General features: G+C 42.9%; 1 protein-coding gene and 1 long non-coding RNA gene across 3 annotated transcripts; both read left to right on the top strand.

Annotated features, from left to right (window-relative positions):
* The first annotated feature begins 35,913 nt into the window (after positions 1–35,913).
* On the top strand, positions 35,914–61,402 carry SMIM22 (small integral membrane protein 22). 2 transcript variants are annotated; one of them, XM_030212131.1, is made up of 5 exons: positions 35,925–35,971; positions 38,409–38,416; positions 40,153–40,317; positions 57,708–57,796; positions 60,783–61,402. In XM_030212131.1, exons 3-5 carry the CDS (start codon positions 40,185–40,187, stop codon positions 60,831–60,833), a joined length of 273 nt encoding a protein of 90 aa, XP_030067991.1. In that variant the 5' UTR covers positions 35,925–35,971; positions 38,409–38,416; positions 40,153–40,184; the 3' UTR covers positions 60,834–61,402. The 2 variants fall into 2 exon arrangements, with proteins under 2 accessions (XP_030067990.1, XP_030067991.1); XM_030212130.1 differs by lacking the exon at positions 38,409–38,416 and having other exon boundaries at positions 35,914–35,972.
* A 2,556-nt stretch (positions 61,403–63,958) lies between these two features.
* Positions 63,959–64,524, top strand: LOC115476022. The gene is made up of 2 exons (XR_003943129.1): positions 63,959–64,026; positions 64,202–64,524. It is a non-coding gene; the product is annotated as an uncharacterized LOC115476022 (long non-coding RNA).
* The last annotated feature ends 7,565 nt before the right edge of the window (positions 64,525–72,089 follow it).

Here is a 72,089-nt window from a genome sequence, read left to right as displayed (position 1 = left end):
TGCCTTATTAGTTCTGGCAAATCGCCCAGTATGGATGCCGTTCTTGCATTCCATCTGTAGTAAGAAAGAACGTATTACATCTGTTTACTGTCAGTGTGGATTAAATGATCCATCCTGTGTCATTTATCAGATTAGCTTGTTCTGTCTTCTATCTGGATACTGTTTTTGCTCCTCATTATTTCTGGCTCTTAACTGACCACTAATTAAAACTGCTAGCAACAGCAAGTCTTTTGTATGATGCAAAGTTGGCTTGGACTGGAACATCTTGAGGTCTGGCATCAAAGTTTCTCACTCATTTCCCATTTCTAAGCTTAATTGCATCTCTGCCTTGCAACCCCATCTCTGTTTCTGACTCAGTCTCTTTATCCTTCACCATTCATCACTCTTTGAGTATCTTTGGTAGAGACAATGTCACTTGTTTTAATGTGTCATCTCAAGAAAGATTCTTCATACTCTCTAATAATGAGACGTTCTGAAGCTTATCTTGAATTAACATGTGCTGATCTTGATTTGTACTGTAATGCATACATTAGGATGCATTGCTTTGCTGTCTCCATGAAACCTTTTAATGAGGTGTTTCTTCTTAAAAGTTTTTATATGAGAAAAAAATAAATATTACGAATGTAACCCCCTCTCCACCCTTGAATAAGAAAAAAATGCAGATCATGGAGCTGTGGAATCATAATGTATCCAGGATTCTTTAAGTGGGAGACAGGGCTTTTCAGAGAGGCCTGGGCAAGTGCAAATTAGGAGTCCTGGAATTCATAGATAGAGATAGATAATCAGTGGTGTCTCTAGACCAGGGCTTTTTTTTGAGGGGGTACTGAGTACCGGCACCTTTTCCATTTTCTGCTAAAATTGACCCATGGTCCCCAAGTTTTAATGAAAGAGCTCAGGCTCTACACAACAATTCTGCTTTGTCATAGATTCTGTGACTGGTTGCAGGGAGCCTGACTATTGTCGAGACTTACAAGGCCGGCCTGCAAGACTTCAGCAGAAGTCTCGCGAGGCTGCCTTTGGAAGTTTCAGTGGCCATTTTTAAAGAGTGATCCAGCAGCGGGGGAGAGTCAGCGCCGGCAGCGGGCAGGCAAGATTGCCTGCCCCAAAGAATTCGCTGGATGAGGTGAGGGACCGGATCTGGAGGGAGGAGAGCCAGTTCGCACTCAGGAACAACCAGCTCGCAAGTCAGTACAAAATTTAACAACTGGCTCTTGCGAGCCGGTGCGAGCCGGCTCCAGCACACCACTGGATGGGTCCCTCAGTGATCACCCACCCCTGAAGGCTGGCCTGGCATTTGCTAGAAAAAACGCACTGCTCTAGATAGAAATATGTGGGGTGGCAACAGGGGAGCAAGCTAGGTATGTGGGGAGAGGAGGGCAAGTCAAAGCGACATTTCCACATATAACCCCTTTCCCCCCTCCACTTTTAAATTAGCAAACTTCTATACATAAAAGAAACCCTCCCTCCTCCAGCCTGTTTAAACTACTCAGTAAAACCATAATTATAATTGATAGCATCATTCAACAAATTCTATGTGTGCGTGAAGTCTGGATTCTCTACCAGATTGGTCAGAATCTTAATATAAATCTAAAAGAAAAGTCCATAAGCCAATATTAAGGACTTGGGAAAATCCACTGCTTATTTCTAGGATACAAAAAGCAAATGAAAAATGGCTCAGCTTTGTCTGTATATATTTGTAAAAATACACAACTCGAACCAGACAAAACAAATTTACTGCAACAAAGATATGTTGACTAATGAAGGTGTCTCAAATCGTCACAAAAGCCTGTTTATGCCAACTTACTTTTCGGCTCACAAGCCTGTGAAAGTTTGTAATCATAGACCACCTCCAGCCAACCAGTAGTGCCCAATGTCCATCTTCTATACAGGCCTAAGTATCAAAGTGTCTATCTTTTAATTCATTAAAAACATTGGTACTCAGGCACAAAAATCAATAAGTGCACTACTGTTCAAAAATTAAACACTATTGCAATAAATTGACGAATAATGCAAAAAATTAACTTAGCTTGATAGCTCTGAGCAATGTAAGCCGTCTTCTTGGGCTGGAGCTTATCATATTTCAAGGGTTCAATATATCAACGTACTGACCACTCCGGTATCGCTACAGCGATACCGGAGTGGTCAGTACGTTGATATATTGAACCCTTGAAATATGATAAGCTCCAGCCCAAGAAGACGGCTTACATTGCTCAGAGCTATCAAGCTAAGTTAATTTTTTGCATTATTCATCAATTTATTGCAATAGTGTTTAATTTTTGAACAGTAGTGCACTTATTGATTTTTGTGCCTGAGTACCAATGTTTTTAATGAATTAAAAGATAGACACTTTGTAGGCCTGTATAGAAGATGGACATTGGGCACTACTGGTTGGCTGGAGGTGGTCTATGATTACAAACTTTCACAGGCTTGTGAGCCGAAAAGTAAGTTGGCATAAACAGGCTTTTGTGACGATATGAGACACCTTCATTAGTCAACATATCTTTGTTGCAGTAAATTTGTTTTGTCTGGTTCGAGTTGTGTATTTCTAGGATAAGCAGCATAAAATCTGTTTTACTGTTTTTGTATCTTGCCAGGTACTTGTGACCTGGATTGGCCACTGTTGGTAACAGGATACTGGGCTTGATGGATCTTTGGTGTGTCCCAGTATGGCAACGCTTATGTTCTTATGAATCCTGAGAGGTGCAAAATGGGTAAACGTGAATACATTTTTTTTACTCTTTCAAAAGTACAAAGAGTAGGGGCTTAACTGGGCAGGAACATCTCCTGCCTACTGCCTGGATAAGTTCTTTTCAATACTGGGTCCTCAGTGGATACCCGAGGCAGTGGGAGATCTCAGGAAATGGCAGTGAAGAGAGGTGGGAGTTGAATGCTGGTCTTTGTGGCTCCCAGTCCATTGCTTTAATCCACTAGACCCCCTCCTCTGTTGGCCATCCTGCTCAGACATGGCTATTCACCCAGGCATTAAGCTGATATAGAAGGCCGGTATTTAGTATTGAGCAGTAAAATTAGCGAGATATCTTTATCCAGGTCACTTTACTCAGACACTCAGAGGCACTTGTGTAGATTTAAGCGTCACTGAATATATCTATTTAACTTTAGGCTAGCCCTGAGCTTCAGTCAGAAGTGTCTCGTTAGCCATGCTCCTGGAACTCCTTATTCAATGCTTTCTGTTAAATGGATACATTTTCTCCGACTAGTGAGTTGGCTGTACGGAATTTATTTGGTTTGTTTGGGTAACTGCTAAAGTGACCTGGACAGATCTTTTGAATATCATACCCTGAGTTTTAGGGGTCCTTTTAATAAGGTGCGCTGAAAAATGGCCTGTGGTAGTGTAGGCGCGGGTTTTGGGCACGCACAGATCCATTTTTCAGCACACCTGTAAAAAAAAGGCCTTTTTAAAATTTTTGCCAAAAATGGATGTGCAGCAAAATTGGCACGCATCCATTTTGGGTCTGAGACCTTATCGCCAGCCATTGACTTAGCGGTAAGGTATCACGCGTTAATCGGCTGTAATGACCTACGCACATCAAATGTCAATTCTATACGTGCCGGCAAATAAAAAGTATTTTTCAGACGTGTATAGCGGACGTGCACCAAAAATGAAATTACCGCAAGAGCCACGCGGTAGCTGGGTGGTAACTCCAAATTGGCGCACGTAAGCACCTACTCAGCTTAGTAAAAGGGCCTCTTAATTTTCAGTTAAGATGGTTTTTAATATGGCTATGGATAGGATGAGAGTGGTTGAGTCAGTATTGATGCGGTGAGAGGATGGTTTTGTGAGGTACTCATGATATCAGATGCTTCCAACTGCTTGATTAGGAAGTTTAATAAAAGATAAGGAGGTGTGGTCTGGGAACTGGCTATTTAGTTTACTGTTTTATATATTTCTGCACTGAACATCAGTTTTATTGCTATTATTTGATTTGCTACTGTACATTGTATTAATTTGAATTCAGTGCTTTTGGATGACTGCTGTGCTTCCAGCATCATGTGGCAATGAGGAATTAAACAAGAATAAGCAATCTGCGGATATAAATAGCTGTTATATCTGTGTCCATGATATTTGGTACAGTCCATTTTCTCATTTGTTTTATTATTCATACATATACTGTACATCACTGAATGGATATATCTAGGTTTAAAAGGGACAAAGGAAATAATATCCTGAGCACTGCAAGCTCCCAAGTAGTCTATAAGTTTCTCAGTGGGTGAATTATTGAGTGTCACTGACTGCATGATTGATGATTTTAAAAAGAGCTTTCCACCTATAAAGCATGATTCAGATGTGGCAAATGGCTGTTATGAAAGTGCAAAATCTTTAAAAGAGGTAGTCATGTTAGTCTGGTGTAACAAAATTAACAGAGAAAGGCGGCAGCCTATAAATTAAGCAATCTATTGAGGCATGAGCTTTTGAGAACCCAAATCCATGACCTCAGTGAAGTTCAGAATACGGGTACATTTTAGGAATGGTGAGGGTGAGGGATAGACAGATTAAGTACTGGAAAATACAAGACAGACTGTGGAAATGGAGAGATAATGGTTGCATAGTTCAGTTAATTGACAGCTGCAGAGGGTGAGAGAGAGCAAAGATAGGATGATCTCAGAATAGCTAATTCCATACACACCTATAGGAATAGATTCAGTAAATGGCACTCAATGCTATTCTATCACGGGCACTCAAAGAGGAGCGCCCATGATAGAACAGCATTGATTGCCAATTTTGGCACCCAAATTTGAGTACCAGGACTTTTGCCTGCTGAAACTAGGTGTAATTCCCAGTGCCCAATTTGGGTGTACATCCACAGTGTTCTATAACACTGCTTGCAGATTTAGGAATGCCCCTGACCCACCTGTGAAGAAAGAGTGTGTTTTAAGCCTGTACAGTGCTGCGTAACCCTAGTAGCGCTCTAGAAATGTTAAGTAGTAGTAGTAGTAAAATGTATTTGATATTTTCCTGTATTAATTATGTCCTGAAGTGTATTTCTCCTATTTGCTCAGCAGGTGGTATTTCTTTGCTGTAAAGTTGTTACAGAGAAATGAATGTTCTTTTTTTTAGTTTTAGCACACAAACAGAAAGCAAGAAGCAGTATATTTTTAAATTTTTCTTGTTCTGGGCTCCGATTGTCCCAGGTGCTCATTTTCATTTGGAGAATACTGGCTTTTGCTCCAGTCATAGCCAGGAAGAAGAGAGAGGCATGTCTTGTTGCTAAGGCCCTGTAAACAGTTACATTTGATAACTTGTGATCAGCTATATGTCCTGATCTTCTCAGGTACTTTTTAGAAAGTAAACAAATGTTAAGTTAGTGTTATAATTGATCCATATTTCAGTTACCTGTTATTGTTTGCTGATTACAATTTTTATGTTACACTGTTTAATTTTTAAGACAATAAACAATTTATTGCTTCTTTATTTGGACTGATAAAAGAAACCTTGTGGTTTGTATGTTGGGTTTGAGTTCTTTCGAGGAACTGTGGGACCACTGGGAGTGTAACCTGGAAATCACTGGGGATAATTTGAGAGTGGGAGACTCACCCAGAGGCAGTTATGAACCAGTTGGTGGGAGGAGGGTGCTAGTGTAGAATAGAAGTGGCAGGTGCAGGCGGACCTGAGCTATGCTGGGGATAAACCCTCTAAGTGGCCGTGGGGTAACCCCAGGCGTGTGGCTAGGCATTTCATGACACCACCCATACACATTCTGTAACCACGCCCCCTTTTGGGTTGTACTATGGGATTTGGGTGCACATTGTTATAGAATAGTGTATAGCAAGATGCACGTGCTAATTCAAATTGGTGCCAATTAACACTGAATTATTGGCACATTAGTCAATTGAGTTGGGTGCACCTCTTGGACTGGCACCCAAATATCAGCACCCAATTAGTGGGTCATGAATCTATGGTCTCTATTCAGGCTTAGGTGATGGTGTCACAGGTATACACACATACAAGTACAATGCTAACAAGTGCATGTGTACTTTTATGTCCAGAGTCACTAACAGATCAGGGGTTAAGGATCCCACTAATGCAGTAGTTCTCAAACCTGGTCCTGGATACACCCCAGTCAGTCAGGTTTTTGGAATATCCACAATGAATATTTATGACAGAGATTTGCATGCATTGCCTCCACTGCATGCAATCACTCTCATCAATATTCATTGTGGATACCCCGAAAAACTGACTGGCTGGAACCACTGCCCTAATAAATATGTATGACAAAGATTTCCAAACAAAGGAGTAGTGTGCATGCAAATCTATCTCATACATATTTATTAGGGGGATCCTGTTGGCAGCCTTATTACACTTCTGCTCTGCCTGCCTTTACAATTCATCACCATTCTACAGGAAGGATTTAGGTTTGCCTTTGCTTTGCTTGTACCTTTTTATCATTTTGTAGTGCTCTTAGCTCTGTCTTGCCAGTGAAGCTACTACTACTACTTAACATTTCTAGAGCACTACTAGGGTTACGCAGCGCTGTCAAAGACATGTAGTAATAGCAGTTAGTGTATCTGGGTTTTAAAAAGGTTTGGACAAATTCCTGGAGGAAAAATCCATAATCAGCTGCTAATATAGAGATGGGGATTAGTAGCCTGGAATCTTGCTACTATTTGAGATTCTGCTGAAAAAAAATGTGACCTGGACTAGCCAGTGTTGGAAGCAGGATACTGGACTAGATGGACCATTGATCTGACCCAGTATAGCAATTCTTATGTTCTCAGTGAAGCTGTCAGGGCAGGATTATAAGGACAGATGTGATTTCCAAGGGATAGAATCTTTTGAAGTGTCATTTGTTTAAGAATGCAGTGAGTCTTGGATTGGTCTACCAGCTGAACGCCAGGCACATTTAGCAGAGGTCAGGCATATTTTAAAAGAAAATTAAACCGCAGGTTATGCATCTGACAGTGAGCAATATTGCTGGGAGAACCAGGCTGGTTAGAGCTGTAGATTCTCTGTAAGCTTTACCATGGTCATTTTCTCCTCTTGATGCTCCAGAAAGGAGTGTAACTACTGTAAAATATGAAGGCCACACAGAGACGACAGTTCGGCTGGAGGTGGTTTGCTTTGCTTGTTTCATAATAAGCTATGTGTGTGTTCTTCAGACTGGTGATCAGCGCAGCTCAGATCTCAGTCCATTTAGAGCAGTTACATTGGTGAGATTAAAGAACAAAATGGATAATGTGCTGTTTGTACAATTAGGCATTGCAAAGACAGTGCTGCTTTGTGTTCCAGCACAGTGAAGAAAGTCCCTTTCCTGCTGATAAAATGAGGAAGGTGCTTAGAAAAATACTACTCTTTTTCTCCCCAAGGCAGATGCTCTAATCTTTACATACCTTTGGAGATGATATTATTATTCTCCGAAATGCCTTTCTGCTGAAAGCAGAGAATCAGCAATTCAATTACCTAGCAATGACTCTTCACGCCTTCAAAAATAAGCCAGTTCCCAAACTCATTTTACCCTCTGGCTATGAATCCTGCATCTATAACCGGTATTTACAGCACATGCATTGTCAAGAGGGAAGCTGAGAGGGATCTGAAACTTTCCTTTCAGATGTAGAGAGGTGTGGTAGCCGTGTTAGTCCACTTTTAGAGGTAATCAATAGAAATCAAACAATTTATTTTTGTTACATTTGTACCCCGCGCTTTCCCACTCATGGTAGGCTCAATGCGGCTTACATGGGGCAATGGAGGGTTAAGTGACTTGCCCAGAGTCACAAGGAGCTGCCTGTGATAAAACATGGAAAAGAAAATAAGATGATACCTTTTTTATTGGACATAACTTAATACATTTCCTGATTAGCTTTCGAAGGTTGCCTTTCTTCGTCAGATCGGAAATAAGCAAATGTGGAAGATGACAAAATATATAAGTGAAACATCCAAGCATTTCATTGATAGTCTAACAGGATGGGTGTGGGTAGGTGAGGGAAGAGGGCAATAAACAGAGAAATACAACTTTATGGTTTATAATGGGCTAGGTTGTTTCTTTCTCTATAATATCAGCAAAATTCGCCCTTTCCTTTCTGAGCACACTACCAGAACCCTCATCCACGCTCTTATCACCTCTCGCTTAGATTATTGCAACTTGCTTCTCACTTAGCTATCTCTCTCCTCTTCAATCTGTTCAAAATTCTGCTGCACGACTAATATTCCACCAGGGTCGTTATGCTCATATTAGCCCTCTCCTCAAGTCACTTCACTGGCTTCCTATCCGTTTCCGCATACAGTTCAAACTCCTCTTATTGACCTATAAGTGCATTCACTCTGCAGCTCCTCAGTACCGCTCCACTCTCATCTCTCCCTACATTCCTCCCCGGGAACTCCGTTCACTGGGTAAATCTCTCTTATCTGCACCCTTCTCCTCCACCGCTAACTCCAGCCTCCGTTCCTTTTATCCTGCTGCACCATATGCCTGGAATAGACTTCCTGAGCCAGAACGTCAAGCTCCATCTCTGGCCATCTTCAAATCTAAGCTAAAAGCCCACCTTTTTGATGCTGCTTTTAACTCCAAACCCTTATTCATTTGTTCAGAACTCTTATTTTATCACCCTCACTTTAATATTCCCTTATCTCTTGTTTGTCCTGTTTGTCTGTCCTAATTAGATTGTAAGCTCTGTCGAGCAGGGACTGTCTCTTCATGTTCAAGTGTACAGTGCTGCGTACGTCTAGTAGCGCTATAGAAATGATAAGTAGTAGTAGTAAGTAGTAGTGATAAAAATATCATCAATATGACATTTTGAATAAACACTTATGCAGTTAGCCCTAGTAAATTTTCAAAGAGGCTAATTTATGAGCATAAATCCTTTAAATATTGAGCCATTTAAAAAAAAATAAAAACATGTATATTTTATAAAGGTCTACTGTGAAAAAAACAACTGTAAAGGAAAAATAAAAATCACAATGGAAAAACTCCTTTACTAAAATAAAGGGAAATTAGAATGCAGAGATGTTAAATACACCTCAATTAACTGAAACTAAAAAGATACAACCTTATATTTCAGTCATCAGTCCCATGTGCTGTATTTTAAAGTGCGCAAGTCCTTCAGTGTACAATGACCATAACATGAAAATTCTGCAAATATATAAATTATCATAGTCTACATATATGTGAAACAACTGAACTGGTCTGCAAATTGAAATCAAAGTACAGCATAATACATACAAGTGTTTATACAAAAGTGACTTAAGTGAATATCTTAATGGTGTATCATATCCTCCACACTTCATTACGTACTGTGCCTGACTTGGGGCTCCTTTTACAAAGCTGTGGTAACAGGAGCCCTGCAGTAGGGTCAGCATATGGATTTGTTATGCACACTGGGTAAAGGCTTTTAAAAAAAAAAAGAAAGAAAGAAAGTGGTTGTGCGGTAAATGAACCACTTGCCGTGTGGCCATTTCCCGTGGGATGCCCTTACCACCACCCAGTTAGGAGGTGGTAGGGGCTCCCACGCTAGCCCGGCGGTAACTGGGTAGCGCACAGGGTTGCCCAATTAGCACCAGAGTAGTGCCAAAATGACATGCGGCAAAGCCGTGGTATGGGGTACCACTGCTTTGTAAAAGGGGCCCTTGGCCCCAAGAGTTGTAGGCCCTGTTTCAGGGGCATGGTACTGTAAATCTCTTTAAGCTAAAATCAATTCATTACAATTCATTATAAACAAATGCTGGGCAACAAAGCATTTGGGTATCTTTAAGACTGCAATATTGCGACCTGATACCAGTATCCTCAACAGTAAGGGCCAGATTCAGAAAATGGCACCTGAAAAAAAAAAATCAGCATTCAGCATTATTCTATAAAGGTTGCTCTGGGCTGAGTGCCCTTTATAGAATAGTGTGTAGTACCAATTCCCATATCCAAATTTGGGTGCCAGGAGTTATGCCTGTTGAAACCAGGTGCAGTTCCTGTCACCCAATTTGAGCATTAATCTCCATATTCTATAACACTGTGGGCAAATTTCTGGAATGCCCCGATCCACCGATACCCCTCCCATGGCCACATCTCATTTTGTGTTGTGTGCTATGAGATTTGAGCGCCCAGTGTTATAGAATAGCATGCAGACAGATGCATATGCAAATCGAAATTGGTGCCAATTTTATTTTATTTATTTATTTATTGGGATTTATTTACCGCCTTTTTGAAGGAATTCACTCAAGGCGGTGTACAGCAAGAATAAGTCAAACATAAGCAACAGACAATTACAGCAGTAAAAATATTCAAAACAACAATAAAAGTATGGGATAGCATGCTACATTACAATGTCAACACATTACACAATAAAACATTTTAATAGACAGCATAGGGTATGAGCAAAGATGGAACATAGATAGATAACAAGCAAAAAAAGCAACACTGGGCCTTCAAGACTAGGACAACAGGAGTACTTTGACATGTGACCCGACACGGGCCGTGTTTCGGCTTCAAATGATGCCTGCCTCAGGGGTCTAATAACATAACATATAAAGACATATATAAATAAAAATCAGTTGTTCAAACAATTAAGTAAGCAACAATTATAATCATATTAATAATTTAAGACTACAACTGTAAATTAAAAAAATAATAATAATAAAACATAAAATACTATGAAAGTATAGTATCACTAAGAGATACCTAAAATAATCATAAACATTTATGTTTGAGAAAATGTACATAAATGTATATAGATAGATAAGACAGAGCAATAGGAGTAAGAAAATAAGGAGTCTTTGTACTAAGATGCGCTGAAAAATGGCTTGTGGTAGTGTAAGCATGGGTTTTGTGGCGTGCCGATCCATTTTTCAGCATACCCATAAAAAAGGCCTTTTTAAAATTTTTGCCAAAAATGGACGTGCGGCAAAATCAAAATTGCCGCGTGTCCATTTTGGGGCTGCGACCTTACCACCAGCATTGACCAAGCGGTAAAGTCTCACGCGGTAACCGGGCAGTAATGATCCACGTGCGTCAAATGCTGCTTGGCGCACATCCTGTATGCGCATCCAAAAATAAAAATTATTTTTCGGCCACGCTTTCCGCAAGAGCCATGCGGTAGCCAGGCGGTAACTCCATTGGGCATGCATAGACGCTTACACGGCTTAGTAAAAGGGCCCCTAAAAGGACTAGTTAAAGATAGTTGCAAATGAGGTTAGAAAGGTGCTTGAACATTATCTTGGCTAGGGTAGGAGTGGATAAACATGTCCTGCTATAATATGTGCAGCCGGTGTCATTTACTTCTTCAGTTAATGCTAGTACCCAATTATTGTCATTAGTTGACTAATTAAGTTGTGTGCACATCTCAGGATTGCACCCAAACGTTTGTGTGCAAATTTGGGTGACCTTTATAGAATCCGGGGGTAAATGTAGGGATGATCTTAGGCTTCTAGCTGGGTCATAGAGCTGCAACAATGATCCATTAAAGGACTGAAAAAACAGATAATCCTTAATTGTATATGTAACTCAACTGGAAACCAATGAGAGGTCACTGTGATAAGTTTTTGAAGTTTGACAAACATATTAGTCATGTTGTAAGATCATATTTTCAGTTACGAATGATTCATCAGCTAAAACATTTTTTTGAATAAGTCAAATTTGATCAAATAGTTCATATATTTGTAACACGCAGACTTGACTATTTTGACTGTAAGACCAGTTTTAAAAAGACTTTATCTAGTCCGAAATACAGCAACATGCTTGGTAGCTAATGGAATAATATCAGATCATATTACTCCAGTTTTGAAAGATTTGCATTGGCTGCCTGTTTCAGCAGGATTTCATTCAAATTGTTGTCTAGTTTTTAGGGTCTTTTGTATGAGTGAACCAAATTATCTTTCTGACAAGTTGATTAAACAAGAACATCAACATTTTTTGTGTTCTTCTCACCACTGTTTTTTTTTTTCTGCTCCCATCTTTAGTATCAGTGAGATTAATGTCTACAAGAAACAGATCCTTTTGTTAAGCGGAATAATCTTGATGGAATATTTGCCTGCTACTGTCAGCGAGTTAACTAGCTATTTTGGCTTCCACAAGGTTTTGAAAACTTGTGCTTTTGAAAATATTTTTAGTGATTTATAGGTTGTTTTAAATTTCTTGTTTATATTTAAAGTTTATGGCTTGATTGTTTCATGCAATTGAATTGATATGTTTTGTATATATTATGTTATAGTATACTTTTTGTATGCTATTTTCATTTTTTCACTGTAAACCACTTTAAAACTTAAGTGGTATATCAAATCAATATCATTATGTTATCTACCAACCAATACAGCAAAATCCTTTCTAAAATTCAGTCTCCCTTACTCATAAATCCTCTGCATTCGTATCTAAAAGTCAGGCAGTCAGAATAATCCTGTATAAAGAGCCAGGACTTCAATAATTTGTGGAACTGAGGGACCCTTTTACTAAGCCGTGTAAGCGATTATGCATGCCCAATGTGCGCCAAAATGGAGTTACTGTCCAGCTACTATGTGGCTCTTTTGGTAATTTTGGCACGCATCCGATACACGCTTCCGAAATATAATTTTTCGGATGCATGTATAGGATGCACGCCAAGTAGCACTTGACACATGCAGGTCATTACCGTCAGGTTACCGCATGAGTTTTTACCGCTAGGTCAATGACTGGTGGTAAGGTCCAAGGCCCAAAATGGACACACGGCAATTTTGATTTTGCCACACGTCCATTTTCAGCAAAAATTTTAAAAAAGGCACCTACACTACCACAAGCCATTTTTCAGCGCACCTTAGTAAAAGGACCCCTGAGTCTCCAGTACGGAATTCCACTATGCAGGACTTATATAGCCTTAGGACTAGATTCTATATATGGTGCCTAAAAATTGGCGCCCCCAAAAAACATGCTTAGCACTGATCTATAAATCTCACTTAAAGTTAGGTGCGGTTTATAGAATATGCAGAGCATCTGTTCCTGTGACTAAATTTAGTCATGGCTATTTACACCAACTAAAACCTGGTGTAAAAACACACAACTAATTTAGGCACAGATCAGGCATATTCTATAACACTACGCATAAATTTTAAGAACACCCACAACTATGCCCCTGCCATGGCCATGCCCCCTTTTGAGATCCACATGGTCTGATTTACGCACATCACTTTATAGAATATGCTTAGCAAGCTAAGAGTGTAAATCCTAAGTAGTGCCAATTAGTACCGATAATTGCTTGTTAACATCCAATTATTGGCACTGATTAGCTTGTTACCCAATTAAGTTCCACGCACAAATTGGCTATACGTGCTGATTTGCGTGCAGAACTTTAGTCGCCGTTTATAGAATCTGGGACTTAATGTCTCCCTTTAAGGCAGTCCATTTACCCCTTCACAAATATTTTCTCTACACCTTGTCTTCCATAATTTGAAAATCAATCATTCATTCAGAATTATATCGAAGGTATTGGAGAAAAAATGAATCATATTTCTTTGTTCTATTAACTTTCCTGCTAACCTTCTTAGCTAAAGATTTTTTTTAACTACATATATAATCAAATTTCTTTTTCCCCTTCTCCATTTTCACTCCCACCTCCCTCCAGCATTACTTGTATATGATGAGGCTTATGACCATGAGGATTAAATGCGTCTCTTGCTTTAACTCTGCTGTTCTATCTAACCAGATAATTATAGTATCATAATTTGCAAAAATATTTAAAAATAAATAAATAGTCACTGATAATTGTTATTAATTTTATTCATTATGAAATGGCTAATTTTATTCTTGCTAAATCTGTTTAGAAAATCTACAATAAACTCAAACCACTTGTACTCAACGGTAGAGTCTCATTCCCCTCTTTTTTTCCCTTAAATTGTAAGTGCTAATAAAAAAAGAAGAAAAAGACAATAGATGCATCTGTAATGAACATTTCTCTAGCTCTATTCTTTCCTGTGTGACCAGAAAGTTTTTGTGAAGTAGGTTAGGGTCATATGCGTCTCCGAAGCCTTTACTTGAGTAACACTATCTAGGTTATAATGGGAGTGTTCTAGGTATGGCAAAACTCTAGAACTTTTTGAAACATATCTAATTGTGCTCAGTGCACAATTTAAAATGTTTCAGATTCTAATGATGCATAATCTATATTAACTTTAAGAAACAAGAGGATTAATAAAGAAAAGAAGAAAAACAAACACAATAATAACAAAAATCCATAAAAGTCTGTAAATAAAGATGTCAAAACACTAACCATCAAGGAATCCAAAGGTATACAAATGTAGAGCACTCAAAAATCATAAATAGGGAGTCAAAGCAGGTAACAAAGATCTAGAAGTGAATCCAACCTGGAATACCTTATCACTCAAGAACTGAGTGAATTGGTCAGGTGAAAAAAAAAAGACATTTTTATATTTAGCTAAATATTTACATGGAAACTTCATGAAGAATAAAGCTCCACATTGGAGAACTCAGTTGCATCAGCAAAAATTGTTTCACTTACTCTGGATAGCCTCAGAAACATTGGCAATACCATAACCTTCATTTCCAAAAACTCTTCTCAATATCTTCAGATTTTTAGCATTCAGTCTCTATCTGGGTCCAGAGCAAGAGACACAACAAGCATGAAGGAATTGAAAGTTTATCATCAGATATTTCCAGTAAAGTGGTCAAATCTAATCTGTCCTCAGGTATAGGAGAAAGTCTGCTTTACAGTTCAGCAGTCTTATTTTTTCCTGTAGTGGGAAAGATCATAAATGCTAGAGATCAGAAACATAGAGTGGGTATTTTAGGCTCTGTTTAAACAGTTCTAAAGCAGAAATGGATGTGCAGGCACCATTTTAGATGTCATGGATGTGGGAATATAGATGTTTTGGTGAAATGTGCTGTGACATTTTAGAATGCTAGGGCTGTACATGTAAGCATATAGTAAAATTGATGTATATCCACCCCCCACTCAGACCTTTACAAAGCGTGAAAAACATATCTACTATAATAAAACTCACCCTCAACGTTCTGAAGACAACGTTCTGAAGTCACTCAGTCACTCCCTGAAGGGTTCATGGATTCATGGTGGTGAAGCCACAACACTGACCATGTCTCTCTGCCCCGCCCTCGCATGACGGACCAATCAGAAAAAAACACCCTCAACATTCTGAAACACAAAGGATCACCGTTCCCAGGCAACACTAGGCAACGTAAGACGGATCAATCAGAGGAAACTACGTGACAATAAGGGAGGAGCATTCCCCAGCAGAATGGCTCATTATCTGTGCAGCACGGAGAGCACAGAACCACCGCTGGAACGAGAGAATATTTCTGCTGTGGGTATGTGCAAAAATAGACCGGGGGGGGGGGGGGGGGGGAATTTTTTAATGCCTAATGCCAATACTGAAGAGTGCCAGAGGGCCCATAGCAAAGACTATATTTGGGATCGCTTGACATGGAGTCAGAGGAGCCGGAAAACAACGTGCCCGTCACCATCTGGGACGTGGGCGAACAGGACAAGCTGCGGCCCAGCTGGAAGGATTACCCGCGACCCAGCCAGCAGCAAACAGCGACCAAAGAAGGGGGAGCGTGTTTCCCTACTCCTTCCCTGCCTAGGAATCGCTGGAGACTGGCTGCCAAATTAACGAAACAACCGCACACCGACGCACCACCTCCATCATTCAAAAGGCATCCACTCTTTCTTCAACAGAAATGCAAACTAATAATACAAAACAAAGAATACCCGTTTTCTCACGCAGCTACAGGTAACTCCCCACCCCTTCCCCTTTTGCCAAAGCGAGTGCCCAACCATCCCCAGCCTCAGGAAAACCGTCTCCCACCTCGGGGATTCCCCGAGCACCCGGAAAAAGACGGCACAGCTTCCCGCAGCGCATGTTCCAGCATTCCCCTGCAGCCAGCCTGAAATGGACCGAACATATCGGATCACCACCCGATGGCCCAAGACCGTGCTCCTCTCCCTTCCGCCAACTTAAAACAACCATCCCCGTCCTCAGGCAAGCCGTCTCCCACCTCCAGGATGCCCAGAACCCCAGCCCAATGGAAAAAGACGGCGCTGCTTCCCACAGCACATTTCTCTTCCAGTGTTCCCCTACAGCAGCCCTGAAACAGCCAAAAAATACCGACAGACCAAGAACGTGCTTCTCTACCTTCCGCCCATCTAAAAAAACACTGCTGCCTCAGCACAACACACAAAAAAAACCGGAAAAAACAATCCACCACTCAGCAAAGGCTGACCCCCCTACAACCACATTTACATTTCACCAACAGAAAGACCCCCTCCACAAACCTCCTTGACAGACAAAACCACACACACACAATAAAACAGACACACCCCTCAAAGCCACACACCAATCCATCCCACTTTGCCAGCATAGCACAGCACATCCCCCAACCCCCCAAGCAAAAAAACAAAACAAAAAAAAAAGACACACATCAACAACCTGCACACACACAATAACTCTGTGACACATACACACACACACACACAAAAAAAAACCACATGCTAGCGCCCATTTCATTGGTTTCGGAAACGGGCCTTTTTTACTAGTAGGAGATAAATGCTGATCTCACAATTGCCACCATGGTAAATGTGGAAATCCAGAATGGTCTAAAAGGATGCCTATGATGCAGAAACTGTGAAAACATGTGCATGCACTCAGTGGCGTAGCCAAGGGTGGGCCTGGGTGGGCCCACGCCTACCCACTTTGGGCTCAGGCCCACCCAATAGCAGCACACCTATGATGTGGCTGGCAGGGATCCCCAAGCCCCACCAGCTGAAAACTCCCAACAACTGTCCCTCCTGCACATAGGAGCCACCTTTTCAAAATTATTGGGGGTGCTAAGCCCAATGGAAATGACCCCTCCCTGGACACACACAAGGAATTTTCTCAATATTGGGGGTGCTCAAGCACCCACAGCACCCACAGAGTTGGCTCCAATGCTCCTGCATACCTTGTAAATAACATATTTGCCTACAGCGAGCAGCGACTGATACATACTGCTCACACCGGCCCCCCCAGCCTTGCCTCTGATGTATTCCCGCCTATGCAGAAACAGGAAGATGCATCAGAGAGAAGGCTGTGGGGTCATCATGAGCAGTGTGTATTAGTTGCTGCTCGCTGCCAGTGAAAATCTACTACTTAAAAGGTATGTGTGGGGAGATGGGATGTTTGAGAGACCATATAGCATGCAGGTGAGAGAGGAGAGACCAAATCCCTTGTGGGACAAGGCAGAGTTCTTCTGCCCACCCATTTTGGACCCAGGCCCGCCCAAAATTCCTGCATGCACTGTCCCTACATATGTAGTAATTAGTGTTTGTGAGGTCCCCTCACTGTGAAGCTGCCCATCTTGATCCTGCATGGAAAAATGTCTTTCAGGTTTCTGCCAGCGGCACTAACATGTAGTGCTATATGTATAGTGGCACTAGATGTGCAGTAGTATCCTCTAGCTGGCACTAGACATGCAGTGCTATACATATAGAACAATCCATACAGGCTCCAGCTGCACATGTGCCTGTGGACAACCTCATATAATCAGTCCCATTTTAGAAAAGAGATAATGAGATGGCCAGATCCCATGTATCAGTAATACTTTAGAACAAAATCTGCTGGCATAGAGTCTGTTCTACAATAAAGAGAAATGGACATTTATGTGCCAAGTGCAAGCAGTGTAAACATCCACTTTAGAAAAATAAAAGTATAGAGTATCAAGCCAGCATTTTATGCCAGCACATAACCAACTATTTTTGTGATCTCAAAAACTTAAGTATTTATTACTCTGACACTGTCATAATGACTAGTTTTTCTTTCCAGTTTAGATTGAGGAGGGGTAGGAGAGACCTCCCTAATCTCTTCAGCAGAGTACTGCTCAATAATACCTATTTATGAATTTAAAATTTGATAGCAGATATAATTTCTCACATTGATTTTATTTTTTAAAAATACAGACAGGTAGATCCTTCTAAAATGGTATGACAAAGTGATTATATTAACACCAGAAAAGCATTACTACTAAACAGAAAACTATCTGTGAGAACATAGTTTGGATATAGTCCATACTACCTTAGTTAGGGTGACCACCTAGGACCCTGCTTGGGTTGGTAGTAATCCATTAGAGAAGACTATGTGGGAGGAGACAGGGTAGAACTAACCAATACCAGAGATGGAGTGGGGATTATTTTCAGGAGAACTGAAAAACAAAGGATAAACAAGGGTAACTGCACTGTACATCAATTAGCATATTAATTTGGCTAAGCAGAGGGCCTGGGAGTTTGGAGAATTTCACCCTGAGTTAGGAGGAGATTCACAAAGAGGACCTTCTTATAGCTAAGTGAGTGAGTTTTTTTTTTTTTTTAATGAATAGTAATGGGGTTTGATATACTGTCTTTATTTTCATTATCATCAAAGTAGTTTGCATATTGTATATGATAATAGAGAGGTTAAAGTTTCCTGGATTCACAATGAGCTGCAATAAGAATTAAACCTAGTTCAACCTAGATTATACTTCCTGTTACATGCATTTAAAGGACAGTAAAGTTTGGTTCAGACAGCAAAACAGTGTGTGGCGTGAATTCTGGAGTAAAAGTCTGGTGCATTCACTGCAGCCTCCTCAGATAAATCTGGGTCCCGCCCCTAGTCCCAAAACAACAAATTTGATGTGTGCCCCTTCCACCAAGTTTCCCAGGCTTACACCAGTCTGCTGCTTGGGTGTGCAGAAAAGAGGGTTACCTGGGCATATCCTGGCTTTTTAAAATGGGGACTTAGATATTTATACAAGATAAACATCTCAAACATAAATTGAAATTGTAAAATGAGGGCCTTTATCTTTCAAAAATGATAAAACATAAATAATGTCACCTTGCTAAATTTTCTAGGCTCTCCATCTTATTCTAATTGAAAAGATTATCCTTAACATTCTTATTCATACATTTATCTATGGTTTAAAGCATGCAATTGTCACAGAAGATTTTTTTATTCATGTTCACATAATTAGGCCTACATGCATTTATTTGGTTCATTTGCAGTATGGTATGTTTTTTCATAGTTGGTTTGTTTATTTGTTATTGATGTTTTTATTTCAATTTGCTTTTAAATGATTGTTTATGCCCCTGACGAAGGCACAAGTCAAATCGTGGCCATGTCGGGCTAATTTGAATAAAAATGACTTTCCACCATACTGGGCTGGACTGTGTGTTTTATCCAACTTTTTTCATACTTCTTTACCTTTACGAAGGGGCCCTTTTATTAAGCTGTGGTATAAAGGTCCCTGCACTAGTGGCGGGGGCTGTTGTACACTGAAGCCCTTTTTACTGCAGCGGGTAAAAAGGCAGAAATAAAAGAAACGGCCAGGCGGTAAGATTTCACTTACCGCATGGCCATGCTGGGGGGGGAGCACTTACTGCCACCCATTGAGGTGGTGGTAAGGGCAGCCCACACTAACCCAGCGATAACCGGGTGGCGCACAGCGCTGCCCAATTACCACTGGATTAGCGCCTGCAGAAATATTTTTCAAATACTTCTGCTAGCACCAGAAGTGCTGCATGCTGGGTGTGGAACTACCGTCGGTGCCCACATTGGGCAAGCAGTAACTCCAGATTGGCACGCAGTAAGCCCACGGTGGGCTTACTGCCGCTTAGTAAAAGGGCCCCTAAATGTTCCAGGCTCTCCATCTTGGATAATTCTTTGATCCCTCAAAGTATTCTCTGACAATTCAACATGTTTGCACAAATCTTGCACTCGATTCTGCTGCTCCTTCAGTGAAACCGCCAAGATTAAGATTTTCCCAGTAATTTCCAAAGTCTGAGCACTAAAAACCTAGTCCAGTCCTTAACTGTTTCCCAGATAGATTCTAGGATAAATGTGGAAGGTCTTTCCAGAAACTACTCTTCTCAAAATCCCACAGCTTGATCAAAAACATTTATAATTATCAAGTGTTTCACAGAATAACTTAACATTCAATTCTGCTGAGCTTCCAGATACTTTCAGGTTTTCTCCGGTATCCCTGCTACCCTCATATGCTGAAGCTTCTATCAACAGAAACAGAACCCATGATAATTTCCCTACTAGTGATGCTCTAATGATGCCATCTCTCTGTGCTGGGACAGACACAGGACAAGCTGTAAAATCTCCCACCAGGTCCACCAAAGATTCTTTAAGAGTTTTAAAAATGTTTGGCCAAGTTCCTGGAGGAAAGGTCCATTGTCTATTGAGATGGACATGGGGAATGCCTGCTGAGAAGATATTTAGTCAAGCTCAGAAGACTTTACAGAGCAGTGGTGCTCATACCAATCATCAGGCTCCCACAGCACAAGATATATTTGCATATACTGGAGATATATCTTATCATTATCCATAAAGCGTATCCTGAAAACCTGACTGGCTAGGAAGCCACAAGAACTGGTTTGAACACTAGTGTTGCAGTGGTTCTTAACCTGGCCCTCAAGTACCCCTTGACAAATTTGCATACCTCCATTTCATGCAGATCTATTTCATGCATACTCATTGTGGATATCCTGAAAATCAGACTGGCTAATTTTTATTTATTGGGATTTATTAACTGCCTGGCAAATAAACGTTTGGATGCTTACTATCCGTGCTTTACCTTGGCTATTTGGTACAGTCCCACTTCCACCTTTGCTTTGATTCTTAAAAGATTTTTTTTTTTAAATCAGAGAGTAGAGCTAAATGTTCAATTTTAGATTCCTTAAATAGTGGAATGCCCCAGAGGTCTGTACTAGAACCAGTGCCTTTTTACAAATTTATAAATGATATATAAAAGGAAACAAGTGAGGTCTATAAAATAATGAGTGGAGTTGAACGGGTAGACATGACGTGTCTGTTTACGCTTTCCAAAAATACTAGGACTAGGGGACATGCGACAAAGCTACAAAGTAGTAAATGTAAAACGAATCGGAGAAAGTTTTTCTTCACTCAACATGTAATTAAATTCTGGAATTCGTTGCCAGAGAATGTGGTAAAGGCGGTTAGCTTAGCAGAGTTTAAAAAAAGGTTTGGTCAGCTTCCTAAAGGAAAAGTCCATAGATCATTATTAAATTCAGACTTGGGGAAAATCCACTATTTCTGGGATAAGCAGTATAAAATGTTTTGTACTTTTTGGGGATCTTGCCAGGAATTTGTGACCTGGATTGGCCACTGTTGGAAACAGGATGCTGGGCTTGATGGACCTTTGGTCTGTCCCAGTATGGCAATACTTATGTACTTATGTAGTTGATTACATTTCCTGATGACACAATATTGTTCAAAGTTGTTAGATCACAAATGGATTATAAGGAATTGCAGGAGGACCTTATGAGACTGAGAGACTATAGGCCTCATTTTCAAAAGAGAAGGACATCCATCTTTAGACATAAATCGGAAGATGGACGTCCAAATCGATATAATCGAAACCCAATTTAGGACGTCTCCAACTGCACTCCGTCGCAAGGATGGCCAAAGTTCAAGGGGGCATCTCGGAGGCGTAGCGAGGCGGATCTTGGCCGTGCCTAACACTTGGACGTCCTTGACCCATAATCGAAAAAAACAAGGACGTCCCTGACGAAGTTGGATGTTCTCACCCGGACCTGTTTTTCTTACGACTAAGGCACAAAAAGATACCCGAAATTACCAGATGACCACAGGAGAGAATCGGGGATGACCTCCCGTTACTCCCCCAGTGGTCACTAACCCTCTCCCACCCTCAAAAAAATATCTTTCAAAATATGTCATGCCAGCCTGTATGCCAGCCTCAGATGTCATACTCAGGTCCATGACAGCGCATGTAGGTCCCTGGAGCAGTTTTAGTGAGTAATGCAGTGCACTTCAGAGAGGCGGACCCAGGCCCATACCCCCCCTACCTGTTACATTTGTGGAGGGAACAGCGAGCTCTCCAAAACCCACCACATCCATATATAGGTGCCCCATAAGGGCTATAGTAGTGGTGTACAGTTGTGGGTATTGTGTTTTGTGGGGGCTTGGGGGGCTCAGCACACAAGGTAAGTGAGCTATGTTCCTCGGAACAATTTGTGAAGTCCACTGCAGTGCCCCCTAGGGTGCCCGGTTGCTATCCTGGCATGTCAGGGGGACCAGTGCACTAGAAATGCTGGCTCCTCCCATGACCAAATGGCATGCATTTGGCCGTTTTTGACATGAACGTCTTTGGTTTTGAAAATTGCCGAAAGTCAGAAACGTCCATGTCTAGGGACGACCAAATCTAGGGAAGTCCAAATTTAAGGATAGACATCTTCATTAATTGATTTGATTTGCTTACTTTATTTATTTTTTGTCTTTTAGATTGTAAGCTCTTTGAGCAGGGACTGTCTTTCTTCTATGTTTGTGCAGCGCTGCATATGCCTTGTAGCGCTATAGAAATGCTAAATAGTAGTAGTAGTAGTAGTAGTTCATTATGAATACATCACCACCCACAAAAAGGATCCTTTGGTCATTTGGCTCATGTCTTTTTAGTAGTTAAAGGTACCATAGGTATTTTCCTGTCCCCCAGAGGGTTTACAATATAAGGGCCAAGTTTACTAAGGCATGTTAGCGTTTTTAACGCGCCTACAATTAGCGCACACACTATCCATGTAGATGTCTATAGGGATATTGTAGGCGCATACACGGTTAACACACATTAAAGATGCTAATGTGCCTATAACGCTGCTTAGTAAATAGAGCCCTAAGTCAGGAGTCCTCAAATACTGTCCTTGAGGTCCACAAACCTGTGTGAGAAGAGTTAAATTTCACTGTGTTCATCGTGAAGCCACAAGCAAATGCAACAACTCCAAGACAGTGTTGGAGCAGATTTCTTGGAACCTTAATAGGAGTTTTGGTACAAATAAAATCCCTTTACATTTTTGTTTTTCTTAAGCTAAAATATCATTTAAAAAAATTCCTTTCAGCAGTCGGCAAAAAGTGGAAATGATTATTAAATATGTTTATCACGTTGCATCAACAAAACTATAGGCTGTCTGCAGCAGACTTTATAAATACATCTCTAGCAGTGTAGGAAAGATTAAAATATTTTGCAGGTGTGTTTTCCACTTCTTTTGCCTTTCCATTCAGTCTTACAAGGTGCTTCTATGGATCTAAAGTTAGAGAAGTCAGTATCCTCCAGGCATGGTTCAGAACCTCAGAAGGGGGTATGTGGGATATGTAATGTCAGTGAGGTGCAAGGAGCCCAGTTTCTGGGGGGAGCTTTAAGTCTGATCATGGTCTTTTTATTACTCCTACAAACACCAGCGTGCCCTGACCCTCAAGTTCAAAAAGCAGAAAATGGGTCATTTGGGCAGTTTTGCCTTCAGCTTGAACTAATAAAATCCAAGAGACCCCCTGTCATTTTTTAGCCATCTCAATCAAAACAGCCTCCACCAAATTACAGTGTCATAAGCCTTCTTTCACAAGAGTCTATTCCCCCCTCCCATTTTACAACCCCCTCTCCCCATTTGTCTAGTCATTGCAGTGAAAGCCTTTTGGACAGAACCCGGTTTGTCAGTGCCCAGAAAATATGTTTCAGTCACTGTTGAGTGTTGGCAGAGATTCCTTTCTCACTCAGAGCTGTGAACGCCCTAAAACAGGAGCGGATACCTAGCCCACAAACTAATCCCAGAACATGCCAGTTGAACTACCAGACTGACCCATTCTCTTCATTTTTCCTCATTTTGTGGAATGCAAGCCAACCATTGCAACTTGAAATACTGAAAACCAAACTGACTTTTTTCCTTTAACTAGGTTTGCAACTGCTGCATGATAATCAACCATCTATTAGGTAGAGAGCTCCGAATGAATTCATTCCTGTGTGAGACAAGCGAGCTTCAAACACCAAGGCCTGAAAGGTAGCAATATGTTGGATGAAGATGAAAAGGGAAGCAGCCTCCTCCATCTGTAAGTTTTTGTAATGGGCCACCAATGGCAGTAGCAACAAAATGGATCAGGAGGCAAATCAGAAGTTTTGGAGTACATTCAAAACCTCTCTAATGAATACCGCCCTCAGAAAGCAGCCATCTGACTGCCACTGGAGGAAAGAACAGGTTCAGCATGCAGCAGACCATACAGTGGAGAACAGCAGCCCAACCTTTACCATTTTCAAAATCTCCTTCAGTAACAGGTATAGCCCGGTGTTTAGAGAGCATCGGGGAAGCCCGGTTCAAATCCCGCTGTTGCTTCTTGTGATCTTGGGCAAGTCACTTAATTCTCGATTGCCTCAGGTAGAAATGTAGGAACCCTTTTACTAAACTGCTAGTAAATGGGTTTAGCACATCCACACACAGGTCTTTCCTGTGCACTAAGCCCATTTCTAGCATGGCTGTAAAATAGCCTTTTTCTATTTGTTTCATTTCTAGCCATGCACTAATGCTACCGTTAGTGCATGCCATTAAAAAAAAAAAAATAATGTAGAAGCCCTGCCTTAAGTCCACATTAACCAGTTAGCACATGCTAATGTCAGCATGCTAGCTGGTTAATGCTTCCACACTCACTCTCCACCCCTGACACGCCTCCTCCCCCACAAAATGTTTAAAATAATTACCACATGTTTAGCACGTGCAGGTGGCAAAACTAAACACAGAATGCTTTAGCGTAATCCATGTTAGACCATTTTTGCTGGATTAGGCATGCGTTTACACCAAAGTAGCTTCTTAAAAGGGCCCCTTGGGAGCCCTCCAGGCACAGGGAAATATCAGTGTACCTGAATGTAATTCACCTTGAGCCAAATTCAAGTAAATAAATAAAAATTCCTGCCATGCTTATTTCAAGGCCTCAGCCAATTCTGAATGCTGTAACATGGAAAGTTTAACTCTCTAGTCCAATTCATTCCAAGATATTTAGCTCTGCAGCTAAAATATATACCATAATGAGCCATCATAAATGACCTAACATCAAAATTCTACCAAAACCAGATAAAACCGAACTCTCTACTCCTGACCACTTCAATCAATTTTCACCAACGAACTTTAACACATCACCTCCTTTCTCTCATCCCTGAAATGAACTGTCTATCTAACTTACATTAAAGATCATAAATGTTGTAGTAAATATAAAGTAACACTATTATATATTTCTCATTCCAGAATGGCGATCGCCATTACGGCATAATGTAAGCCACATTGAGCCTGCAAATAGGTAGGAAAATGTGGGATACAAATGCAACAAATAAATAAATAAATAAAATTACTCTCCAAGAACCCCAGGACCATATAGAGTATGGATCTATAAATAAAAAAAACATTACCACAAAATGACTCTTTATATTAAGACCTGTTGCCATCACTCGGTGTTGCACTGCCTTGGGGTCTCTCCCTTTATAGCTGCCAAATCACCCTTGTCTTTAATGTAAGAAAGTAAACTATAGTAATTACATCTGATCTTTGTCAAAAGAATGTTGTTCTCGCTCTCGTTTCTGCTCTATGGATTTTGATAACTTTCCCCCTGTCATCCTTTTTAACAGTGATTTCAAACTATCATCTCTGTTCCCCTAGCTCTAGAGTGAAATGAGGTTGAATTGATTTCTGTTCAGACTCCAGCACACTCTTTTTTTTTAATGTTTGTAGCGGAGACGTACATATTGCGATTTATGAAAATGGTGCCATAAAATTACACTGTTGTGACATAATTCCCCAGATTCTATGAAGGTCACCCAGACTTGGTCGCAGATCTCAGATCCGCATGCAAACTAATTTGTTAACAAGCCGTTAACAATTATTGATGTTAATGGGCACTAATTAGGATTTGCATGACTATCTGTCTGCACAATATTCTATAGCACTGCACATCTAAAATTGTGTTGTGTGCAATGCAAAAGGGGGTGTGGCATGGGTGAGTCAGGGGCGTTCTCAAAATTTAGGCACAGTGGAAGAGAAGGAGTTGAAACTATTGGCTGAAACTAAGGCCTGGCTAGAGGCAAGTGGAGCTTTACCGAGTGAGAGAGATGATTGTTCATAGCTGATTAATAGCCGATTTATAGTGGATCTTCATGAAAGGAGTTTTTGAAGAAGTAGGCCTTTTAGATGTTTGCAAAATATCAGGTAATTGTTCAAGCTCCTTGGTGCTTTAGGGAGGGCATTCCAGCTCTTAGTGCATAGGTAGGTGAAGCCCTTTGAGTAAACTGTCTAGTATTGTAGACCCTGGCATTTGGGGAAATGGATTGTGAGGTAGTTACGTGCTTCGGTATGTATGTTGCGTCATGATAGGTTTATTAGGTTCAATATGTATTCTGGGGCAAGACTGAAAACGATGGTGCTGGCCCACACAATCTGCTCTCTGCGTGCCTGCTCATGCCCACCCAGGCCCAGCCATTCTGTTGTTTGCTTGCCAGCTGGTCCACCGAGGCCTGCTTAATCTGTCACCTGTGTGTCTGCAGGTCCCCTCAGGCCCATCCAATCTGCTGTCTGCGTGCCTGCTTGCTCAGGTGCCGACTGTGTGCCTGTTGGCCCACCCAATCTATTGTCTGCCAAGCTGTCAAAAAACAGTGTTTGTTTCAGCTCACAAGGCAAGAGTGTAACTGATCTGTTTTCTGTCTCATAGTGTTAGTTGAACAATGACATGGCAATAGTTCAGCTCAGCAAAAAAAAAAAAAAAGGAATCAGAAGAGGAGCTCAACCAACAGCAGCAGCAATTTGCCACCAATGCCAGCACTCCACTCAGGCTCTTTCTGGCTGATCTGTGTGGCCTTTCTTCTGCCAGATGATTCCACCCTTCTGATGCAACTTCCTGTTTTTGGCGGGTGGGATCCAGCAAAGGAAAAGCCCCGTGGGTTGGCCAGAGATTGCCTGAGTGGAGTGCTGCCAGTGCCGGAGATCTAAGGCAGGTTGGGAGGGTGGGCTCACAGGGAATGATTGATGATTGGACCAAGGGGCAGAGCAGAGGAAACAATGCTGGATTCCGGGAAGTGGAGGGAGTAACACGTATTATGTCCTCTTGCAGTTACCATTATCTATTCAAATTAAATAAGTACTTGTATATAATATGTAAACTGCTTTGACTAACCATAGAAAGGCGGTATATCAAGTCCCATCCTCATTTCCCCTTTCCCATTAATATAGTTATTAATTTCTTAACCGCTTAGTTAATTACTAGGAAAAAGTATTTAACTATAGTAACACATTACCTGTAACGTGATGCCGCACCACACTGGATACCACCCTCCAGTGGAGTATCAAGGGTGGGGAGGTGGGCGCAGTCCACCCTGGGTACAAGCAGTAAGAGGGTGCATTGAGCAGTCACGGAGCCACGGAAAAGGAAGTTGATGTCAGAGGGGGCAGGGGACCAGCAGAGCCAACAGCTGCATGCCTGCAGATTGCAGCTCCATGACTGCTCAATGCACCCCATTACTGCTTGGAGGAAGGAGGGAGGTGACACACCTGGAGGAGAGGGTGTTCCACCCTGGGTGGTAACCAAGCTAGGTACGCCACTATCGCCATGTACAGAGAACAGAGACGGAGATACTCGGCTCTCTATCCTATGATGATACTTCTCAGCCTCTCTTTCTCTCTTCCTTCCAAAGAACAAAGGGATCCTTGAGGGATTTAAAAACAAAAATGCTGAAGATTTTTGTGATAGCTAAATGATTATGGATGGTAAAATTAGAATAATGCAGTCTCATTTAAATATGAACGAAAATTATTTTTATGTGCCTCTCTTAGCCTGAAGTCCTGGCAGATGCCCCCATTGTCCTGCAGTGAAAGGCCAGTGCAGTATACATAACACGAAAAGAAAGTAAAGCATGGTACAAGGCGCCATCTGCTGGAAGGTGAACTGCAAACTGCCAAAAGTCTGAAAACTCAATTGTTAGAAACAGGAATTCTCATATACAGTAGGGTCGACATGACCACACTAATGAGAGGCCCGACCTCCAAGGGGAGCCCAGTGCCGGCAAGAGAAAAGCCGTTTTTTTTTCAGGCTTCAGGTGGTAGGCACAGGCAGAAGGCTGGATTGGTCTCCTGCTCCTCAGTACCGGCTTATCATATTATCGCTTTAATTTTGCTCTGCCGGCCACGGGGCTTTCTTCCTGCCCCCTCCTGCCTCCTGTGTGAAGTGATTCCTGTCTCCACCTAGGAAAAGAAGGACCCATAGACGTCAGTGGCGTAGTTAGGTGGGGCCATGGGGGGCCTGGGCCTCTGCATTTGCTCTGGGTCCCTGATTGGCTGGCGGGGGTCCCCAACACCCGCCAGCTGAAGACTTCCTTCAGTGTTGGTCTGCGGCGGCACTGCCTGCACAGCTCTCTCTTCCCCTCACGTCGGGCACGCTCCTTTTAGTGAAATCAAGCATGCTCAGTTTCACTAAAAGGAGCGCGCCAGATGTGAGGGGAAGAGAGAGCAGGGCAGGCAATGCAGCAGCGCCGGAGACCAGCGCTGGATGAAGTCTTCAGCTGGTGGGGGTTATGCCAGCCAAGGTATTTGCAGCGGTGGTGCTTCAGCTGGTGGAGGTTGGGTGGCTTGCTGTTACACCTGATGCACCCCCCTGTCACGTTTCTTGGGAATATAACCCTGGTTTTTTAGCTTTCACAAATATGCAAATTAGATACATCAGATGCAAATCCACTTTATTAGCACCCTGCTCCAGTCTTGTGGGGAACAACTTCTTTCCAGCAACATTCAACTTGTTTCTTCTCCACTGAGCCCACTTATTTGGGAGATCTGGGTCTCAGTTTAAAACAGCCTCCTCCCCTGGACAGGGCTTTCATAATTCACTTTAACTTTACAGTCCCATCCTCCACCCCATGGCTGTTAGTCAACTTCAATTAATACTTAGTTCCATTACTACCACAGCCATAGATTTAGTTTACACATGCATATTTTCAGCTCTCATTACAAATAGACTTTCTCATTTGTTTAAACATTTCTGTAACTTTCTACATAAAATGTCCCCAAAATTGAATGGGAGAATGCTCCAGGTAACTACCTTCTGGTTTTTAGAGGGATCCTTTTCTCTCAGCTTCCAGGCGCTCTCTGGCTTCTTGCGTTCCAGGTCCCCCATCTCCTCCCTTTTCTCTTTTTGGAGGGTGCTCTTTATAGGATGGCTAATAATCCTCCCCACCTCTTTAGGCCCCTCCCCCTGGTTCCAGAAAGGTCCAGGACCAGAACTCTCTCCACCTTTCCATTATGAGAGTGCCCCCTGGTGGCCTCTTCAGGAAAGGGCAGGTCCTATACCATGAGCACCCCCTAGCTGTCCCTTCAGGTCATTCCACTAGTGTACCCCTTTTGACTCCCTCTAGTGACCAGATCAGGGCATTTTCCAGTATTTTCCCTAGGACAGCGCCCTCTGGCAGCCTCCTCAGGGTAGGGCAGCCCTGTGTTTATCACAGTGTGTATCCCGATGTTTTTTAAAGTATGTGTAAGCACAACTCTGTCCCTGCTCCACCTAAACTACACTCCTGGAAAAATCCTTTAGCTGGGGGATAATGAGAATTATATTTATGGCGAGGAGATGGTGTAGGTAGGGCTGGACTAACATGATAGCAGGCCCTAGGCAGCTTCTGTGCATTAAATTGTGAATTCACGTTGTGCAATGCCAAGGGCCCAGTACTATGTCAGGCTGTTAGAGGCACCATGGTATGAAACCACAAATTATGTGCACAACCTGTCCTGCACAAGACAACCACACTGGATGCTGGTATCAGGAGTGAGGGAAATCAAGTGCCACCACTACCTTGCTCATCCTCACACTTGTGGAGGCATATTTCAAAGCACTTAGACTTGAAAAGTTCCACAAGTTACCAGTGGCAATCCTAAGTTGGCTGCCACCCGGGGCGGATCACCGCTGCGCACCCCCCCCCCCCCCCAGGTGCAGTGGCGTCCATCCCCCCAGGGTGCAGTGTGACACGCCCCCGGTGCAATGACATCCCCCTCTACGGCGCATCAAGCCCCCCAGGCACAATTACACCCTCCTCCCCGGCGCATCAAGCCCCCCCCCCCCGAGTGCATTCTTGGCTGCTGGAGGGTACAGAGAGCAGCCATGCGCCTGTCGGCTCCACTGGCTCTCTGCTCCCTCTGCCCCGGAACAGGAAGTAACCTGTTCTGGGGCAGAGGGAGCAGGGAACCAGCGGAGCTGACAGGCGCACAGCTGCTCTCTGCACCCACCAGCAGCGTGAACCCGGGGCGGACCGCCCCCACCGCCCCGCCCTTCCTACGCCGCTGCAGGTTACCATGAAACTTTGTAAGTCTAAGGGGTCCTTTTACTAAAGTGCACTAATGTAGGCACGTGTTTTGGATTTGTGTAGATCCATTTTTCAACGCGTCTGTGAAAAAGGCCTTTTTTTGTTTGTTTTTTGCCTGAAAATGGACGTACGGCAAAATGAAAATTGGTGCTCAATTCATTTTGGGCCTGAGACCTTACCGCCACCCATTCACTTAGCGGTAAGGTCTCACGCGTTAGCTGGGCAGTAATCGTCAGCGTGTGTACAATGTCAATTACTGCCAGGTTAGCGCCGTGCCCCAGAAAATAAAATATATTTTCCAGCGCAAATTGTGGACGTGCAAAAAAAATGAAATTACTATCCTGGCGGTAGTTCCGAAATGGCGCGTGTTGGGCACACATAGGCGCCTGTGCGGCTTAGTAAAAGGGCCCCTAAGAGCTTTGAAAATGAGCCCCATAGACTTATGTTAATCACCAGGGTGTGCCTGACTTGCACAACTACTCACTTGAATTTGGTTGGTAGCATTCGTTTTTAGGAAATAACAGTGAAATTGGACCAAATTAAGGCATCTTGCATAGGCCCCTGTAAACCTTTAGGGCACCAGGCACATGCCTATTTTGCCAATACCTTAATCTGGCCCTTGACACGGATCTAAATGAAAAATATACTGCAATTTTCGACTTCTGAATTCTGGGTGAGCAACAAACCTGAAAGGAGTAGGAGATCCAACCCGGCATCAGCCTCCCCCCCCCCCCCCCCCCCCCCCCACTTCATCTCCTAAACTGACGCGTTAAAGGCTACAACTTGTCCATCTCCAAAAATGAAGTAAATTATTTTGAACCAAATAACTCTTTTATTAGAATGGATTCACAGAGTGCTTTGAATTGATCTTTGATACATAAAGCTTGGAATAACGACGTACCACTTGCTATTGCTAGCTCATTGAGAATTTATCGACCTACTCACTCCACGTGTTCTGCAGAGAAATTGCTACTTGATATCCCTTCCTTCCATCACATTAGGCTAAATGAGCATCGCTGCTCCATATTTTATGTAGAAGGGGCTGTACTACGGAATGCATTGCCTGCTGATATTCACAAAATTCACAACAGTGGCACGATTTAGAAAACAACTAAAGGCACATTTCTTTGTCCAAGCCTTTGCTTCTGGTTGAGTCATTGTTGAAGTTTTTACGCTGCTGCTTAATTTTTGCTGTTTTGTATTTTGTGTATAGAATTGATGTTTGTTATTTTTAAGTACTTTTATTATGTGTGTTTTGTTGTAACCCACCTAGAATGGTAGGATTTAAATAACTAAATAAATGATTATGCAGTAACTTTCCACACAGCCATCCAAAATTGTTCTGCTCAGGGTGGTACCAAGGGCTACGTTAGCAGTCCAGCCACACAGGGCGCAAGGAAGATGAGGGTGCAAAACTTGCTCCTCATTCACTGTCTCCCCTATGGTGGCTGTAGTACAGTGGGTAGGGTGGGTTGCGCAGGGTGTGATTCCAGCTTGGGATGCTCCTGGTAAAAGTACCAGAGTAGGGGAGGGACAGGGTTAGGGACATCATGATCATTTTGCATTATTATTATTAGGATTATTAGGATTTATTTACCGCCTTTTTGAAGGAATTCACTCAAGGTGGTGTACAGTAAGAATAGGTCAAAGATAAGCAATAGGCAATTACAGCAGTAAAAATATTCAAATAACAATACAAAGTATGGCATGGTATACTACTTACAATATCAACACGTAATAGAACATTTAATTGATAGTGAAGGGTAAAGCAAAAATGTAACATATAGTTAGGTAAGACAGTAGGAAGAGTTAGAAAGTAAGGTGACTGATTTAAAGAAAGTTGCACGTGAGGACAGAGAGATGGTTAAATATTATCTCAACTAGGGTAGGAGTGGATAAACATGTCCTGCTGCAGTATGTGCAGCCCGAGTCAATCCTCGTGTGTGTGAGTGAGACTAACAAGTTAGTTACTTCTTCCATTAAAGGCCTGGTTGAAGAGCCAAGCTTTCACCTGCTTCCTGAAGTAGAGATAGTCTTGTGTTAAGCGGAGCCTTTCAGGTACTGCATTCCAGAGTGTGGGGGCTACTCTGGAGAAGGCTCGCTTGCGGGTATCCCATTGTGTAATGTCTTTTGGAGAGGGTGTGGTTAGTAAAAGTCCTTGTGTGTGTGTATGTATATATATATATATATATATATATACATACACACTTTACAATATATAAACCAAGAATGAGAGACCATGCCATCCTAGAGAGCAGACGTGTTGCTCAGAGCTCTCCATTTCCTATTTTGAAATGCCTATGAGACTGAAGAAAATTGCCCCCATAAGCTCTGGGGTGGCAACTAGTACCCTTGTACTCACCCAATACAAAATTACTGAGTTTGCTGGGCATTCGACAGCTACTGGGGCAAGCCCGCTTGGATTGCCGTAGGGCAGGGCTCAGCCTTCCTCATCCTTGGGCAGTAGCAATTTGCTCACCCCCGAAGAGACAGTGCCGCCATCCAAACCGGCACTGCAGCATGCAGAAAGCCTTGAAGATGCTGGTCTTCCATCTGACAGGAGCTATACTGGGGTTTCCCAGGAGAGAATCACCAGAGGTTATGGCGTCTGAATTGCAGAATGCAAGTCTGCTGGGACCAGTAGGTGAGAATGGCAGCAATGGAACCATCATTTGATAAGGTCAAACGGAGATCCTGGATCTCTCTGAGTCGCAGGAGCTGCCTGAGGTGCCCTGGATTTGAAAGGATAAGACCTGCATCTTTACTTTAGAGGAGATTTGGAAAGCGATAGTGTTCCTTGGTCAGACAATAACAGCACAGAGTTCAGCCCAAGTGGGGAAAATACATACCATGGAGCAAAAAGTTGTGATAATGGAACATTAAGTGGAGGTTTTTGAGTTTCAAGTGAATGTGTTGAAACATTTAGTGGAAAAGCAAACTACTTTTGTTTAACAAGTAGATTCAGCAGCTTCTATTTTGATTAAAGAACAGTCAAGTTTGGAACTTAAATGTGAAAATTTGGAGAACCAAGTACACAGGAGGAATCTTTGATTAATACATTTTCCCAGGATACCAGGAGTTTCTGCTCAGGAAATGTTTAAAAAAATATTTGCTGAAGATACTTTGCATTCCTAAAAAGCAGGGCTTTTTTGAGGGGTTACTTGGGGGTACTGAGTACCGGCACCTTTTCCACTGTTTGTTAAACTTGACCCATGGTTCTCGTATTTTAATGAAAGAGCTCAGATTCTACATACAAATTCTGCCTTGTCATAAATTCTATGACTGGTTGCAGGGGTCCTGGCTATTGTGGGGTGAGTCCCTCAATGATCACTCCACCCCTGAAGGGTGGCATGGCATTTGAGTACGGGCACCTTTTTTGCTACACAAAATGCACTGCTAAAAAGTCATTACCTCCTGCCTCTAGGGTATTCTATCTTCCTCTATATAAGCAGTAGAAAGAGAGATGGATCATTTGTCACCTATTTCAGAAGATAGTTTGAATTTAACTGCTTTCCTTGAATCATCTAAAGAGGAACTTGGAATTCCAGTCACGCTGATTGCAACTATGGCTTTGGATTATGACAGAGACTGGCTTCTGAGGCTTTATTTCCGACACAGAGACACTGCGTTTTGTACTTTGAAAGTTCTTATGTTTCCCGATGTGGCCAAAATTACTCAGAGACCTTGCAAACAATTCCTACTTTTGAGTCCTAGAGTATTCCCCTGGGGCTCTTTTTCTTTTGAAGTTTCCTTGCAAGTGTATGGTTAAATATAAGAATGAGAATTATATTTTTTGATCCTTCACAACCATTGATGTTTCTCAGTAACATAACAGTGGATCAAGGTCAAGCATTGGCAGCTCCTGCTTCTTTTGAGGGTCAGGGAGAATAGTTCTGAACCTCTTTCTCTAATTGATTAGGTTACCTGCACTTTAGGATATTATTTCCTTATTAAGCTAAATGCTAATTTCTACTGTATGGTTTGATCTCCCGCCTCTCTCCAATAATTGTGGACTTTTGGAATGGTATATTAATTGATTTCCTGGTATTTAATGTGAGAATTATATATTATTTTCTGTAAATGCTGCTCCATTTCTATTTCAAGAATGTTTTCTTGATATATATATTTTGTAAACTTAATAAAACTTACAGGGAAAAAAATCCCAAGAATGAACCTTGTACAGAAAATCTGATTCAAAAGAAATTAAAGAAAGTAAAACATACAATACAAATATAAAAATAGGAAAATTCAGCTCAAGTCCACAATAACAGGAGATCCAATATGGAGGCACAATACAAGATAAAATAAAAATGAGTTAAAAGGCAGGATCTGCATGTTCATCACAACAGCAAAGCCATAATCATGCAATCGGGTTCTACTAACAAACCCCTCTTCGTGGACCAACACTGGGATTTTCTTGGATGCCAACCCCCCCCCCCCCCCCAAAAACAGTCAAATGTGCTGGATCACCCAAAATATACGTATTAGAGTGATGGGATTATGCATTTAAAGGGAGATTTCAAGAAAAAAAAAAAAGAGGTCCCGAATTGCAACACTATAGGTCAAAGCAACAAAAATTGCCTCCTCCTTTTCTGAGTTTCTCAATAAAAATCTGGAAAGGCCCTTAATTTGGCACCCATAAAATTCTTCTCCTTCCTGTTAAAATAATTTTTCAATATCCACTATTTATTTTACATACCAAAAAAAGTCACCACCAAAGTTGCACCAGATGATATTTCAGTATAACAGCTGCCACCAGTAAGTTCCAAATAATCTACTGTGAAATCTAATCTTCCCACATTTTGTTGGCTGTTTGCAGAAGGAAGGTAATAATAAGCCATAATGACAAACGGTATAGTTCCAGCACCAAGCTTCAACATTTCTAGACAATATCTTTGGAACGTTTCTTCCGGTGAAATATTCAGAAACTTCATTAATCATCATCGTTGTTTATCAAATCTCAAGAAAGAGTACAAGATTAATTAAGCACAAAGCTGAAGGGCGGTCTAGGCTTCCTAATGCTCTTGTGTCCAAATTGGAATATCCTGCAGTAGCAGTATCACGAGTCTATATAAACCCCAAAAGAGAGAGAGAGAGGGCTCACAATAGAAATTATTGCAATTGATGTTTTAATAAGGTGATATTACAAATGTTTGCGCTAAGGAGTTGTGAATTTTTTAACCAAGATATTAAAACGCTCCAACATCAATCGATACACAACTGAGCACTCATCCATTGGCCCCTGAAGAAGGCTGCTATAGCCAAAACACGGCCATGTTGGGTCCAAATAAAATTTTAATTGGAGCATCTTATCCTGGTGTGGTGACTGATCACTTGAAATTGGTTCCTTTCCACCCTTTTGCTGCTGTGCCACCGACACAAAGATAAACATATCCCTATGAGGGTGTGGCCCTGCACTAGACACGTATGAAGTTCAGCTCTCTTACTTTACTGGCTGTCTCCCTCTTGGCTCTAGACACAGATTTATGCAGACCGAGGAGGAACTACTAGAATAGAAAAGGTAGGCATGTTTAGCAGACCAGCTGCCTTTGACCTTCTTCCATGTGCACACTAGCACAGGAGCCGACTCTGTGGGTGCTGCGGGTGCTTGAGCACCCCCAATATTGAGAAAATTCCTTGTATGTGTCCAAGGAAGGGTTATTTCCACAGGGCTTAGCACCCCCAATAATTTTGTAAAGTTGGCTCCTATGCAGGATATTCAGTCTCTAGGTTTCTCTGTTTGTTGTGTTGGGAAAGTGAAAGTTGAGATTGGAAATTACCTTTCCGAGGCTGCTCCACCCACTGCACCTGCTGCTGGTCCGGGGGAGGGACCTAAAGGCTGAACCTCCAGCAAATACAGAAAGCGAATCTACATGATCTGACCAGGAAGCTGGAGAGAATCAGGTAAGGCAGAGGGCCGGGGGCTCCTATTAAAGCAGAGCCTGGCTTTTATGTAATATTTGGTCTGCTTGGGTTCTGGTGGTAATACGTGGTACCAAAGGACCTTTCCCATACTGAAAAAGGGTCCCGAGTTTCTTACTTCCTGGTTATAACCCCCCTCTCTAGGCAAATCACTTCCTTCTTAACTCCTCTGATGTTCCCTCATCCTATCCCCCATATACAAAAAGTGACTCTTTTGATTTAAAAAAAAAAAAAAAAAACCCCGTTGCAGTTTCAGGTCTCCCTTAAGCAATAGGGGATCTCTCTATTTTGGGACAGAGGTGATAGAACTTTGTGGTTTTAGAGGCGCTTCAGGTTTTCATGATACATGAGCCCAATTGTTTTCGGCACCTCTTTAGAAACAAATATTGTTTCGCCTCCCCTGGACAGTGGTAAGTAAGGCAGAGCGATGTACTAATGGAAAAGAAGGAAATATCCTGGGGGGGGGGGGGGTTCTATGTGCAAAGTATAAACAAGTTCTGGGGAGAAGTAAACTGAAGTTCCAAGAGAGTACGTGTAAATAAGGCAGAACGAGAAAGAGTTAAATATTGAAGCAACCGGCTTTTGTGTAACCTCCGAGTACAAGGAAGACTTTGCTCTCTCCTTCGCAACAGTCACCGACCTGGCACAAAATAGTGCCATGTTGGACCACTCGAATGCACAAAAATAAAGGTTAGCAACAAACTGAAGAACTTACGAAACATTGCATCATTCCCCCATCTCCAATTCTTTGCATGCATACGCCAGGCGCACCTCTAAACCAAAGCTCCTGCCTAACCTTCCTGTACTCGGGACGGTCATACCGCGATGACCCTGATGGTAACAGCGGATGCTTAGTTAGATTCTCCCGTCTCTGGTTAAAAGTTAGCTTGGATAAGCAGTAAAAGTGGCCAAAGGTTTTGCTTCCCCCAGAGACCTGCAGCTACACACAAACATCGTTTGACTTCCTGGTAATTGTGCAGAAGCCCAACCTTGTTTATTGCTTAAACGTCATATTCTGGAGGAAGCAGGATGAAAAGAAAGACCTATTCAGGTACTAAACAGACAGGCTTTATGCTTGACCTGTGCTGAGTGCCAGATTCAACTCTGGCCACCTAGACTAGAAGGACCCTGCAGTATCTGTTTACATGTACTATATGCCTATGTGCTAAGCTTTGAAGTCATGGATCTGCTCTGCTCTTTGTCTGGTGCTGAATGTTCAGGATGGATGGGAAGCTTCACAATGTGAACCATGCACGTTTGACCTGATTCTTTTAAGGGGGGAGGGTGAGGATGGCAGTTCTCTCCTGCTCGTTCCGTCTTCCAGTTCAATTGCAACCAGGGCTGGGATCTGTGCCCACACTACTTGTAATTCTATAAAGCTCTGTTCTCTCTTCCCTACATTGAAATCTGTTTAGCTTTTTTTTGTAAGAGAGCTGTTTCATTCTCTTTACCATTTTGGTTGCCCCATGGATGTAGTTTGACTATTAAATTTGAGCACCAGTGGTAGTACTGCAAGTCACTTTTTCTATCACTTTTTAATTTCCAGTGGAGTCTGGAAATCCAGATATACTGTACCTAGTGGCTCAGTCTTGCTCACATGCATGAGGGCTGGCTCAAGGAATTATGGTGCCCTAAGCCAACTTGCTTCAGCCTCTCCCCCTCCCCATTGCTTCCAACGTTGGTGCCCCCCCCCCTGTGGGTCCAGCATTTCTCCCTCACTTGCTTGGTCCAGCATCTCTTCCTAACTCTCTGGTCCAGTCTCTCTCTCCCTCCCTCCCTCCCTCCATCTTCCACCACAGTCCTGTACACTTTACCTTGGTTGCCAGCAGCAGCAGAATGAACAGCAGGCAGCTTTTTGGCCTATCCAGGCTGCATCTTCCGTCTGCTGCGTCCCACCCACAGGAAATCGCATTAGAAAAGGTGGGACGCAGCAGAGGGAAAATGCAGGGGTGGGCTGAAAGGCACCTTCTGTTCATGTTGCTGCTGCTGTCAGCATCAGCAACCAAGTTAAGTGCACTCAGTGGAAAAAGGAGGGAGAGAAGGCTTTAGACCAGGTGACATCAGGGGCTGGATTGTGGCATCCTTTATCACCCAGTGCCCTGAGCCAGTGCCTCACCTGGTCCAATGGTTAAGCCGGCCCTCACATGCATAAATGTTAATATTTTGCTGGATCCAGGTGAGATGTACTTATATAATAGTATAAATGTGATGCTGTGGTTGGAGCATAGATCTAAGAAGCTGCAAGTCACTTAACCCTCCATTGACCCAGGTACAAATAACATAGTAGATGACGACAGAGAAAGACATGTACGGTCCATCCAGTCTGCCCAACAAGATAAACTCATATGTGCTACTTTATGTGTATACCTGACTTTGATTTGTATCTGCCATTTTCAGGGCACAGACTGTAGAAGTCTGCCCAGCACTAGCCCCGCCTCCCAACCACTAGCCCCGCCTCCCACCACCGGCACTGCCACCCAATCTCGGCTAAGCTTCTGAGGATCCATTCCTTCTGAACAGGATTCCTTTATGTTTATCCCACGCATTTTTTTGTATTCCGTTACCGTTTTCATCTCCACCACCTCCCGCGGGAGGGCATTCCAAGTATCCACCAGTATCTCCATGAAAAAATACTTCCTGACATTTTTCTTGAGTCTGCCCCCCCCCTTCAATCTCATTTCATGTCCTCTAGTTCTACCACCTTCCCATCTACGGAAAAGGTTCATTTGCGGATTAATACCAATAAGTATCTGTATACAATATACTGCCTTTCTGTGGTTACAATCAAATCCCATCACCTTTCTATTTCCCTGGAGAGATCACAGTTCCCTTCCTCTCTCCACTGTCTGATCTTGAGCAAGACATCTGACCTTCTCTACTCAGATTTAGGGTCAGATCCACAAACCTGCATGATACTGTTATTTAATGCAGTCCCCATTAATGTCAGCGAGGCCTTTTAGTAATAATGCAGATTAAAGTGCAATAACAGGCATTTCTGCTTTTAATGCAGGCTAGTAAATCTAGCCCTTAGATTACTAGGAAAAGTGTGAAGTCAGATAAAGCTGGAGTTGAGTTACATATGGAAATTTTAAATACCCAAATTTGACAAATCTCAACTGGGCAGACTAGATGTGCTAATTTGATTTTTATCTGCCATCATTTATCATGTCACACATTATCTTGTATAGCACTGTGTACATTGTTGGCCCTTGTGTAAATAAATGCCATTAATCATTATTAAAGCAAGATTTTCATGTGGTTGGAAGATCTCAGTGTGACAGTGCTCATGCTTGACTTTCACATGAGCAAATGCTGTAAGATAACTCTCACTCACTGAGCCATTCCTGTTAAGGATGTTGTTTCCTGTTGTCTAAGGGGATTTTCATTTTATTTGTTTGCATTTGGTTATTTTATCAATTTCTACTAATAAAGTGCACTCTTTGGAAATAGTTTATGCTACGTGTAAAGAAGGCTCACTATTTTCCCGAGTTTGCACATGCACAATGGTTCACACGTTGCTAGTTCCACTCTCAGGAAATACTGTGTACTGTTTTTGAAACAGTGCTATTTCCACATAGTACGCACTATTATCAGCAAATGATAAACCACAAAATGTAAGCTTTTCTGCTCATTTTCATTTGGTAACAACCAGGGGCGTAGCTAGGTGGGGCCACTGGGGCATGGTCCCCCACAGATTTAGCCCTGGCTCCCTCTACTTTCGACCCCCCCTCCCGCCACCGACCCTCCCCGCCGCCTGGTACCATTGTTGGTGGGGGTCCCCAACCCCCGCCAGCCGAAGTCTTCTTCAGCACCGGTCTCCGGCACCTTCGCTGATCTGTTTCTGTGAGTCCTGATTCCTGACGTCCTGGCAGAGGAGGGTTGGTGGTGGTGGGGGGTTAGGGGGGGTCGGCAGTGGCAGGGGGGGTTAAAAGTGGTGGGGGGTCGGCGGAGGCGGGGTAAACTGTGCCCCACCCCCACCTCAGGCTCTGGACCCCCCCTCCTGCTGAGGTCTGGCTACGCCCCTGGTAGCAACATGATATAGGTTACATCGTTGCAAATAACAGCCCATCCCTAATTATCTCTCTCTTAATTATCGGTTTGCTGCATTTAATGACTGCATCTTCTCTCTCTCTCTCTCTCTCTCTCTCTCTCTCTCTCTCAGAGCTGTGAGAAGTCTCTCCAAGGACAGCCAGCATGTCTCAAACTGGCAATCTGGGGGCAGATATTGAGTCCCAGATAAATGATGCCTTGAGCCGTCTGGCAAGCAAACAGATGTTCCAGTCCGACTGGGATATTGCCGCCTTTGTCATATTCTTTACTTTTATAGGTAAGAGGGGGTGAGCCATTCAGCACACACCAGTGGATGAAGAGAGACCACAGCATGACAAGACAAGGAAAGGGAAAGGGAATGGGATTTGTTATGCTTTTCTGTGGTTATACTCAAAGTGGTTTACATATTATATACTGGTGCTTATTTTCTACCTGGGAAGTGTAGCCAGGTTGTGACACCAAGGTGAACAGAGAGTGGACTGCGTAGGTGTGTGCACGAGCAACATAGACGTGACAGACTGCTGAAAAATAGACGCTGTTGGAAGTCCATTTGGGGGAGTGGTCGCTTCCCTGGTGCCCCCACCTAGCTACACCTCTGATTAAGTGACTTGTCCAGATTCACAAGGAGCTACAGTGGGAATCAAACCCGGTTCCCCTGACCCTCAGCATGCTGCACTAACCTTTAGGCTGCCAGCCCACTTCTAAAAGGAGTGATAAAGGAAGGAAAGATTTTTTTTTTTTTTTTAGATCCAAAGAAAAGGGCAAAACCAGTCTGTTGAAAGGAAGGAGCAGTATGACCTGTGGAGTCGCAGGTTTTAACTGTTTTGAGGTTGAGAACCCCAATATGACTTCTGGGGAAAAGGCAGTCCCTCTCAGAACTTCCAGTGCCCCACAGCATAAATAAACATGTTTTTTTCTCCTTTTTTTTTTCCATTCCATTTCTCCTCCTTTGTCTAGCTTTTTATCTCCTTTTCTACCTTTTAACTATGTTTTGTCTCCCCATTTCATTTACTACTACTACTTATCATTTCTATAGCACTACCAGACGTATGCAGTGCTGTACACTTGAACATGAAGAGACAGTCCCTGCTTCACAGAGCTTACAATCTAATTGGGACAGACAAACAGGACAAATAAGGGATAAGGGAAATGTTTAAGGTGGGAATGATAAAACAGACATGGGTACTGAACAAGTGAATAGGGGTTAGGAGTTAAAAGCAGCCTCAAAAAGGTGGGCTTTTAGCCTTGATTTGAAGATGGCCAGAGATGGAGCTTGATGTACTGGCTCAGGAAGTCTATTCCAGGCATATGGTGCAGCAAGATGAAAGGAATGGAGTCTGGAGTTGGCAGTAGAGGAGAAGAGTACAGATAAGAGGGATTTACCCAATGAACAGAGTTCCTCACACAGCTGTTCCCGTTCCTCACGCCGCAGCTGATCTAGCCGCTGTTGCTCTAGCATGTAGATCCGCCGGATCTCAGCTGGAGTGGCATCTGGCCCTGCCAACTCACAAACCATTGTCCACAAGGAGTCTGATCTCCCCTCAGAAGAAATCTGCACACACCAGTCCTGCGTCTCCACCTCGCTGAGGCCATCTGGTTGCTCTTGTGTTAGGACAGGCATCTCCAGTGTCTGCTGGCCACTGCCAGTTGCCATCAGAATGCTGCTAATCTCCTAACGCTACCAAAAAAAAAACCTTAACAGGAAAAGGACCCTGTTACTGCTGCACTTGTTCACCGTGCTCTGTGTCTGGAGGTTACAGAGTAAAAAAAGACTCTGAACCACTCAGTGGATGGTGACCCTCATGCCACACACTGAGCCTGACAATCCCACCACTGCCACAAAAAAAGGACAAGGTCTGTCACGAAACGCCTAGCCACCCGCCTGGGATTACCCCGTGGTCACTTAGAGGATCTATCCCCAGCATAACTCAGGTCAGCCTGCACCTGCTGCTTGTGCTCTGCACTACCACACTCCTCCCACCGACTGGGTCACAACCGCGTCTGGGCTTGTCTATCACTCTCAAATTATCCCCAGTGATTTCTAGGTTACTGGGGCCACACTCCCAGTGGGCCCAAAGTTCCCAGAAACCACTCACAGACCCAACACACAAACCACCAGGATTCTTTATCAGTACAGACAGAGAGGCAATAAACTAAATGTTGTTTATTGTCTTTTAAAAATTAAACAGTGGAACATAATAGCACAATTAGCAAACAATAACAAGTAACTGAAATATGGATCAATTATAACACGAAGTAAACATTTACATACTTCCTAGAAAGTATCTGGGGAGATCAGGACATATAATTCACCAAGCCTCAGCAAAGGGATCAGTCTCTCTTTTCTTCCGGTCTAAGACTGAAGCAACAGCCAATACTGCTGGGTAATTTTTCAAACTCCAGACCAACCAGAGCCCAGTCAACAAGTTTTAAAAGTTTACTGCTGCTTGCTGCCTGCTTGTAAAGAAAAAGAACATTCAGTTCCCTATAACAGTTTTACAGCAAAGAAACACCACCTGCTGGCCAAATAGGAGAAATACACCTCAGGCCATAATTAAAACAGGAAGATATCTGATACATTTTACAGGCTTAAAACACATTGTTTCTTCACACTGATCATCTTATTCTGACCCAGCCCAGCCTTGAAAGAATATCAGCTTCTGGCTGTCTTAAGCCCCATCTCACTGTGCTCAGATATTAGGACTATAAAGCACAGCAGGTAGTTGGTTGCAGATTTTAAAAACTCAGCAGAAGTGGCTCAGGTATCCACAAATATAATTTCTCTAGTGAGTTTCCATTTTTGTACAGCGCCATATGCAGGACACCGGACCCAAAATCATTTAAACAAAGTGACATCTGCTGCTTCAGTATGAAGTGTTACATGAATGGAAAGTGAAGGAGACTGGATATTATGCAAAGTCAGTTTGTACAGATGAATTTTGATTTACTGTAATTACTTCTTAAGGAAGATCAGCAAAGAAGGGACCTTTTGGAGGGAAGGGGATGGGGGAATAAGGAGGAAACCTGTAAGGATGGTGCCAAGAAAGAGGGTCCCATGAGATACTGGGCTTCTTGTATAATTGTACCTAAAACTTGTTTTACTGGTGTAGAGAAAGTGTGTTTCGCTGAAAGGAAATCATAAGATGTGGGTGAGATTTTCTGTATTGACTCTGTTCTGGGAGGGGAGCACGGCACTTGCGTAAGATTCATCTGCTCCATTGTCCTACTGGAAAAATCTCTTATAAAGAGGCTCCAAGCACATTGTGTACCTGCATTTGGTGCTGCAGGAGCAGAATTGACCCGTCTCTACGGCAGTGCAGCTTGCATGCTCTTTAATAAGAGCTCCGGGGGTAATATGCGTGAGCCAATCCTCAGACACGAGAGACTGCTTCATTTCCTCTGCTTCGTGTTTCAAGTCAAAAGATCAATAATTAAATGAAGTTCCAATTGATCACTGCAGTCTAGTCAAAGTAAAATCTCCGTGTGGTTCGTGAATAAATGAAACTTGCCCTTTTCCTTCTAAAGTGAGGCTTTTGTTACTTGCCGTGCTTTTGAATTCCCAGACAGACTGCAGCAGAATAACATTGGGAGCCATGTCGGAAAGTTTTGTAAATATGCAGACCATCTGTGTGCCACTGCAAACCATTCTGAGCAGGGAGTGTCTAGGCCGGGTTCATTCCTCACATGCCCATGTGCACAAGATCTTTACCCACTTCCCCTCCACTAGTAGGCTGGAGAGAGGAGGGAACTCGCCAGTGAGATGTCAAATTGTTGGGCCTCCCCAAACCTACTGTGGGTTCACATTTAATATTATCATCAATGTATTTATCTTACCTAACCGACTCACTTTTAACCCATTGGTGTCCTTTGTGGTGCAAGCATCTCTGGGACATCTCCCACACCTATTAAGTGCAGCGGGCTTCGATCCTGGTGAACTGGGTTCAATTCCCACTGCAGCTCCTTGTGACTCTGGACAAGACATTTAACCCTCCAGTGCCCCAAGTACAAAATAAGTACCTGCATATAATGTGTAAACCGCTTTGATTGTAACCACAGAAAGACGGTATATCAAGTCCCATCCCTTTTCCCTTTCCCTAATAGGATTTCTGGTCTGGAAGGAGCTCCATTTGCGATGACTGTGCTGAAAAGGCATCAGGTCATATTGAAACATGCCCCCTCCCCCCCCACCAAATCCCACTGTAACTGCATGACAGTCAATATATAACGAACATTGAAACAGAGCACATATCCTAGTCTTCCACTCATGTCGGTGAAATGAGCAAAGCATGATTCAGTACAGGCATGTGCCTAATCAGATAAAACAAAGCTATGCATCAAAGAGGCATCAACCCACAACTGAAGCCCACTGCACTAAGGGATCCTTTTACTAAGCTGTGAGAAAAAATGACCTTGATGCACCCTTACATGGGTTTCTCCCATGCACTAAGGCCTTTTTGTATTTATGGCCATGCGCTAATGTTGCTATTACCATATGGCCATTAAAATATTTTACTGCATAATTACTTAACCGCCACCCAGCTTGTAGGTGGTAAGGGCTCATGCAGTATTCCGACGCTAACTTAGTAGCATAGGAATGCCCACTGTCTGCCCCTGACACGCTCCCTCCCAAAAAATTAAAAATGTTTTTTAGTGCATGGTTAGTATGTGCTAATCTGGCAGCTACCACATCATGCCTGAGCACGTCCTGTGGTAGGCCATTTTAAGCTGTGTTAGCGCCTAACAACTTAGTAAAATGGGCCCCTAAGATTCTTATGCTCAGGACCGCCTTTCCAGAGTTTAAAAAGGGGTTAGACGGTTTCCTAAAGGACAAGTCCATAAACCACTACTAAATGGACTTGGGAAAAATCCACAATTCCAGGAATAACATGTATAGAATGTTTGTACGTTTGGGAAGCTTGCCAGATGCCCTTGGCCTGGATTGGCTGCTGTCGTGGACAGGATGCTGGGCTCGATGGACCCTTGGTCTTTTCCCAGCGTGGCTTTACTTATGTACTTTCTAGATTCCCATGTAAAGCGGCAGCCTGTCCTCCTCTGTTGGAGCTGAGAGCATAGGAGCTGGTTCTGTGGGTGCTTGAGCACCCCCAATATTGAGAAAATTTCATGTATGTGTCCAGGGAGGGGTTATTTCCATTGGGCTTAGCACCCCCCAATAATTTTGAAAAGTTGGCTTCTATGGCTGAGAGCAGCTCATCTCATGCAAATGATGGGGCTGAACATCACCGGGGGTTACATATGTGCTGTGCCACTGTGGCACATGCTCTCGCTGGAAGGAAATAGTTGAAGCAAAACCCCTGAGAGCTAATAAATATCACCATGCAATTGCCTTTTCATATTGTGAGAGCCTATGATAATTTGAGATCTGTGGGCCTGTTTATTAAAAAGCTTTTCCCACAAGCATACAATGGAACAAAAACTTTTATTAAATTATGGCTTTCATTTTCTTCTTTACTGGCTGTTTTTTCTACTTTGTTTATGCGAATTAATTAGTTTCTGGCAGTTTGCATCTGCAGCAATAATAAAACTAAACAGTCCCAATTTGATATGCTAATTCAATGTAATAATCGAGAATAAAATGCAGGGGATCATGTGATGAGCGCATGGAGAGCAGATGCCTGTGGAGCTAACTCCCCAAAAAAACCTTCAATAAAGAACTGTAAGAACCTTCCACAAAGGTATAAGGCACTGGAGACAATGTTGGACTGCCCCAAGCCACAGAACGGATGGGCAGAAGAGGCAAGTGGCAATAAAACAAACGAAATGGCTGGAAAGTTACAGTACAGCACCAAGGAGAAGAAAAGGTATGCAGAGGACAAGATGGTGGATGAGGCAAATGTGCCGATCTTTACGCTTCAAGAAGAGGCTACATACTAGAGAATGACATGGAGGACGGGGACCAGCATTATCCAAGGGGACATAGCCCACAGGGACGGGGTGCGGACAGAGCCTGAGGGGACGGGGCGGGGATGGGGATTTCCCATGGGGATGGGGCGGGGATGGGGACAAACTTTGTCCCCATGTCATTTTCTACTTTGAAGCCTGTTAATGAACTGGACTGCTATTTATGTTTGAGCGATGCAGTTGACAATATTTTGATTTTTTGGGGAAAAACAAGCAAACATGCTGGCCACAACTAGCAAAATTTGCATGGGGGATCCTGTACATCCTGCTACCAGCACATCTTCTAAGAAGACATGTGTTTACCTACATCTTCTATTGCAGGATGGACTGTGGAAGACAGGAGAGCTAGACTGAATCCTGAGATTGCTGATGACTTAATCATCCACAGTTTAAAAAATCAAAACGGTGCTACATAGGGCATATTTCTCCCCTCTAGGGCATACAGAACAGGTTGTTTTTTGTACCCCTGGACATTTTTTTTTTTATATTCAATCATTTTTATTGACATAAAAAGAAAACAAAGTAATCCACATCAACAGGTAAGTAGCAGATTGGACAATTACATAATTACTTCACTGTTATTCTATCACCAAACATCATCATCAATTTTTAGTTTTCTCCCTTCCCTCCCTTGAGATTCCAGCCGATGCCGAAGGCACAATCCCGATCGGGGAATCCCCAGGGGACTTGACTCTGATGTCCCCCCAGGACCCCCCAGAACGGTACATCCGCATCAACTCAATCCCACCCTCCCCTCCCTGAAACTCAGTAAGTATCCTGGGAAAGAATGTCCGGAGCTCCATGAGCCAGTCAAATGTTCAAGAGGGTACTTTTAGCTGATGGGGGCATAGAGTCCAAAAACGGGCCCCATCTCGAGCAGAATTTATCCAACTCCGTCGCATTTCCATCTTTTATCATCATTCTCTCTGAACGCAGTAGTTGCACCATCCGCATTCGCCAAGACTGGAGTGAGGGGCCTCTTGAAGATAACCAGTCCACTAGAATAGTCTTTTTTGCAATCAGTATGGCTCGCTGAACAAATAGAGTGAGCCCTCTCGGCCGGGGAACCTGTAAACAAGGCTTCCCGAATAACAACATCGGAGAGCGTGACCATCTAGTTCTCCACAAAGAAGAAACCCGACTTAGTAAGGTTATCCAAAAATTTTTCACTGCTGGGCAAGTCCAATACATATGCCCTAAAGTCGCGCCAACAAAATGACACTTGGGGCATGCTCCATCAGGGGAAATCCCCACATGAAACGCCTGCCTAGGCGGCATGTGCATCCGGAACACAAAGCGGTATTGTAATTCCCAGTAGTCTGCTGAAGGCGACCCTCTGTTAAGGGCCAACACATGTTCTTTAAGTAATTCAGCTGAGATGACTGCCTCCAAGTCTCTGCTCCAAGCCTCCGCATATTGAGTAAAATCGGGCTCTGCAGCTGTGTCTTTGATATGTCGGAGGTGAAACCTCAATGGAACCCTCTGCTGTGCTCCCAACGAAAATGCCATTGGTAATTCCTCCTGTACGTCCTCCGCCAAGGCCTCCCAAGACAAGCTCCTCATGTAGTGACGCAACTGCCAATAATGGAAATAGTCTTTAGGGCGGAGAAGGCCACGATCTTGCAGCTTCTGAAATGATTGCAGCTTTCCTTCTCGCGTTAGGATCTGGAAGATATAGACCACACCTTGCGTCTTCCATTGTTCAAAAATTTTATATATCAAACCAGGTTGAAACTCAGGGTTCCCGCAGATTGGAAGCAATGGAGTAACTCTTGAGGAAAATTGATGTAGTCTGCAAATCCAGCTCCATGCTCTGCGTGCCTGCGGCAGTATATTTGAGATATGTAGTAGTGGAGAGGCCCCTCCACTCCCATGCAGGCAACTACTGAAGTTTGTGGGTGCAAACAGCCGTAGTTCCATTGTGGTGGCTGAGAAATCCGCAGAGTTACGGAACCAGTCTGTAACATGTCTCATTGCACAAGCAATCCCCAAGTGTCTCACACTCTGCAAGCCCATTCCACCATATTCCTTCGGGACATACATACTTTCCAGTGGGAATCTCGATTTTTTCCCCCTCCACAAAAATTTCCTCAACATTCCATTCACTCGTTTCTCATCCCTATTAGTGAGGTGTAGGGGCAAAGTTTGAAACATATATGACCAGCAGGGAATAATCATCATGTTGTACAATGCTATACGCCCTGACAGAGAAATAGGAAGGCCCCGCCACTGCTCAAGTTTTCTTGCTGTGTCTTTCATTAATTTTTGGATATTTATCTCATACAAATCACTTAATGTGTTAGGGATTAAGACACCCAAATATTTCATCTCTGTCTTTGCTCTCTGTAGAGAGAAATCGTCTAGGCCGGGGCCATCCAGTCGCACAGGTAACCTCATTATGCGTGATTTTTCCCGGTTGATTTTAAACCCTGACAGTATACTGAACCCTTCTATCTCCTCGAGCAGCGCTGGTAATGCCACCCTCGGGGATTCTGATATTATCAATAGATCATCCGCGAAGGCTAACACTTTTACTTTCTCTCCACCAACCACCACCCCTGGTACCTCCTCTCCCTGTTGTATAGTTTTAATCAGGGGTTCAATAGATAGCACAAAGAGAAGCGGAGAGAGGGGGCATCCCTGCCTAGTCCCCCTCGCAATAGAAAATTGTTGTGTTCTAGACCCATTCACCAACACTGCCGCTCGAGGATTGGAGTATAGTGACTGGATGGCCCCATAAAACCAACCCCTCACACCTACGTGCCTCAACACCGTAAACATATAGTCCCATCCCACTTTATCAAAGGCTTTTTCAGCGTCCAGGCTAACCAGCATCGCCTCACCGCCTGAACGCTGAATCTGGGCCTGAGCCAACAGTAGCCGTCTCACATTGATTCCTGAATGCCTATTACGAATAAAACCTACTTGTTCCTGACCATAAGACTAGGTAAACATGCCTGCAATCTATTTGCTAATAGTTTAGCTAAGATTTTTGTGTCGACATTAATTAAAGAAATGGGCCTAAAAGAACCAGCCTGATTCTCTGGTTTTCCTGGTTTCAATAGCAAGGTTATCAATGCTTCATTTGCATAGGCCGGGAACTGCCCCTGAGCCACTACCTCCTCAAAATATGAGTGCATGGGGCCTACTATGTGTGGGCCTAGGATTTTGTAGAATTCACTCGAGAAGCCATCCGGGCCTGGAGCTGAATTCACAGGGAGAGACTTAATTATATCTTGCAGTTCCTTTCCTGTGATAGGCCTATTCAGGCCCTCCACCACTTCTGCTTTCAATGTCGTCATTCTAGCCCTTCTCAAATATTCTGTCACCAACTCCAATGATGGCGGGGACATATTTTTATATTGGTCACTATAGAATTGTTGGAATACCTTTTTTACTCCTTCCCTCCCATTCTGAATATTCCCAAATTTATCTTTCACAGCCACTATCGCTCTAGGCCCACCCCAGGCTTTAACTACTCTTGCTAACATGGCACCTGATTTATTCCCATATCTCTGGAAACGGAATTTCCCAACCGTCAGGGCTCTCAACGCTCTCTCATGTAATAATGAATTTAAAGTTACTTGAGTTACTCTCATCTGCTCCTTGTTATAACTCGATGGAACCGCCACAAATCGCCGTCTGGCTTTCCCCAGTCTGCGTTCTAGATGTATAATTGCCCCATTAATTTTCTTTTCCCGCTTTGCAGTAAACGCAATCACCGCCCCCCTCAGGACCGCCTTCGCTGCTTGCCAGAACAATTGGGGATTATCCCTATGTTCTTTATTAAATTGTGAATATTCCTCCCAACTCTTCTGCAGATATAGTTTAAATTTTTGGTCTGTTGCTAAATACGAAGGAAATCTCCACCTTCTTCCCCCATCCCCCAGGTCCTTATCCTCTAGATCTAGCCATACCAAGGAATGATCCGAAATCTCCTCCGGACCTATCTCTACCTTTATCACAGAGGGGAACACCCTGCGGTCCACCAACATGTAATCCAGACGTGAGAGAGTCCCATGAGCCCTCGACAGGTGAGTATACTCTCGCACCTCTGGATGTAATGTGCACCAAGAATCTACCACTCCAAGCGACTGAATAAACTGTGACAATGCCCTCACCTCTGGACCTCCTTTGATCGCCCTCCTAGGAGATGAGCAGTCTAAACCAGGGTCAGCCACTAAATTGAAATCACCCATCACTAGCAGTGGCAGAGACCCATGTGGGAGGCACAGCTGAACAAGGTGATCATAAAAAGATCTATCATACAGATTTGGGCCATATAGCGCCATTACTAAGTACTCCACATGCTGTAACCAAAGACGCACTATCACGTATCTCCCCCCTGGGTCGCTGCTCACCAAATGAGTTCTTGCCACTACCCCCTTTCGGATTAAGATTGCAACCCCTCCTTTCCTTCCCTCGGCCGCTGCTCCGTGTACCTCACCCACCCAGGTTCTCTTCAGCTTTTGCAATTCCTCTTGAGATAGTCTCGTCTCCTGAATACAAGCCACATCTGCATGATGCCTCTTTAAGGCCTGTAGAATCTTTGCCCTCTTAATTGGGGAAGTGATGCCCCCTACATTCCATGTTATAAATCTAGTTCGAGCACCCCCTTTTCCAGTGTAAAGTTATTCCTAGTGTTATCAAACAGCTTTGATAAATTGGGAGACTCCAGTGCCCAGCTCCACCCGAGCCTCCCCGTTTTAACCCCAAATATCTCTGGAACTTTCCCCGTACATCCAATCCCCTTCTTTCTTTAATTCCCTTTCCCCCCTTCTCCTCCCCCCTCCCTCCTCCCAAACTTCCCCCCCTACCCTTTATTCCTCCCCCCTTTATCGTCTTTGACCTCTCCCTTCGCAACTTCTACTAGGAGAGCTCCGGTCAACCAATGGTGGGGGGCCCCCCTCCCCCATCCCCTTCCTCTTTACAATCTTTCAGCCTAGCTGAGACAAAGTTATATTAGTATATTTCAAATCAACATATCTGCAAACATACAGATCCATATTAACTCCATAACATTTAACCATATTATAACTTTATGCAAGGTTTGCTCTCACTGCATTACCGCTACAGCGGGCCTGCACCTTAATACCAGCTTAACCTGCCACTGCTCATGCATGCCCCTTTCAGCCATCTTGGCTCGGGGAGGATATGGAGTTGTCCGGCAGGAGAGATTGAGCCTCTTCTGGAGAGTGATACATCTTCCAGCCCCCCTGTTCCAATACTTTAAGTTGGGCTGGGTACAATAGCATGAATCTTTGGTTTTTCGTTGCTAAGTGGCGGCACAGAGGTCCAAATGCTTTCCTGCGCTCCTGAAGGGCGGCTGAATAATCCTGAAAGATTTTTACTGCTGATCCGTCAAATGTAAGGGAGTCCCATTTGGATCTAGCGCCTCTCAAAATTTCTTCTTTGTGTAAAAAATTATGGACTTTTATGATGACTACCCTCGGTCTGTTTCCCCCTTCGATTCTCCTGCCCAGACGGTGTGCTCTCTCTAAACACAGAGGCCCACTGCTGTCCAATAGGGCAAACTCAGATTTTAGCCAACTCTCCAATTGTATGGGTAATGCTCGGTCTGATATCGATTCAGGGATTCCAATTAGGCGCAGATTAGATCTGCGAGATCTATTTTCTAAGTCATCTAAATGTTTTGCCTGGGCTCGCAGCAGGTTTTGTAAATCTTGCAACTGCGTTCCTCTGTCCGTGCTTAAGTCCTCCAGCTCTGACACCCGTAGTTCTAGTTCCCCAGTCCTCCTCGTTGTGTCCCCCAAAAGCGATTCTACTCCCGCTATTTGGTCGGATAACTTTGCTAGTTCCGGCTTCATAGCCTCTCTCACCGCTTCCGTGATCTGTTGAAGTTGTAGCGGGTGAAATTGTGGAGGCTGCTCCGGGGTCTGGCTAGGCGCCATCTTGGATTCTTCTATCCCTCGATGTTTCTCAGCTGTTTTTTTCGCCGATTTCGCCGCTGTAGCCCTCGTTTCTTTTGTTACAAAGATATCCATGTATGTGCGCTGGTTAAGCTTAAATTTTTTGCAGTTATCGTTCGGTTTTTTCTTCGATTTTCAGGGAATGTAGGAGGGGGAGCCCCGGAGAGAAGACAAGTGCGACTTCCTCTCTCTCAGTCCATCACGTGACCCCCACCCCTGGACATTTTAACAGGGTGGATTAGGATTCCTTGGGGTAGTAGAAGTCAGCTATTGTTGGGGTTGGAAGGGTAGAGGTTGGTGGGGGGGGGGGGGGGGGTTGTTATAGTTACTCGTTATTGTTTTCTATTTGTGACTTATAAACAACAGTTGCACAGCATATTGTTCTGTTTTATACTTTAATAAAATGATTTAAATATAAAATCATAAGTGTTGGAGGCTTCTGATTTCTTTTCATTGGATTAATTTTAACACATTTTTGACTAACTGTTAGAGACCAAAACCTCCTTTCTCAGGTCAGGACAGGATACTGTAACGGCAGCTTGCTTTCTTGACCTGAAGAAGGAGGTTTTGGTCTCTGAGAGCTAATTGAAAAATATTTTGAGTTAGTTCAATAAAATATCATCTTATTCTCCATTTTTTAAATTGTATTTGTTAATTGATAATATAATGATTGGAATATATCAGTTTTTGAAGTTAATATCGGGGTCATTCCATAAAGTGGTCTGGTGGTCCCTGCGCGACCATCATGGATTTCAATGAAATTTTCTGTGAATATTTATACATGTCCCCAATGAACATTGGTAAAGTTTTACGTTCGCCGATGCAATGCTTGCTGAGATATAGTAATCTGTTTGACCCCCATACTGTAGCCTTCTGTGGTATGACTCCGAGATTTCGGCAACTTTGAGACAATGTATCTCCGGCAATATTTTGTTGAGAGAAACGAAACTTGGCCATCTTGTACAACTTTTTGCGCTCTATTAAACAAAATAATACAAAAAATCTTCATGAGCGATTTCAATGAAGAAAACTTGGAGCAAACTTGGTCCGAAAAATTTGCGGCACGAAAAAATTGTAAAGTTTGGCTTTTTATATCTCTGGAATTAAAGATGTGATAAACGTGAAATTTTGCACACAACAACTTATCAACACAAGGTTTTTGAATATAAAATTTCATTCTCCTAATATTTTCCATTAGTTCACAAATTAAGTGTAAAGTTGATGATTTTTGCAAAAACGCCAAAAATAGGGTATTTTTTAGCCCACTTTTACAAAAAAAAACCTTCTGGAAACTCTTTTTAATCATTTTTATTACAGAGCATGTTTCAAACCCCTTAAAAAAGTAGGGTTGGTTTTTCATCGCTGGTTTTTTATTTGTCGTTTGTTTTCCTTTCCTAATTTGCAGTTAGCATTTATTGAACCAAATGAATGACAAAAGCTATTGTGAGTTAGGAGATATCAGACAAAAAAAAAACTAAGCTTGAGAGGAGGTATGATAGACAACTCTGGCTAAGAATACCAGCAGGGGAGAGAGATGGAAGTGCACAATGCAAAAGATTAGCAAGGATTGAGGAGAGAAAGAAGGATAAGCTGTTGGTCAGCTATTTCTTTTCAGTAGATAGAGGAAAGGGAAGGGTTGGACATAGAGAGAGGTGGGAAGTTATATGTGGGAGAGAGAAAATGTGAAGGTGCAGATGGATGTGGATGTTGTTTTTTTGGGGGGGGAAATGAAAAGATGAATGGCACAGATAAGACACCTGTATACATAGTGGAGGAGTGGCCTAGTGGTTTGAGCACCAGTCTTTCAATCCAGAGGTGGGTGGTTCAAATCCCACTGTTGCTTCTTGTGATCTTGGGCAAGTCACTTAACCCTCCATTGCCTCAGGTACAAACTCAGATTGTGAGCCCTCCTGGAACAGAGAAATATCCAGAGTACCTAAATGTAACTCACCTTTGAGCAAAATCTAAATAAGTAAGCACAATAGGGAGACTTTTGATGTTTTTGCTAAATTTTTGATGGTTTTGACATTTTGAAACAGAAATATTGTTTTTCTACTGCTGTAAAGCTTTATGTAATATTTGTGAATCTGTACCAGTAATCATTGAATAAAGAAAAAATATTGTAAAAAAAGAGAAGAATAAAGGGGGCCTGCATTAGCATCAGCCTTTATTTTTGATGCGTGCTGAGGCTCCCTTTTACCGCAACGGGTAAAAGGCTGTCTTTTTTGACGAAAAGAAATGGCCATACGGTACGTGAAACACTTACCGTGCGGTCATCTCGGAGAGCAGCCCTTACCACCACCCACTGAGATGGTGGTAAGGGCTCCTGCGCTAACCCGGCTGTAACCGTAGCCAGATTACTGCCAGTTAAGTTCCAGTGCTACAAAAATAGATCGTATTTTTGTAGCACTGGAAATGGCGAGCGCTAGAGGTGGAAACTAGTGCCTGGCTCCTGCGGTTGTTCCGGATTGGTAAGTGGTAACCCACAGTGGGTTCCCAAAATGCAGGTGGTCTGTTAGAAAAAGAGAAAACTCTTCCTCTGCCTTTCCATCCTTAAAGCAGTTTCTCTTTCCTTGGGCCCCAGACTCCTGCATCTCTCATCTCCTGCCACTTACACCCCCAGTAATACCTACATGCCATTACTGGGAGGTTTTGGTAGCCAACTGGAGCAGTTGTAGGCAGGGGCGTATCTGGAATCCGGCGGTAGGGGGGGCCACAGCCAGAGAGGGGGGGCACATTTTTGCCTCCCTCCCCCCCCCCACCCCCGCCGCCTCTCTCCACCCCCTCCCCGCCGTCAACCCTCCCCCGCTGCTTACTTTTGCTGGCGCCGAGGTCCGACCCGCAATCTCCGTTTTTCGTCTTCCTCCGTGGCCATGCTTCCAGGAAGTAACGCTGCAGTGCTGATTCGTTGAATCCAGTTCGACGTCTGACGTCAGACGCCGAACTGGATTCAACGAATCAGCACTGCAGCGTTACTTCCTGGAAGCATGGCCACGGAGGAAGACGAAAAACGGAGATTGCGGGTCGGACCTCGGCGCCAGCAAAAGTAAGCAGCGGGGGAGGGTTGACGGCGGGGAGGGGGGCCAGGGCGAAATCTGCGGGGGCCCAGGCCCCTGTGGCCCCACGCAGATACGCCCCTGGTTGTAGGCAACCTTTATACACAAGAGGGCTACATGAATCAGTACTACTCCTAGCTGGCTGCACTGTCTCCTTTTCTCCACACCTCTCCCCCTGTGTCAGCATTTCTCTCCTTCTGTACCTCACAGACACACACATCCTGATTTCCAGCATTTCATTTCTTCCTTCCATCTCCCCCTCCCCATAAGCTGCATTAATTCCTTACTTCTCTCCCCTGGGATGGCGAATCTACAATCAACATAAGAGACAACAGATGGATGGCCATCATGGAGCCTTCAGCATCTGCACATGCTCAAGGCCTGCCGGCTCCTGCCCCCTCTCTTAACTTCCTGTTTTGGAGAGGACAATGAGGCAGATACTCGAGGCTCTGCTCCAGCCAGATTTATGATGATTGTAGATTTGTTGCCCTGAGGGCTGGAGGTAAAAAATTAAAACATGTTGCAGGTGAGGGAAGCAGGAAAGGAAAATTGAAGGTTTGCCAACTGCATGTAAAATCTATAGTGTGCAACTACCAAAGAGGCGTGGATTGGGGGGAGGGGCATGGGCAAGTCAGGGATATGCCCAGGACGCACGTGTTATAGAGTACATGCAGTTACGTGCCTAACAGCTACAGTTAGGCCCGAGCACTTATACCAGTCTTTGAGTTAGTGTAAGTACTCAGGCTTAAACTTAGGCACGTCATTACATTAGTATTCTGTAAGAACATAAGCATTGCCATACTGGGACAGACCGAAGTTCCATCAAGTTCAGCATCCTGTTCCCAGCAGTGGCCAATCCAGGTTACAAGTACTTGGCAAGATCACAAAACAGTAAAATAGAAATAAGCAGTGGATTTTCCTCAAGTCCATCTTAATAATGGCTTATAAACTTTTCTTTTAGGAAGTTATCCAAACCTTTTTTAAACCCCGCTAAGCTAACTTGTTTTACCACATTCTCTGGCAATGAATTCCAGAGTTTAATTGCACATTGAATGAAGAAATATTTTCTGTTTGAAACTTCTGTTTATAATTGATGCTTAGTGGCAGCCCTTCTTGAGTCTACTCCTAAGTGTATAGATTTAATTTTGATTGTTGTCTGTTTATTTATTTATGCATAATCATAGGTTGCCTGTGGGATTTAGAGTTAGGTTTGAAGTGCTTGTAGCCTCCAGAGAAGTGAAGGATAGAGATTAGCAAACTGGGGGAAGAGCTAGCTTGGAGGAGATGAGCGTAGGGAGAGATGGGTGGCGGTTGAGACTGTCTGGAATAGGGGAGAGGGTGTATTGGGAAAGAAAGCATATGAAGGAGAGGAGCTGAGAAAGCATTGGGGGAAATGAATTGAGTGAAGAGTATGTTGGTAGAGCTGGGCTGGGAGAGAGTAAGTGGAATGGAAATGGGTTGAGGAGGAGAGGATAAGGGAGACAGGTTGAAAGATAAAGGGGGGATATGGGGGAACACACCTTGTTTTTGTTGCATAAGGCACTCTGGGGCCAATATTGAGACTACAGGCTAATTCCCGCAGTCACCGCTAATCCCGGATATTCAATGCCAGGCCGTTTCCGGTAACTGGCATTGATCATCCGCTTTATTTTTGGCAGTTTAGATGATAATGTATACCCTGGAGGAAAGGAGAAACAGGGGTGATATGATACAGACGTTCAAATATCTGAAAGGTATTAATCCGCAAATGAACCTTTTCCAGAGATGGGAAGGTGGTAGAACTAGAGGGCACGATACGAGATTGAAGGGGGGCAGACTCAAGAAAAATGTCAGGAAGTATTTTTTCACGGAGAAAGTGGTGGATGCTTGGAATGCTCTCCCGCGGGAGGTGGTGGAGAGGAAAACGGTAACGGAATTCAAACATGCATGGGATAAACATAAAGGAATCCTGTTCCGAGGGAATGGATCCTCAGAAGCTTAGCCGAGATTGGGTGGCAGAGCCAGTGGTGGGAGGCGGGGCTGGTGGTTGGGAGGCGGGGATAGTGCTGGGCAGACTTATACGGTCTGTGCCCTGAAAATGACAGATACAAATCAAGGTAAGGTATACACAAAAAGTAGCACATATGAGTTTATCTTGTTGGGCAGACTGGATGGACTATGCAGGTCTATGTTATAACTGGTTAAGGCAGAATATCGGTTATCTTCTAGCCAGCCAAAGATAGCCACTAAAGTGGGGCTGAAAATGAGCGGATAGCTGGTTATGTCAGCCGATATAACCAGCTATCTGCTAGCTGCTATCCTGCATATATCCAGTGGGAGATAGCCGGCTACCCCTCCCCCCCCACACAAATATCGCTGGATAGCCAGTTATGGGGCATTTATCCAGCCAGGTACTGATTTTGGCTGGTTAAATGCTTTTTGAATATCGAGGGGGGGGGGGGGGGGAGGGCTGTGCCTCAGCAAGCCCCCAGGCCTCTGTCTCATTGAAAAAGGACCACCCATTGCCCAGCAACAGCCTTGGCCCTCACTTTGAAGATTTTTTTTGACACAGTGAGCCCCACTTAAAAAACAATGAACTGCTATGGTTTTAATTAGAACATGCTGCATAGCAAATAAAGATAGACACTGGACATTAATCACTGTCTGCAGTCCAGAAAAGAACACTTAGCTCTGCTTTTGAAGGAACAGTGGTAAAAGCAAGAAAGTGTCTCTTCCAGCACTAGTATTTTGGTGGAAACAGACTATATTTGTTCTTCACTCAGGGATTATCCTGCTGTTGATTATCCTGGTTCTTATTCGCTGTTGCTGCTGCTGCTGTTGTGATTGTGAAGGCTCTGGGCCCAGATACCAGGTAAGTACTGGAAACTCCTGGTACTTTTAGATCTTGGGAGGCTAGCACTCCTTCCCTCTACCATCACCACTTTCTCTGGCAATAAAATACAATAGGCATCACTCTTGGACATACAAAACAGGGACGTAGCCAGACAATAGATTTTGGATGGGCCTAGACAAGAATTGGGTGGGCACCGTGTTCTCCCCCCGCCCTCCCCCCCCCCCCCCAAAAAAAAATCTCAGCTGAAGGAAAAACGCTTCTTTCCACCTTGGCAGCAGGAATGCACTGAAAACTGAGCATGCACAGGTGCCGGTGTTGTGGAGAGTAGCGTTTTCGTTACCATCAGGGGGAAATCTTCAGCTACAGGAGCTTGGGATTCCCACCAGTTACCACTAAACATGTGATACTGTTGGGTGGGCCTGAGTCATAAATGGGTGGGCCCTGGCCCACTCAAGCCCACCTGTGGCTACGCCACTGTTACAAAATAATGAACATTTACCGACAGACCCATTTTACTGCTGCAAGCCTTGTGTCTTTTGAGAAACAGAGTGTCTCAGGCTGGGCCATTATTCGCCCTGGTAATGTCTCCAAATGGATTTGTTTTGTTTTGTTCATACTGTGGTAGAAATCAACACCACTCATTAGTCAGGGTATGTTGGAACAAACGCTGTCTCTCCAAACTTCCTGTTAGTGCTTTTTTTCAATGCTTGTATCTTTCTAGAGCTCTTAAGATTTAATCTATCTCAAAGTGCACTTGGAAGTCTCTTTAATCAGACTACTTCCATCTACGACATTTGGGACTATATCTATCTCTTTCTGCCACATTTTTCTGGTTTCTGATCTTCTGTCTGTGTCTGTAATTCAGAATTGTGACTTGATAACTGATATTTCTATTTGTGGTGGTTATTAAAATGTGATAGTCTGTTCTCAATCCAAAGAACACAGTAGATCACAAAACTAAAAAAGGAAAAATATAAAACACTTAAAAATTCAAACAGAATATAATTACATATAAAATATATAGTTTCCCAGAAATATCTTGACATGTTTTTTTTGTAGTCCAACTATTTTTATTAGTTTACTTAAAAACATAAGGGTGTATGTGTGTATATATAAATATATGTATATATATTTATTTATTTATTTTTTTAACATTGAGCTGACACCTTCGGGTAACGCTGTGTGTTTTGCATTTCCCCTGAACGTAGCCTTTTGGGCTGCTTTATTTTCTCCTGAGCAATATTGTGGCCCCTGAGGCAGGCGTTTGATTGCACCAAAATAGTCCCTTTGTCCAAGCAGCAGATAAAGCGTCTTTTAAGCACGACTTCCTGTGTTGGAGCATCTGTTGGCCAGCCTCTACTTCAGTTTGGTCCTACTGTCTACATAGAGGTCCTTTCTGTTTGCTGATGCTGAAAGTGTCTTACCAGCTGTGGCCTGAATTTCAGCCTCTTAGTGCTTCTGGTATACTGTGTGCATAGTTTCTAGTGGATGACCTGTCTTCTTGATTGTGCTGATCATTGCACAAGCCTTTTGACATCAGCATAGCATTGAACAGAGATACAGTAGAGCAGTAGTTCGCAAACATTAGCAGTTCAAGGCGCTCTTAGGCTACACATTTCCTCTTAAGTCTTCTCCCTCCCCTCGATGGCATTGAGTCCTACCTTTGCTGGCAAGGATATATGCACTGGAGTGCTGTCATCAGAGGCTGAAGAATGCCACCAATTTGCTCACTGCTCAGGCAACATGGAGCTCAGGCCTCAGGCAGTGGACCTTTTCAGCTGGCGGGGCTTGGGCATCCCTACCAGGCAGCCACAATTTTGGAGGGGGTCTATTCTGCATCTCCCCTGTGAGTTTGCTGCAGCGCAGTTTGGGAACTGCTGCAGTAATGACTTTTACAGACCCAGCAACTCCCTAGTATAATGATCCTTAGAGAGACAGCCGTTCTAGATCAGTGTTTCCCTAGTCCAGTGCTAGAGTACCCCTTGCCAATCAGATTTTCAGGATATCTGCAATGAATATGCAAGAACTTGATTTGCATGCACTGCCTCTATTATATGCAAGTCTCTTTCATGCACATTCATTGGGGATATCCTGAAAACCGGACTGGCAAGAGGTACTTCAGGACCAGACTTGGGAAATACTTTCTAGATGATACAATACTAGGGATACACATTCATTGGCACACATTGTTAGCCTTCAAAATTTAGTGCACCCAAAACTGGAATGTTGACCTATGAATTAACATATGTACAATTAATCTGCAGTATTAAAAAGTTCTAAAGCACTTTAATTTTTTTCTTTAAAACAAATTGTCTGAAGCAAACCAAAATAAAGTCCAAAAATGAACCCAAACATTTTTGCTTGTGCACATCCCTTTAGAACAGGGGTTCTTAAACTAGTCCTCGGGACATACCTAGCCAGTCAGGTTTTGAGGAAATCCATAATGAATTTGCATAGAATGCAGGTAGGGCATGCAAATTTATCTCATGCATATTCATTGTGGATATCCTGAAAACTTGACTGGGTTGAGAACCCATGCTATAGAATGTGTCTTACAAAACAAGCACCTTAAAACCCTTTAGTGTCCAATGCTCCCATCAATCTGTTCCCATATGGCTTATTATGGGAGCATTGGACACTAAAGGGTTAATTAAAAGAGCTAAGTCTCTGATAGCACAAATGACCAGCCCCTGCATCTAGCCACAGATCTGTTAGAAAGGTTAAACTGGCCTTATGTCATATTCTATATTTCTAAGTAGCAAGAACTGAATGACCCTTGGAAAGAGAAGTTCTTATATCAGAAAAGCATTTAGGGTATGTTTACTAAGGTGCGTTAGTATTTCTAACGCACCCTTAAATTTAAGGCGCGTTAAACGCTAACGTGCCTATACATGTGTAAACCATTTATGCACGTTAAAAATGCTAACACGCCTATAGCGCACCTTAGTAAACATAGGCGTTAAAGTATTAATTAACTGTGTATTTGTGTTTCATCTCAATCTAGAAAGCTGCTGGAACAAAATCTGGTGTGGATAATCTTGCCATGGAGCCATAGTCCTTCCCTTCTACCCAGAACAAGCAGATCAGTGAGTCAATGGAAAAAGACCATCTCGTTCTCTCTTCTGGCACTGAATGGCCAGTCAAATTCACCAGATGTCAGGATTCACGAATTCATTAATAATTGTAATCAGGCAAGTCACTGGGACTCAGGGGAATAAAACAACTTCTCGTCAGAATATGGCATAAAATGCTAATGCATTCAAACTGTTGCCCTTTGTTTTAAAATGTTTTCTGTATAAATAATAAAGGAGCCCTTTTACTGAGGTGTGCTAAACCCTAATGCAAGCATGGCACGCTGAAAAAGGCTTACCGCAGGACACATCTTGCGGTAGTTTTCCCTTTTGCACGCACTAACTGCGCGGTATTTCTTTTTCATTTAATTTTGGAGAGGGAATGTCAGGGATGGAGAAGGAGCATGGAAGTGCTGTGCATCTAGAACAGTCATATTAGTAACTGAGTAATGCTGAGTTAAAGCCACCCATAGGCCCAGATGATCAAAAGCAAATGCGGGCGCTAGAGGCCATTACTACTACTACTACTACTATTTAGCATTTCTATAGCGCTACAAAGCGTACGCAGCACTGCACAAATATAGAAGACAGTCCCTGCTCAAAGAGCTTACAATCTAGTAGACAAAAAATAAAGTCATTAGCGCCGGACTAGCATCCACGTTTGCCTGTGCCCCAGGATCAAAGCCAGTGAGCACAGGAAACGTGTGTTCCGGCTGTGATTGCTAATTGCGTGCAAATGAGGGTCTCCCACATTCTTCCCTTATGATCAGCGGGCAGCAAACCAAACAAGGGCACTGCTTCCATTAAAAACCCTATGCCAGCTTGGAGCTGCCATTAGGGTTTACCAGCAAGGGAGGAATGATGGAGACCAACAGAAGAGGTTTGACAGGTTTGGGATTTTCTCCTAGACCTGTTAAACCTAAGCCCGCCCCCCCCCCCCCCCCCCACCAAAGACAAGGCCTGGCCTGGCCCCACGCCCAAACACTAAAAAGACCCTGGTGGTCCAATGGGACCACTATCCCTCCACACCTGCACCAGCACCCCTTCCCCCAACCCCGCGTCCTACCTCATAGTTGGAGGAGGGAAAGACTAGCACTCCCTCCCTCCTCTGCAGGCGCCTCCTCAAAATGGCAGCACCCTGCCCTGCTCAGGGCATCCTAGGATGTGCTGGACAGGGCTTAACACCAGCGCATCCTAGGATACACAAGGCAGGGCAGGGTGCCACCATTTTCAGGAGGCGCCTGCAGAGGAGGAAGGGAATACTAGTCCCTCCCTCCTCCAGCTACAAGGTAGGCCATGGGGGGGGGGGGGTGCTGGTGCAGGTGTGGAGGGCTAGTGATCTCACTGGACCATCAGGGTCTTTTTAGTGTTTGTGGAGACGGGCTTAGGTTTGACAGGTCCAGAACAGGTCTGGGCTTTTTTTTGTTTTTTTTGAGAGCCCAGACCTGTCAAACATCTTCTGTGGGAGAATTGTGTCTTAGGCACCTGCCTGGGCACAGTCCTCCCGCAGAAGTACCCCTATGATCAGAGTTAATAGCACACCTAAATTTGCATGCTATTAGCTCTAATCATAGGTGCATTAATGCCCGCATTCTTCTGGTGCTAATTTTAGAGCGCTGTTTGGAACAGTGTGGAGCTTCTGCTCATCTGCACCTTAGTGCCTCCTAAATACGAGGCTGATGTGCTCCCGCACAACATTAGCACACAACCTACAAATTAAAAAAAAAAAAAATCAAAGATGCCTATTCTATGGATATGCTAGAAATGGGTGTGGTCCACAGGAAAATCTCAAATTAAAATGTCCTAAGCCCATTTCATAGCACATCTTATTAAAATGGCCCCATAATTAAATTATATGTCTTCTTTAATTATTTTACCTCATAAACCTAAGGTAGTTGCCTTAGGTAGCACTTTTTTGGAGGGCAGTTAGCATTGGTATTGACAATAGACTGGAAGGAGGTGAGTGTGGTAGACATTGAACTTAGCTCTAACAGGGCTGCTCTACCACCTCCTGATCTTCTTTTTCCATCAGCCCATGTGGCCCAGCAGCAGAACTGTTCCAGCACAAATCATCTCCTGCTGACTTGGGTCTAGTCTTGTGGTATGAACCATCTTGTCCCTTGCACATCATCTGCTGCTACAGTGGGGGCTAATCTGGTGGTTAAGAACCATCTTATCACTTACCTTATGCTGCCTCTTCCAGTGAAACAAAACTTTGACAAAGGAAAAAGAAGACATGCCTTTTCTGTATAAGCAAGCATTCTTCTGAAATCTGGCAGGGTGTGAAGGACACAGCTTTGTTTCCTTTGGCTAGGCTGGCTGTACAGTGGTAATGCTACTAGAAGTTGCCAAGCTTTATTTAATCTTATTACTAACACAAACCACTGAAAATTCAACAGAAAAACTGGTCGGACCCTAGCACAGTCTCCCTGGGCCGACTCAACCGTTTTCCCCCTTCATCCCTTGCTCACTCAGCGCTCAGCTCTGGTTACCTTTCCTATTTGTGAATCTGTGGGCATCCTCCTCCTGTCTACCCATTCCACAGTTTCTGGAACTGTGAGAACTTGCAAAGGTAATACTAGCATGCATATTTTTTTTTTTTTTTTGCAAACGATGGGAAATTCTATAACTCAGCAAGTATAGTTATATGAATATTTTTATTGCTGTAATTGCCTATTGCTCATGTTGATTTATTCCTTCAAAAAGGCGGTAAATAAATCCTAATAAATAAATTGTTAGGCGTGCCAATGTCATGCACTGAATTCCTGTTCTATAACAGCATCTGTGCACCAACATGCCATTCTAGACTATGACAGGTCAATGACGGGTGTAAAGGGGGAAACCTGTTTTCCATGCATAGCTCAGAAACTTACAGTTGTGTGCATATGTTGGAGACATGCCCATGCCCTACACACATGTACACCTCCCTTGTAGTTGTGTGCTAGTCTATAGAATAGTGCATATACATTATCACTTTTCTGTGCACTTATGTATGCAAGGCACATGTAACTGCGTACTCCCAGCTATAGAATTGCTTTTTATAGTTGTAAAGTGTGGAGTGCCACCTTGTGGTCAAATCTAATGATTTTTAATCATTTTTACTTAGATTATTTTATGCTGCAGGTTCCTTCTAGTCCTTTGGGTTTCCAGCTCAATGACAGCTGGTCTTCACTAGGAGTAGCCTAGTGGTTAGTGCAGTGGACTGAACTGAGTTCAATTCCCACTACAGCTCCTTGTGACTCTGGGCAAGTCACTTAACCCTCCATTGCCCCTGGTACAAAATAAGTACCTGAATATATGTAAACCACTTTGAATGTAGTTGCAAAAAACATCAGAAAGGCAGTATATCAAGTACCATTTCCCTTTCCCTTCATTCACAGCCGTCTGGGGGAGGGTACCTCTAGTTTATAACTTCCCAAATCCTCCACCTACTTGAATCATTGCAGTGAGAGGCCTTGACTAGAAGCCCCAGACTGCAGCTAATTCCAGAAACCACTTTGCTGGACTTGAAAAGTGACCAGTGAACAATGTGTTTTTATGGATGTGGGTTGTTGATTTTTATGTCTGATTTATATTCTTATGTATGTTTTTTTATTGTACAACACTTAGGACATTACATTGTAATGAACTGGCAAATTATTAAATTATTTCAAATAAACACATTCATTGACTCTTTCCTCACAAGGTTTCCACTGAAATTTGACTAAGTTAACGGGGGGGGGGGGGGGGGGGTTCCAATTCATTATTTTTTCTGTGTAAGTATCCATTATTGTGTTGCAACTTAGCTTGAGGGATTTTGAAAATATGTTATATGAGACCAAAATTTAACTTCTTAATGGTCTTGGTATTTATGCCAATGGATCAGGTTTTCAGGATATCCCTAAATGACTATGCATGATGGAGATTTGCATGCCTACTAATTGGCTATTTAATAAGTCTTTTGATTGTATCATAGCTTGATTTTGACTGTTTTTATGCTGATTGTGAAATATTTCTAGTTTTGTTGCTTGTGAACTGTGTCGAGCTATTGTTTATTATGACAGCTGCCAAGTTACCCATTCCAGGAGGGAGACTTTTTTTTGCCAGTCCAGGATTTCTGTCAACCTCATCCTGGTGCATTATGGGACCTACAGCACTGATTTCAGTGAATAAAATCATGGACTACAACTACTACACTGCTTTGGGATGCAATTTTAAAACCAGGACCAGCTAAAAAGTATCATTCCTGGAATGGGTAACTTGGCAGTTCTGTGACAGTATATAAAAGTAATTATAATTATTACCTACATAATTGTATGCAAATCTCTCTCAGGCATATTCATTTTGGATATCCTTAAAACCTTACCTGTTGGGACTGAAGTGCTAATGCAACTTCAAACATGTTCTCTTTGCAATAATGCTTGTCATCAGTCTTTTTTTTTTAAGAAGCTAAGTTTCTTATCTGTCTCTCCAATTCATTTTGCCCAAGTCAATATGCTGCTATAACTGATACATCTATGCTTGTGTTTGTTATAAATGAACTTTGGGTTTAAACTGAGAGAGGCAGTGTGATAGATTTCAGTAATCAGTTACAGAAAAGTCACAACCTTTCTTTGAAGCCTGAAAGTTAAGGGACTTTGCAACTTTTTGTGATTTGTAACCTCACACAGAGTGAAACGCTATAAACTGTAATCAAGGATAATAATTTTCCTCAGCTGTTGAATAATTCTGCATCATTACCCAGATGAAATAAATGGAACAGCTGAATGGGCTTCAATAATGTGACAGAGGTGGGAGTGCTAGGCTGACATTTCTGGGGAATGATTGCTACAGACAAAGGCTCTCTGCAACAGCTGTGACCCACAAAATGAAAAAAAATATGGGTTAGTTCACTGAGCAAAGAATGTAAGAGTGACTATAGGAATATTAATCTGGGTTTTACCAGATGACTTCCTTCAGTCATCATTCACTCATCCTGGTTTAACTCCCCCACTCCAGGAATTTCCAGATTTCCTTGAAAATAGAGGGCATGTTTTTCAGCAGCCACAGTTGCCAGAGGAAGAAATGGTACCACTGAATCAACACTGAAGTGGCAGCAGCATCCTATGCATAAACTCACTGGCCTATTTTATGAATTTTGCCATATTATGTAAAACTTTATTTCCTGCTCTCTCTGTCACAAAGCTCTATTATTCAGACAGTGGGGCCATTAAAAAAAAAACCTATGCAACACTGTAAGGATTTTCAAATATAGGGCTTAAAGATAGTATCCGTTGTGTATTGTGCTTGGTTCAATATTTTAAAGGAGCACAAAGCAAAAGGCATGTTCCTAAGTCAAGGTTGTAAGAATAGATTAAGCTGTTTCACTGCATTCCCCTGGTCTCCTGGGAGCTCAGCAGACTCATTAACAAAAGCCAACAATGATAATCACAGTCTGGCATCTGATTGGTTCACAACCAACAGCAGCTCTAACCCTCCATCTGTTCTCAGGCATTGGATCAGGCAGATGCCCTTTCCATTATCACCAGCTGTGATGAGTTCATAGGGCTCCTCCTCCCTTGCTGTTGTATCCTCTGGCTAGTCTACACTATGGACAGGATAGTGCAGAAGCACTACTATTGGTGGTGCCAAGGTTGATGTATGAGTATTGTGCATCTTATACAAATCTTCAGCTCCTCTCCTTCAGAGATTTTGATAATTAAACTTAAAAAAAATGATGATTACCCTAACCTCAAACTTCCAAAACAATCTTGCATTAAATGGACATCATGCTTTGTTTTGTATATATATTTACATAACGAGGGCAGTTTCCAAAAGCCATTTATTATCCAGGGAAACAGGATATGTGAAAACTTCCCACCCTCCCTGTGAGTAAACAGTACAGACTGCTGGTATTTTGTGTTCATGTGGCTAGCAGGATTTTATTGCTTTGACTTAGGTGGAACTGCTCCTTGCCAGCCCTAGAAGCTGCCCCCTGGGTGACTGCCTGGTTCACCAAATGGTTGAGGAAGCGGGTGGACTTCCAGGGGGAAGTAAGCCTCTATTTTTGGTGTATGATTTCTAGATGTAGACTGATTGGATCCAGTATGAGTGGTGTTACTGTGCCACACAAGGCAGCAGGCTGAGAACCAGGGAGGCTGGGATTCAAACTAGAGACCTGCATAGGAATGGGGCGCACAGGAATCCTGCAACATCCATGGGGATGGAAGCAGTTCTGCGGGGTTCCTGGGGGGACAGAAACTGTTCCTGCGGGGTGCCCACAGAAGTGTAAGCTGCACCTGCGCCAGCCTCTCACCTACCAAGTTCTTTGACTGCTGTCTCCTCTTCCTTGCTGCAACAGCGCAGTCTTTCATTAAGGAGGCGGTAGAGCCACAAATGATGACGGAATTCAAAAAGGCGTGGGCTGAACACAGAGGGTCTCTAATTAGAAAATGGAAGTTATTAAAAAAAAACCCCTCTGTTCTTATGTTATTATTTTACTGGTAATTCCTTTTTGGGATAGATGCCCTGCTCCTGCCTCCTTACCTTACATTAGCTGAAACACAGATCAGAAACTGTTTGAAAATTAACCCTGAGAAAATTATATGTTTGGGTGGGCGGTCTGGACAAGTTATCTAATGAAAAATCCATGTTTATCTAGTACCAGTACTTCACTTATTAAAACTTTGAAAGGTTCTGGACATCACTTTAGCTTTGGCCTTGCCTAGAGAATGAAGCAGATGCTATGCTTAGGAAAGCCTTACATGACCCTCATCTGGTACAGCAAACCCCTCCCCCCCTTTTTTTTAAACAGAAGACAATTTAAAACACATAGTGCAAGCCAATTTATTCACACTTTGATTATTGCACATAGGTTACAATGGAGAACAAATTTCAGGCAAAATATTTGTTTCTTTAATAAATTTGAATAGAATTTACAAACCCATGAATCAGAATAAAATAGGGCTGTAATTCAATAAAAATTTTGAGATTAATCACACAATTAAAAGGTAGGTTATTACTTATGGTATGCTATTTTTTTTCCTCACTGCAGCTTCTTCTGACTATGGGCAAGTCACTTAACCCTCCACTAGGAGCTGCAGTAGAGGAAAAAAAAATACCTTTAATCACGATCACAAATTTTATTCAAAATGCAACCCCAAAATATTAAAGAATAAAAAGTAATGAAAACATTAAAAAACTCAAAATACATATTGAAAAATTACAAAGTAAAGAATCTAAAACAGCATGCAGTATAGCTATAAACAGCCTTATAGTTTTCACAGCCTACTTCAGAAAAGCAAGCCTAGAATACAACCTTGCAATATTTCTGTCATGCAGTGCTTAGCTGAAATGTGTACTTCATTGGCCACATCAAACCATGCCACATGGCACTGGTCTCCAAGTTGATAGTAGATTAAAATATGAAATTAACTTTTTGATAATGGAAAAAAAAGCCCAGAATATTGTCAAACATGTTATCTCTGTTTGACAATAAACAGAGGTAACATGATCTTTCTCCCTATCATTAGGATAGCAAATGTCACGGTTGACTCTTGGCTGTAAACCTTTGATTCAAGCTCTTACTGGACCATGATTTTTGTTTCCATAATGAGATTGGGTGGTTCACATAGACTTTTGGATGCTAATCACATAAGTTACATCAAAACATTTTTCTAGAATGTTAAAACACATCACTAGTAAATGAACACATTCAGTTTAAATACATGATGACATCATGTTGCTGTAGGTTTATATATTGGCTCTAGAAGTTAATGAATAGCTGGTTATTGCATGACCTGCTGGTTAATAAAACTGAAAATATTTTTTTATTTATTAATCATGCTGACATTTTCTGCTACACTTGTGGTGAGTGCTGGCTGAAGGTACAAAGAGAACCATAACTCCACAGATGATCACCAACCTTACATCCAAAATACAGCTCAGAGGCCTTCTTCAAGACAAAAGCTGAGCTCCCTCAGGGAACCCCAAGCCAGTCTGGTTTTCAAGATATCCACAAGAAATATGCATGCTATATTTTGGCATTAAATGGAGACACTGCATACAAATATCTCTAATGCATATTCATTGTGGATACCTTAAAAACCAGACTGGCTTGGGAGTCCCCAAAGACTAGATTGAGAAACCCTGCAGGACTAGTGTTTATAGACTTAAGTTCCCTTTCTTTAAAGCAGTGCGTCTCATTCCGCTCCTGGAGGCACAGCTGGCTAGTAAGGTTTTCAGGATTACCACTATATGCAATCTATACATGAAAATTTCTTTCATGCATGCACTCTGTGGTAATTCTGAAAACCCAAATGGCTAGCTCTGCCTCCATATGGTTGAGAAATGCTGATCTAAAGCATATTTGTCATTAGTGGCCTCCACTGAACCCAGGTCTGGCTCCCTAAATCTGTTCTCTCAATATTACTCCCCCACCTTTTCTAGAGTCTTGATGTTGGTCCTGTCTACAGCACAACTGCTCAATTCTTTCAGGAATGTGCAGCTTTGCATGAGCTTCAGTTATACAGCAAATGCCCACAGTATCCTTGCAAAACTGCAAACAATGTAGTAGTTTAACATCATGCAGATTAAGCTTACCAACAGCCAAAGAATGCTGGAAGAAAACAGAACAACTGTCCTAGTGGAAATGCTTGTGCAAGACTCTGGGAAAGGTCATGGGCATTAAAGTGGGGGGAAACTTAGCTTGGATTATGGACAGCATAATGGTAGCTGACTGGGAGGAAAGGATGTTGAGAGTCGACTAATTGGGACAGAGTTGGGGAAAAGATAGGCTGAATGTCTAGAAGATCAAACTTCACTTTATTTACACATTTTGCTTTTAAGTGTGCCTGAACAGCCAGACAGGCTACATCATTGGAGAGTCCCCCTTCTACCCCTTATGCTTTGCCCAGCACCTGAGATTTTGCAAAGGTAGCCCCTACTTCACATATAATGAAGATCACAAATCCTAAGTGAGATCCTCACATCAGGGGAATCTATAAGGAGATAATACCCAGCCCCAGTCCTACTGAAATAATCTCAGGTCAGTAATTGACTACAAGGAAATTAAACCACTTAGTAAAATATTTAAAAAACAGACTTGGTTATTTCAGAGGCCGAATGTATTTGCTTGTACTACAAATGGGGAAAAGGGGCAAAGTCTGTAAAGCAGTATATACTAATGCCTGAAGCATGGGAAATGAGGTTTTAGATCTTGAAGTTGTGATGGAAGAGGCTGATTTAGATTTAGTTGCGATCACAGAGACATGGTTCACAGAGAATCATGACTGGGATATAGTTATCGATATGAACACAGAAGAACACAGTCTTTGCAAGCTCAAAGCCGCCAGGAACACAGTTTGACGTTTCCAATAGGCGACGTGTACTGCTGACCCTGTACAACGTATTTTTTAAGCACTGAACGACAATCGAGATCTCTGTTTGAAAATAGATTGATATATTTTATCTCCACAGACCACTCCAAAAGGTGTTTTAATCTAAAATACTAAGACTCCTGAGGCAGGCTGATTGGCCGAAACACGGCTGTGTCAAGTCAATTTGAATTACTACATTGGTTTGGACTCATTCAATAAAGTGGACTTTTATACATCGTCTTAGACTGTTTTTGTGTCATCTTTTTCTGTGTTCCTTGTGGGATATAATTATACCAGGCTATAATCTGTTCAGGAAAGACAGGGAAGGGAGAGGGAGTGGCATTATATGTTAAAGATTACATTAAAGTCAAACAACTGCAGGACCTATAGGGTAGGAAGAGGCACTGTGAGTCAATCTGGAATCTGGAAAGAGAGAATGGCATTGGTGTGATATACAGGCCTCCTACACACACAGAAGAAATGGACAGATTCAAGTGAAGACATTCAAAATATAGCTGTGAAAGGGGAAATATTACTAATAGATGAGTTTAATATGCCAGATATTGATTGGGGTATCCCTACTGCAGGGTCTTATAGAAGTAGGGAGATCATAGATTCTCTACAAGGGGAAATATTCCAGCCGTTGTTAATGGAATACATGCAGAATACAGCCATACTGGACTTAGTGCTTACTAACAGGGAAAGTGTTTCTCTGATATTATAGTAGTTGATTAACTGGCATCCGGTTCAATATTAAGACAGATATGGAGAAAATTCATTCAAAAGTGAAGGTTCTAGACTTTTTTTTTTTTTTTTTCCATTCATTTTTATTGAAACAGAATTAACACAAAGTTACAAGATTGTATGTACAGTGTACACTAAACCTTGGTATTCATAAACCAAACAACAACTCTCCCAAGGTTTAAACTTTTTTTCCCCCCCCCCTTCCTACTCCTCCCCCTTCCCCAAAGAAACATACCCACCCCCCTATCCTCCCCCCACCCACTCTATTACCCCCTACCCTCCCCCCCTCATAGGTTCAGAATACGGCTACGAGCAGTTGGGGTAAGTGTGTCCCAAAAGGGTGCCCAAGTGGCACAAAAAATGTCTCCTTTGTCCGACGCCAAGTCCTTTATTTTCCTTTTCTCTAAAGAGCACATTTGAATCATTGCTGTACGCCACTGTGCCAGAGAGGGCCCCTCCGCATTTCTCCATAATTGTAATATCGTTCTCTTGCCCATCAGCACAGCGCGTTTTAAAAAAGCTTTCATTTTCGCTGGCATGCACCCCGCACTGGCAAAGGACTCAAATAGTTGCCCTGGGGCTATCTTCCACCTTGTGCCCCAACAGCCAGACACCTGTAAACCCACGCTTTTCCAAAATTGTTGCACCCCGGGACACGTCCAGAACATGTGTCCCAGGTGTGCCCCGGAAACTCCACATTTTGGGCAAGAATCCACCTCTGCTATGGTTGCTCTCCAGGCCCTATACGGCGAGACGTACAGCCTCAGCAAAAATTTAAGCTGTAATTCCTGCCAGGCTACGTTCTCTGTAATTTTAGTCACCGATAGCAACTGGCTGTGTAAGTGCTCTTCTTGTAGATTAAGTCCCAGTTCTGCATTCCACTGCTCAGTTATCTTGGTAAAGTCAAATTTTGGTAAAGATTCTCTTATACAAGAGTGGAAGTATTTTAACGGTACTCTCTGTTGGGCCTCCAGACCCAACAGTTCAGTAAGTTTATCACCTGTCTCCACAGTCAAAGCTTGTGTAGGGAGAGAGGCCACATAATGTCTCAGTTGATAATATGCAAAAACATCTCCTTGATCAATATGGAATTCTGTACATATGTCCTGCAAAGGTTTCATCTCCCCTTTTTCCGTTACAACGTGAAACAAATAGAGTATC

This window comes from Microcaecilia unicolor, chromosome 8 (genome assembly GCF_901765095.1).
Source record: "Microcaecilia unicolor chromosome 8, aMicUni1.1, whole genome shotgun sequence".
NCBI classification, from domain to species: Eukaryota; Metazoa; Chordata; class Amphibia; order Gymnophiona; family Siphonopidae; genus Microcaecilia; species Microcaecilia unicolor.
Note: the sequence above shows the minus strand (reverse complement) of the source record. Positions and strands in the feature narration are given on the sequence as shown.

What these genes read in the sequence shown, in the direction of transcription:
- SMIM22 (XM_030212130.1), top strand. Translation starts at nt 40,185, where the DNA reads ATGTCTCAAACTGGCAATCTGGGGGCAGATATTGAGTCCCAGATAAAT. An exon ending in CATATTCTTTACTTTTATAG is followed by an intron (nt 40,318 to 57,707) that starts GTAAGAGGGGGT and finishes TTCTTCACTCAG; the next exon opens with GGATTATCCTGCTGTTGATT. An exon ending in GCTCTGGGCCCAGATACCAG is followed by an intron (nt 57,797 to 60,782) that starts GTAAGTACTGGA and finishes ATCTCAATCTAG; the next exon opens with AAAGCTGCTGGAACAAAATC.